General features: G+C 33.2%; 1 protein-coding gene and 1 non-coding gene across 2 annotated transcripts; one reads left to right on the plus strand and one right to left on the minus strand.

Annotated features, from left to right (window-relative positions):
- Positions 1–44431: 44431 nt before the first annotated feature.
- On the plus strand, positions 44432–44538 carry LOC128281943 (small nucleolar RNA R71). The gene has a single exon (XR_008272235.1). It is a non-coding gene; the product is annotated as a small nucleolar RNA R71 (small nucleolar RNA).
- A 10868-nt stretch (positions 44539–55406) lies between these two features.
- On the minus strand, positions 55407–57388 carry LOC108465067 (uncharacterized). The gene has a single exon (XM_017765375.2). The coding sequence runs from the start codon at positions 56777–56779 to the stop codon at positions 55535–55537; it is 1245 nt and encodes a 414-aa protein (XP_017620864.1). The 5' UTR covers positions 56780–57388; the 3' UTR covers positions 55407–55534.
- Positions 57389–72089: the final 14701 nt, after the last annotated feature.

Raw genomic sequence — 72089 nt, forward strand, 5'->3', positions numbered from 1 at the left:
TTTATTTGATATTTACATGAGATAAGGTAAGTAAATATTAAGAATATTTGTTGTAAATATTATGCAGTGCAAATATTGAATATATGAGTAGGTGGTATATGTGGTTGTCTTGTGAATGTATACATCGTGTACTATAGAAATGTTTCTTAGGTATGTGCACTTATGATTTAGTATATTCGGCTTTATATATGATTCTTATATAAGTGATGTTATTCTGTGATTCTTACGTTTAAATATGTGGGTAATTGGATGCATAGTTTATTAAGATTAATTGTTTGGAAGTGGATAAAAAATATGTTAAATAGCCTTGTGAATATTCAGCTTAAATAGGAAATTGTTCATAAAAGTGTTTTAAATATGAAAATGTAATTCAAGTTCAAATGGTAATGATAATGTTAAATGTTAGTTAGAAAAAAAAATGGATAATATTAATGAGTTATTTATTTGCTTATAATTTACTAAGCTTCAATATCTTACTTTAAGTTTTATATGTGTTTCCATTTTATAGATTTTGAATTCAAGCTATGAGCTCGGGGACTGTCAGCCAAGTTCATCACACTATCTACTACTTTGGTACCTAATAAGCTAAACTCAAAGTATGACATGTATAGGCTGGTTTTGTAGTTGGTTATTTTGGAAATATGGTTGTATAAAAGCCATGCGAAAATGGCTTAATTTAATGTTTGCATTTATATATTTTGCTTAAGATTTAAGTATACCTTAGTTATAGTGCTACGTTCTATATTTGCATGGTAGTTGTGGTAAATAACATATATGCTTGAAGTGGATAATGACTACTAAAAATATTTGTGCATAGTTTGACTAAGGTTATATATGAGTATAATGCTTGCGAATAATGTATTTGACTAGTTCCATCATGTGATGTGTGTTTGGGAATATGTTGGTGCTTCATGTAATGCTTATGCATACATCCAGGACATGTTCTTGTTCATTGACATATTAGTTGATTTGGATATAGTATATATATTTTTGTAATTGAATGAACGTTGGTCTACATGTCCTGGTTGTACGGTAGTGGAAATGCATAAATTAATTTCCTTTAGTGATGGAGAAAATAGGCATAATAATTGAGATGGTTTGATATATATTATTTAAATTAAATACTTGCAAGATAAATGATTGAGTTGAGATGAATGGTAAATCGAGTATAATTTATATTGATTGATAGATATTATAAATAGGTACTTTGTTGTAATTATATTCAATCACCATGACGTAACATTCAATAAAGTCATAGAGATTAGTTTTATGAATGAGCCATTATATGATTATAGCATGTATAAATATTGGACTATTAAAAAATTTTTAAAAAAATATGTGCCTCATGTGGTTGTTCTTGAATAGATATTATGTAATAATTTTGTTAGTTACTTGTATATATTTATAAAGATAGTAATTTGTATAATATATTGATATTTGATTTTTTTAAGTATTACTTTAATAGCCAATATATATATACTCATGCATTATATTAATTAGATGTTCATTAGAGTTTATATTTTATCCTTGTTATATCGGCATAAGCTAAATATTTTCGATGATATATTATATTTTATTGCTTATAAGTGATATAACTGCATAAACATGAGATGTGAGGTGTTTTCAAATTTTAAGAGTTGTGTTAGTTTATGAAATAAATTTGACTGATCTTCAGAATTTATTCATGTATATATATAACTGTTCGAAATTGTGTTATCATTCTGTAATGTCTTATCACCCTATTCCGGCAACGGATATGGGTTAGGAGCGTTACATTTTATTGGTATCAGAGTTACAGTTTAGTCGGTTCTAGGATTACGTAGTGTGTGTGAGTTTAGCTATACATGTCATAATTATATAATGTGATAGTGTGATGACTTCTGACATTTGAAATGTGTTTTCATATAGTAAATGGATCCTAACTGAGCTATAGCTGATGATGTCGAGAGTGTAGCGCCTGCACCCGCTCAAGGGACAGCGTAGGCTAATTCTCGACCGACTTTGAGTAATCCAGAAAGTGAGGCTAAACAAGCCTTCTATCAAATGATGAATGACTGGTTCACCCAATATATCCAGACTAACCCGGCTGCATAATAACCTCCACCCCTGATTAATCCATCTTATATGCCTGTTGTACCTCAAGTAAGTAATCCATTGCGATTGAATAGACCACCTGTTGATAAAATCAGAAAACATAGAGCTGAAGAGTTTAAAGCCACTGATGATGATGACGCTGAGTGGGCTGAGTTCTGGCTTGATAATACCATCCGTGTGTTTGATGACCTGTCCTGTACTCCAGATGAATGTTTGAAATGTGCTATATCCTTGCTCGAGACACAACATATCACCGGTGGAATACCACGTATCGATGAGTTCAGAGAGTAGGTGACCTGGGAATTCTTTCAGACTGAGTTCCGTAAGAAATATATCAGTCAGAGATTTATCGATCAAAAGCGTAAAGAATTTTTGGAGCTGAAACAGGGTCGGATGACAGTGATAGAGTATGAGCGGAAATTTGTGAGACTCAGTCGGTATGCCCGAGAGTGTGTTTCCACTAAAGCCATAATGTGTAAAAGATTTGAAGATGGGTTGAATGAAGATATCAAACTGTTAGTTGGCATACTTGAGATTAAAGAATTTGTGGTACTTGTTGAGCGAGTTGGCATACTTGAGAATAAAGAATTTGTGGTACTTGTTGAGCGAGCTTGCAAAGCTGAAGAGCTCGGGAAAGAGAAAAGAAAGGCTGACTTTGAAGCTACAAATGCACGCAAAAGAAATCCGATAAGTCATTTCAGTCAGCATCAAAGAAATTTCGAGATGATTTCTGCCATTCTAAAGCCACTTCAAGTTATTCCAAATGGGACCAGAATAGACCACCAGTGAGCTCGAGAGCTACCTCGGTTGTGAGTGTGGGTAATGTCAGATCAAATCAACCCGAGTGTAAACACTATAATAAACGACATCCCGGTAGCTGTAGATTGCATTATCGAGCCTATTTTAAATGTGGATCGATAGATCATTATATTCAAGATTGCCCAATGATAGCTGAAGAAAATCTAGTGCAAAATACAAGATCGGGTAATACTACAGCTCGAGGTAGACCACTTGGTAATACGAGTGGCAGTCAGAGTGGGTTAAAGATACAGCAGTCATATCTGAGGCTCGTGCACCTGCCAGAGCCTATGCCATTCGCGCTCGAGAGGAGGATTCATCCCTAGATATTATTACTGGTATATTCACTTTTTATAATACTAATGTAATTGCATTGATTGATCCCGGTTCTACCCATTCTTATGTGTGTGAGACATTAGTATTCAGCAAGACTCTACCTGTTGAGTCTACTGAGTTTGTGATTAGAGTGTCAAACCCCTTGGGTATATGTTTTATGGTTGATAAAGTGTGTAAGAATTGTCCCTTGATAGTTCGAGATCTGTGCTTTCTTGCCGATTTGATATTGCTGCCATTTGATGAGTTTGACATGATTATGGGTATGGATTGGCTGACTTTACATGATGTTGTTGTGAACTGAAAAAGAAAGACCATTGATCTACGGAGCTAGAACGATGAAGTTATTCGGATTGAATCTAGTGATTTGTATGGTTTACCAGCAGTGATTTCTTCGATACTAGCTCAGAAGTATGTGAGAAAAGGGTGTGAAGCTTATTTTGCCTACATGCGCGACAGTAAAGTGGCTGAAAGAAATATTGAATCAGTACCTATTGTATGTGAGTATCCGGATGTGTTTCCAGAAGAATTACCGGTTTGCCACCTATTCAGGAAGTAGAGTTTGGTATTGAGTTAATGCTAGGGACAACTCTGATATTCATAGCTCCGTACAGAATGGCACCTACAGAATTAAAAGAATTGAAAGCTCAGTTGCAAGAATTGACAGATAGAGGTTTTGCGCGACCGAGTTTCTCTCCTTGGGGTGCCCCAGTACTGTTTGTGAAAAAGAATGATGAAACTATGAGAATGTGCATTGATTATAGACAGCTCAATAAGGTGACTATAAAGAATAAGTATCCAATTCCATGGATTGATGATCTGTTTGACCAACTGAAAGGGGCTACAGTATTTTCGAAGATAGGTTTGAGATCAGGCTACTATCATTTGCGAGTTAAAGATTCAGATGTGCCAAAGACTGCTTTCAGAACAAGGTACGAGCACTATGAGTTTTTGGTTCTGCCTTTCAGACTCACTAATGCACCTGCTATTTTCATGGATTTGATGAATCAAATTTTCAGACCGTATCTGGACCGGTTTGTGGTTGTGTTTATAAATGACATTTTGATCTACTTACGTGATGAAGCAGAACATGCTGAACATTTTAGACTTGTGTTGCAGACCTTGCGAGATAAGCAGTTGTATTCAAAATTCAGTAAATGTGAATTATGGCTAAGTGAAGTCAGTTTTCTGGGTCATGTGGTATCAACAACAGGTATTCGGCTTGATCCGAGCAAAATTTCAGCTATATTGGATTGGAAACCTCCGAAGAATGTTTCTGAAGTCTGAAGCTTTCTGGGACTTGCTTGTTATTATAGGCAGTTTGTGAAAGGTTTCTCTATGATTGCAGCCCCGATGACTCAGCTATTGCAGAAAGATGTTAAGTTCGAGTGGTCAAAGAAGTGCCAGAAAAGCTTTGATCAGTTGAAAGCCCTTTTGACCGAAGCTCCAGTGCTAGCTCAGCTAGAATCGGGTAAAGAATTTGTTATTTTTAGTGATGCATCTTTAAATGGTTTGGGCTACGTTTTGATGCAGGAAGGCAGAGTGATAGCTTATGCCTCGAGATAGTTAAAGCCACATGAAAGAAACTATCCGACATACGACTTAGAATTGGCAGCTATTGTGTTTGCATTAAAGATATGGCGCCACTATTTGTTCAGCGAGAAATGTCATGTTTATTCTGATAACAAAAGCTTGAAATACTTGATGACTCAGAAAGATCTGAATTTGAGACAATGTCGATGGTTAAAATTGCTAAAAGCCTACGAGCTTGTGATTGACTATCACCCGAGAAAGGCTAACGTTGTTGCTAATGCTTTAACCCAAAAGTCACTGTTTACTTTGCATGCAATGAATACGCATATGGCTATGTCTGATAATGGTTTGATAGTATTTAAATTGAAAGGTAGATCGTATTTGTTCAACAAATATGTGATGCCCAGAAGGTTGATAATGAATTGATTGCAAAACGAGCTCAGTGCGAGACAGATGCTGATTCTGAGTTCAGAGTTGATGCTGATGACTGTTTGAGATTCAGAGACTGGATATGTGTTTCGAGAAATTCAGAGTTGATTTAGAAGATTTTGAATGAAGCACATAGTAGTCGATTATCTGTTCTCCCAGGCAGTACAAATATGTAAATGATCTGAAACAGCTTTACTGGTGGCATGGTATGAAACGAGACATTTCGGACTTTGTTGCAAAATGTTTAGTCTGTCAACAAGTAAAAGCTGAACATCAGGTGCCTTCAGGATTGCTGCAGCCTATCATGATACCTGAGTGGAAGTGAGATAGAGTCACGATGGAATTTGTATCTGGTTTACTGTTGACACCAAGCAAGAAGGATGCAATCTGGGTTGTTGTAGATAGATTGACTAAATTGGCTCATTTTATTCCAATACGTACGGACTACTCGCTACATAAGTTGGCAAAATTGTATGTTTCTCAGATTGTGAGATTACATGGTATGCCTATATCTATTGTTTCGGATAGAGATCTGAGGTTTACATCGCGATTTTAGAAGAAACTGCAAGATGCACTAGGTACAAAATTACATTTCAGTGCTGCTTTCCATCTGCAAACAGATGGCCAGTCTGAACGAATCATTCAAATACTTAAGGATATGTTGAGATGTTGCATTCTCAAGTTTGAAGGTACGTGGGAACGATATCTACCTCTGATTGAAGTTGTGTATAATAACAGCTATCAATCGAGTATCAAAATGGAACCCTATGAGGCTTTGTACGGTCGTAAATGTCATACGTCATTGTACTGAACTGAGCTCAGTGAAAATAAGATACACGTGGTTGACTTGATCAGAGAAACTGAACAGAAAGTGAAAGTGATCCGTGAAAGTCTGAAAGCAGTATTAGATCGTCAGAAATCTTATGCAGACTTGAAACATAAAGATATAGAGTTTCAGATTGGAGATAAAGTTTTCTTGAAAGTCTCACCATGGAAGAAAATACTCAGATTTGGTCGTAAAGGCAAATTGAGTCCGAGATTCATTGGGCTATATGAAACTATAAAGCATATTGGGCCAGTTGCTTACAGATTATTGTTGCCACCTAAGTTTGAAATGATACACAATGTATTCCATGTTTCGATGCTTCGGAGGTATCGATCTGATCTTTCACATGTGATTAGTCCGTCTGAGATTGAAATTCAGCCTGATATGACCTACGAAGAAGAACCGATTCACATTTTGACTCGTGAGGTTAAAGAGTTACGGAATAAGATTCCGTTAGTTAAAGTATTGTGGCATAAGCATGGAGTTGAGGAAGCAACATGGGAGCCAGAGGGTACAATGAGAGAACGTTATCCGAACATATTCACAGGTAAGATTTTCGGGTACGAAAATCCCTAAGGGGGAGAGTTGTAACAGCCCGATTTAGACCCTAATCGAAACATTGGTTTCGGGGCCACGAATCCGAGTCAAAAAATATTTTTAAATTATTTTTCGTGTTTATTTTGTGTGAATTTATATCTGTGAAATTTTCGTGATTTAATTTTGTCGTTTAGGTGTCCGATTAAATAAAAGCACATAATCGCGTAAATTAAAAACTTGATGGTTTAAAGCATGAGGGCCAAATTGTTAGTGGCTTTCTAAGTTGGGACATTTATGTTGTAAATATCCCATTAATAAGTAAGTGGGATGGCATAAGATATATGTTACATGGTTTTTATATTATCTCAGTAAAGGTATATAAGTAAATTAAATATTAAATTATTATATGTTATATTATAATATAAAACATAAAATAAACAAAGTCATTTGAGTGTTCATATTCTTGGTAGCCGAAACTAAACAAAATAAAAAGAAAAGAAAGCAAGATAGGGTTCAGTCAATATTCAAGCTCATTCAAGGTTCGTTTTTGTTCGGTTTTTGATAATTTCTACTTTTTTGAGATCGTTGCTTTGAGTACTACAAAAACCAAGCTTTAATTTTTCATTTTGATGAATATTTTGAGTTGTGTCATTGTTGATAGTTTGTGATTTTTGTTTTTTGATGATGAAAAATGAAAGATATGTTTTAGATTAGCATATTTTGTATTGGAGTTTTTGATGATTTTGAGTAATTAGGACTTAATTACAAAAATAATAATTTGAGGGACTAAAATGTGAAATTGATAAAATATATGGACTCGTATAGGCTTGGGTACCATTCATCCTAACATGAGTATTTGGAAATTTTGTGTATTTTGTGTTTTGTGCGATAGGGACTAAATTGAAAAAAATTGTAAATGTTAGGGGTAAAATGGTAATTTGGACATTTATGTGTTTTTGGACTAAATTGAGTGAAAATATGTTTGAATGAGTTTAATTTGAATATGTTTAGATCAAGAACCAAAGAAATCGGATTTGGATCGGGGAAAAACAAAAGTTGTCGACTAGCTACCCGATTTTCGTTTTGTATCGTCCGAGGTAAGTTTATAAGCAAATAGACTTGTTTATTGGTAATTTAATGTTATACTTATATGCTGTTATGAAATGTTGGAATTTAAATATACTATGGCCGAATATAATTAAATGTGGCTACTACACTTTCGAGTTAGATTTGACCGAGATACGACGTCCGAAAGCCCCGTATGAACCTTAGAAGTAGCTAGGATACATATGTCATGACATAAGATTTCGATATATGTGTGCGAGTAAGTCCATGGCATCGATTTGTAATTCCGATATGTGTTGACGAGTAAGACCCTGTCTGGGACAGTGGCATCGATATGTGGTTACATGTAAGACCACGTCTGGGACGTTTGCATTGTACGATTTATGTGATTATCTGAGTGTCCTATCCAATTCCAAATGGTTCATCGGGCAAAGGTAAATTGTGATCAGATTTGTAAAACGAGTTAAATCTCAGGTAAGAATTTATTTAATATTTACATGAGATAAGGTACGTAAATATTAAGAATATTTATTGTAAATATTGTGCAATGCAAATAAAGAATATATGAGTAGGTGTTATATGTATTTGACTTGTGAATGTATAAATCGTGTACTATAGAAATGTTTCTTAGGTATGTGCACTTATGATTTAGTATATTCGGCTTTATATATGATTCTTATATAAGTGATGTTATTCTGTGATTCTTACGTTTAAATATGTGGGTAATTGGATGCATAGTTTATTAAGATTAATTGTTTGGAAGTGGATGAAAAATATGTTAAATAGCCTTGTGAATATTCAGCTTAAATAGCAAATTGTTCATAAAAGTGTTTTAAATATGAAAATGTAATTCAAGGTCAAGTATGGTAAAGATAATGTTAAATGTTAGAAAAAAAATGGACAGTATTAATGAGTTATTTATTTGCTTATAATTTACTAAGCTTTAATAGCTTACTTTATGTTTTATATGTGTTTCCATTTTATGGATTTTGAATTCAAGCTACGAGCTCGGAGACTGTCAGCCAAGTTCATCTCACTATCTACTACTTTGGTACCTAATATGCTAAACTCGAATTATGGCATGTATAGGCTGGTTTTGTAGTTGGCTGTTTTGGAAATATGGTTGTATAAAAGCCATGCGAAAATGGCTTAATTTAATGTTTGCATTTATATATTTTGCTTAAGATTTAAGTATACCTTAATTATAATGCTACGTTCTATATTTGCATGGTAGTTGTGGTAAATAACATATATGCTTGAAGTGGATAATGACTACTAAAAATATTTGTGCATAGTTTGGCTAAGGTTATATATGAGTATAATGCTTGCGAATAAAGTATTTGACTAGTTCCATCATGCGATGTGTGTTTGGGAATTTGTTGGTGCTTTGTGTATTGCTTATGCATACATCTAGGTTTGTGACATATCAATCAAGGTACAAGAGATGTTCCTATTCATTGACACATTAGTTGATTTGGATATAGTATATATATTTTTGTAATTGAATGAACATTGGTCTACATGTCCTGGTTGTACGGTAGTGGAAATGCTTAAATTAATTTCCTTTAGTGATGGAGAAAATAGGCGTGATAATTGAGATGGTTTGATATATATTATTTAAATTAAATACTTGCAAGATAAATGATTGAGTTGAGATGAATGGTAAATCGAGTATAATTTATATTGATTGATAGATATTATAAATAGGTACTTTGTTGTAATTATATTCGATCACCATGATGTAACATTCAATAAAGTCATAGAGATTAGTTTTATGAATGAGCCATTATATGATTATAGCATGTATAAATATTGGACTATTAAAAAATATAAAAAATATGTGACTCATGTGGTTGTTCTTGAATAGATATTATGCAATAATTTTGTTAGTTACTTGTATATATTTATAAAGATAGTAATTTGTATAATATACCGATATTTGATTTTATTAAGTATTAATTTAATAGCCAATATATATATATACTCATGCATTATATTAATTAGATGTTCATTAGAGTTTATATTTTATCCTTGTTATATCAAAGATAAGGTAAATATTTTCGATGATATATTATATTTTATTGCTTATAAGTGATATAACTGCATAAACATGAGATGTGAAATGTTTTCAAATTTTAAGAGTTGTGTTAGTTTATGAAATAAATTTGACTGATCTTCGTAATTTATTCATGTATATATATATAACTGTTCGGAATTGTGTTATCATTCTATAATGTCTTATGACCCTATTCCGGTGATAGATACGGGTTAGGAGTGTTACAAGACCGATTGTGTTCTGTCCCAGAGTCGGTTTCACAAGTTTTGGTAAGTGTTATTTGTTGGTTCAACTGTTTATACAAACATTCTAATAAAGGATAATAGATTTCGGTTTGAATGCAGATGATCTGTAAGAGCCTATAATCAATTTTCAGCAACGATTGAGGGGTAAGGAGTCTTAATCGATCAAGGCAAGTGTCGAATTATGATTTGATTTAGTATTATTTAAGGGAATATTAAACCCATTAGTTAAAGGACTGACATTGGGGATATGATTGAATCTAGGTTGGTGTTCGTGGAGACTGTGCTCTTCTTGCAAACAGGTGTGTAATCACACTGCAATAACTGCTAATTAGCAAAAGCAGGAAATCATGTCTATAGATGCTACACAAGCGTGCACTCGCTTGTGTGCTGATTTGAACGTGTAAAGCGTGAGCGTTTGATTGCAAAGGCCATCATCAGCGATTTCATGAGCTTAGGCCATTTTGGGCCACGTTGAGCTGAAATGGGTCATGTAGGCCCTACGAACTTGTGGGCCCCACTCGGGTAAACCATACGAACGTGTGAAGATTATTGGGCCAGGCTGCGTAGACCACACGGCCAAGGCCATTTTTGGGCTTTATAGGCCCTACGGGTGTGTGGGCCTACATGGGCCGCATTATGGGTTTTGACCCATTATCATTGTTTGACTGTTAAGGTTGCACGGGTCACCGGAGATGATTGTGGACCTACATTGGGTCGATAAGTACACTTAGAACCCATACTAATGAAATGACTGTTATACCCCTACGAGGTAAAATGACTAATTTACTTCTATGATATGTATGACTGTATTCGAGCATGACATTCTTACATACACGTATGATATTATGACATGACATATTGCATGGGGGTGGATTTGATATATTTTCCGGAAGTGTACTGTATTGGCAGCTCTGCGGAAATCATTGTTTAGTGCCGCGACCGGTGCTATATTTTAGAATGTAGGGATGGGTGGGTTGATTTTATCCCCACATGAAGTGTAGGGCTGGACGGAGTGGAGTGTAAAGGATGGATGGGTAGGATTTCTGATTGCGTTACTGTTACTGTTACTGTATTGGGCTAAGGCCCACATTGATATTATAACTGTAATGGGCTATGGCCCTAACTGATATTGGACTGTCACTGAAACGAGCTTAGGCCCAAACTGTATTGCCTATAGTTTGTCTAACTTTTGTAAAGGGATTACACATTAAGTTTCTCATAAACTCACCCTTCCGCTTTTCCGTGCAGGTAATCCTTAGGAGGGTCAGTGCTGCGAGGGACTCGATGGAGGCCATACAACTGCTTTTGCTAATGTTTTAAACTTTTAATCTTTAAGCTATTTAATTTGGGCAATTGTTATGTAATAAGGCCTCTTTAAATTTTACTTTAATTTGGGGTTTACTTATTTTGATTTATATCTGCTAGTAGTAGGACGCGAATTTTCAAAAAGATAATTTTTTTCAAAACACCACGCTATCACAACATATTTCAAAAGCTTCCGCAACAAACATTGACTTTAAAATATATTAACAACCTAAAATTATTAAACTCTTGCTAACTTGAGTTTTTAAACAAACAAGTTACTAAAAAGTTTTGTAAAAAGTCATTACGAGGGTTTTAATATAGTACAGACTTTTCAAACAGAACAATGTTCTTTAAAACACACTTCAATGTGACATCGCAGATTCGGCCATAACGTCTAGGCTGGGTTTGGGGTGTTACAGTACAATTGTGATATATGTATTTGTTATTAAATAGATATTTATTATAGTTATTATAGTTTTATATTAAATTATTAAAATGAAGATAATTGTATAATGATTAATGGTACATGTGTAAAATATATATATAAATACATTTGTAATAAAATAAAATATTTTCTTATAATTTAAGTAAAACATATTTATGAATTAAATATTATTATATTATATTATTATTATAATGTATTATTATTATTAATATTATTATCTAATATATATATGAAATAAAGTAAAATAACAAAAGAAACAAAAAGAGAAAAGAAACAGAAGCTTTCGAAATAGGGAGAAAGGAACGAAGAAAAGAAAAAGAAAAGGAAAAACTAAGGTTTTAAAGCTTGGAGTTTAATTTGGTAAGTCAATTAAGTCCTTTTCTTTTAATTTTGATGTTCTAGAAGTTTAGAACAAAGTTTTGTAGAAATTAAGTTGAGATTTTGAAAGTTCTTAGGTTTTTAGTATAGTTCATGTTGAACAAATGATTGAATTAGGCATTAAATTGATAGAATTCTTATTTAGAATTGATTAAAAGATAAAATTGTAAAGTAAGTTATAAGTTTTGTGTTTGAAGGACTAAATTGAAAGAAATTTAAAACTAGGGTTTTTATCATGAACATTGGATATTTATGTTGAATATGATAAGAAATTGAGTAGCAATAAAGTATGAATTGAGTTAGAAAAGTAAGTGAACTTAGTTAGGATCAAATTGAAAATAAGGTAGAAATTGAATAGAAATTCAATTATTCAATATAAATTAGTATTGTATTAATGACTATAAAAATTATTTTAATTTTCGTAGCTAATGTTGTTTCGGAAAACCTTGGCTAAGGAAGGAAAAGGCAAAATCAACAAGGGTTAGCTCAGAAATTACGGGTTGTATTACTATAATTTAAATCATTTATTTATTCATTAAATGTTAAATTAATTTATGTATATGGTAAGTAAATTATAAGGTAAGTGTTATTGTTGAATTGAAAGAAAATTGAGTGAGACATATGAATTATGTATCTCTGAACTTACCTATGAATGGAAAACATTATTGTTCAAATGATTTGTGAATTTGTTTTGGAAAGCTAATAAGGTTAGTAGATGAGAAAAATTGAGTGAATTATAAAGGATTTATCTTTGTAGTGAACAAATATATAATTGTGATTGTCATATGATTTTTAAGTGTATGTTATATTATTAAGTGTTCAGATTATAGAAATACCACTAAGTTCATACTCAGCGTACGGTTTGTTTCCGTGCACAGGATAGGTTAAAGTCAGACCGTTGAATCAGCATTCCAGGTCGATCCCAAACTCATCGTGGTGAAGTATATTAATTATTGGTAATGGCATGTACCTAAAATGTCTATGTATGTCATTTTGTATTGTCAAGGTAAGGATGAAATAAGTAAATTTGGATTTGGTAATGGTATATGGTATATGGTAGGAATTGGCTTATTTGGTAAGAAATTTGAACTATTTGATAATGTATGTGAAATACTTAAAAAGATTCATCATATAAGCACGTAAAATGTCTAATTTGACGTGTTTTGAGTAGGTTTGAATGTGATTTAAGCTGATTGAATTGAATTGACTGGTAATGCTCCATAATCCTCTTCCGGCGACAAATAAGGGTTAGGGGGTGTTACAGTTTTGCCAATTGAGTTGTGAACTAGGTTCACTGGTCAAAGATATAGTCAGACTCAAATTAGGAAAAGAGATCTAGTGTATCTAGGAATACTTTTTGTGCAAGTAACGTCTTTCCTAAGTCAGATAGGATTTCCAAAAGTGTCTAAGGCTCTTAAGTCTATCAATAGGACCCTTAGTCCTATGAAATTCTTCACTGAATATACTGCCATCAAAGTCTCTGTTCTAAAATTCTGTTTGTAGCAATCTGGATAAGTCTCTGTTTTGTTAGGGTTGATCATCCTAAAAGCTAGGTTTGCTTTCATGTGTGAAATCCGTATGTTCTGTTTAGTAATTTGTGTGTTTATTGCTAGTCAACTAACCATCTACTAGCAAGGACAAGGGAAAAACTAAACTTGTTTAAGTTTCTCTGCTTTCGGTGAGTGATCGGGGATTCGATGTGAGTATTTAGTGTTTTGTTAGTTTAATTAATTGAGTCATGCTATTTATTTTATTTTACATGATTACCAATCTGTCTCTGAGTTTGTTCCTTATAATACTTCATTATCAAAGTTATTTCATTGTAATTTATTACTTCACAACGATCTCGTATACTTAAGAGTAAAGTTGATGAAAATTATAGCTTTAATTTTTAAAATCTAAGTAATATTTTGTTACCATTTTCATCGTCACTTTTGTAACAATCATTTACCTACCATAGTCATCTCAAATTCAGAACTATGAGGTTGACAAATTCTTCACATGCTATAGTAGAAGTGGAACCAATCATTCTATCATTCACATAGGGTCAAGCCATCGGTTCAACCGATTTAGACAAGTCAATTAAGTAAATCATTAAAAATAAAAAAATAAAAAATTGATTGAACTGATTTCTTAACCTAGTCAAACCAGTCAGTATTGATTTCCAACTCAATTGGTTCAAAGCATTTCTCTGAATCAGTGCCTTAATCTATTCCCGATCCAAATGATCCGATTTGGTTCATGTAACATTGATATGCAAAACAGAAAGAAAATGCATCTAAAATAAGTTAATTTTTAATAAAATAAAATATAATTCACACAAATCTATTAATTTAATTTTAAAATTTTCTAAATCAAACCATATATATTCTATAATAGAGTATTCTTATCAATAATGTTTTTTACTTATTTGGCATATTTCTTATTGTGCCACGAATACATTCTTTAATATACATTCTTTAATATGGAAATATTTTAAGTTTTATTAACTTTAAATAAAACAATCCTATGTTTCTTAATTTACAAAAGTTATAATTAACTGTAATTACATACATTATAAAAGTTATAATTAATTTTATAAACAATCAAGTAATTTCTAAATATTATTTTAAATTTAATATAGTATTATAATTATAATTGTAATTATAATTATAATTATAATTATAATTATAATTACTTAAATATTTTATTATATTGTATACTTTTATACTTATACTACTGTTAAATAAATTTAATTTTAATAATTAAAATATCATTATTGTAAATATAATATAATATCATATATTAATTGTTTTCTCCTAGTGAACTAAATTCATGGAAACATTAAATAATAATACAATTGACTATAATTATAATTATTTAAATGTTACTTACCTGATATTACTTTTAACTTTTAGTGTGAGTAAATCATATTTTGAATTTTGTGTGAGTAAATCATATTTTGAATTTTTCTACAATATTGATATTTGTTTATATAATTCAAATCTATTAAAAACATTGACAAACATTTAATAATTTATAACTTGCGGTAATTATCTATTTGAATTTATTTATTTATAGTATGCTGATTACTAATTAAAAAGTAATTGAATAATACACAAGATGCATGGGGAAGTATAATTAAAAATTTAAAATTATTTCACTATTAACATAATAATAGTTGATAGAGAAACCTACACCTCATTACAGTAGGGTTAGCCGTTTTGGTTTAAGGCCTGCTCGAAAAGTGAGAGAGTTTGGGTAAAAATATAAGCCTAAAAATTAGGCTCGGACAAAAAATAAGTATCGTTTTCTAAATGGGTCGGGTCTCGGATAGAATCTTTTTGCCCAAACCTAGCCCAACCTAACCTGAATAAGCCTAAACTTTTTTTTTCCTGTTGTTTTGTTGTTGTTATGTTACTATTTTACTACTATTATGTTTGATGTTTTGCTACCATTTTACTATTATATTACTATTATTTTGTTGTTATTGTTTAGATATTATATAGCTCTTGTTTTATGTTAATTTTGCTACTATTTTGGAGGCATTTACTTGCTAAGTTGCAACTATTTTAGTATTATTTAAGTATAAAAACGTTTTTTAATGTATCTTTAATTTATTGGAAAATATTTATTTTAATGTTTTTAGTGAATTTGATGTATTATATTTTTTATATTTGTTTTCATATAAAAAATCTAAAAAAATTAATATAGGCGGGCCGGGTCCGGCTCAAGTTTAGCATTTTTAATCTGGGTTGAATTTGGGTAAAATTTAGGCCCATTTTTTGGGCTAGATCAAGCCCAGGCCTAGAAAATGGGCCTAAAATGTTGCTTTGTCCTGACCCAATCCAACCCATGATTAGGTCTAGAGAAACCTAATTAATTTCGATTTTAGTAAATTAATTTGATTTAATCAAAATGCATAATGATAAATTTAGCCCTCAACGCTAATAGTTTTTTGTCAATTTGGCCATTATTCTTTGTTTGAGCTAAATTTGACCCTTAATCTTTCAAAAAAGAGTCAAATCCCATTTTTTTAACGAAAACGCTGATGTTGTTGATGTGGCAACTCGCATGACAGTATATGTGCATATCATGTTAGTATAACACCGTTTGTCTTATAAGTCACATCAATAAATGATTCAAAATTTATAAAAATAAAAAATAAATCAAAATTAAAATTAAAAAAATTCATAATTTTTTTTAAAAAAAGTTTCGAGTAGACATGAATTGTCACGTAGGTCATCGTGTTTAAAAATTTAAAATATTTTAGTTAGTTTTCTCGTTGAAAAAAATTATTTCGACTTTTTTCTAAAAGCTAATGGCCGAATTTGACTCTTTTTAAAAAGTTGATGGTCAAATTTAGTATTAAAAAAAGAATAAAGACTAAATTGACAAAAGATATAAGTATTAAGAGCTAAATTTAATATTATGCCTAATCAAAATATAGCATGCAATTGCGCATAACTATGGATAGTTTAAAATCTTAATAAAATAGGGATAATGCATTACTTGATCTCCGAACTTAGCAACTTTTCTAAGACCTTAAATTTGGATTTTGTTAAGATGAGATGATGCACTATGAAATTATGCTACATCATCACCTAAAATTTTAAAAATAATTTTTAGATTTTTTAATTTTATAACTCTTAAAAAATTTAAATGATGATGTGGTAAAATTTTAAAATGTCACATCATTACATATTAAGAAAATGCAAGTTTAAGGAATAAATTAAAAAAATTATCAAGTTTAAGAGCTATGATGAAAAAAATTTGTCAAATTTAGGGACTAAATAGTGCATTACCAGTAAAGAAAAAAAGAAACTCTGAGTTAGCTTAACAGGTTTAAAACTTGACAACATCATAACTATTGACCACTGACTTGTCCTTAAACTTTGGCATGTATTTGAAGTTTTGAACGATACGAGGCCAAGAATTTGTTTGTCTCAGATGTAAATAAAATACTCTGCACTGCATGGAAGCCTACCAGTACTTTTCTCGAATATGTGCTTTCAGGTTTTTGAATGTATTGAAATCTCAGAGCCGACTAGCATCAGATGATTTCAAAGTTCTTCCAGGTAGCTGGACTATTCCATTCCTGCTAGACCTAAATCCTGGGTGAGTCTAAGATGGACTAGGCGGCTCAACATCATCTGCTTTAATCAAATTTATTTCAAATGTAAATAGGGTTTTCTGAACTTCTGCTCTTGTAAATTTATATTCAAGTATTTAGATAGTTTAACGTAAATTGTAGTACAGTGTTTGCCTAAATAATATTACGTAATTTTTTCCCCAATTTAACCTTAAATTTAAGTAAAAGTAATATGGAGGCCCTATATTAAGAGTTAAATTATATTTTAATTTATCTACTAAAAAAAAGGTAAATTAGTCTCATAGCATTAGATCAAAGAGTTTACTGGTCCTTCTGTTAAAAATTTCATTCATTCTTGATATTAAAAGTTAGTTCATGATGTACACATGACATGTTCCATTTTATTGTCTTGTTATTCTGTCAATCATGTCAGTTTTTAATAGTGCAATTAGATGAAATTTTTAACAAAAAATATATTTGCTTTTTAATATGATATATAGAGACTAATTTACCTATTTTTTTAATACAATAGTTTTTATGATAGGTTCACCTAAAATTTAAGGATTGAATCTCAATTTTTGTAATTATTTCCAAATGTAAACAAGGTTTGCTGGTGTTGGTTACAAGTAAGGACTTTTACTCTATAGTGGGCTACCTAACTGCACTATGATAGCGACCTGAATAATGACTAGGATGCCATTGCCATTGCCAACCTCTTTCCCGTTTTAGCCAACACATTTTCTTCTCCTTGTTGTTCTAGTGTGGTCACTGCTCACACCCTTTGCATTCTTAGATTTATTAATAATATATATGTTAAGGACCAGACTACATGCAATACTCTCAGCCTCCATTTTAGCCCCTTCACTTCAAATTCTTATTACTACTCCCTCCCAACTGTAAACTCACATGCTTTCATCATCTTTTCCAAATTCTTCAGTCAACAAATCCAAATCAAATTTCAAACTAAATGTTATTTCTTCCTTTGTAAACCCCCAATGGTCTCTAATATTGCAGCATTGCCAGACTAGCCCACAAGGGGTTGTTTATTATTATTATTATTATTATTATTATTATTAACTCCCAGCCTTCAAAGATGACCGAATTGCGTCAGTTTGCTAGTTATTTTCATCACTGCTTACGTACTCGTCTAACTTACAAAAGCTCAAACACAATCCATTATGTTTGTTAGAATGGGAAAATATGCCTCAACAGTTGGCATATGTTTTCACAAATCTACTAATCTTGTTTTTTCCCCACAAAATTATAATATTCCTAAACATCCTATATATCCTCAAAGAAAGGACTATGATCCAGTGAAAAGGTTCGTTAATTGATAGTGTAACCTAATGGAGTAAATTACACCATTATTTATTAAATTATAAGTAAGTTTTTATTTTAGTCACTTAATTAAAAAAAGTTATAATTTAGTCACTAAATTATTGAAAGTTTTCATTTAAGCCACTAAGTTTTTAAAACCAATGTTATATGGCTTTCTCTGTTCATACTGCCTGCACCAATCGAAATTTCTCTTTCTGCTTCTCTTCTACAATTTAATCCTTTTTTCATAAAATAACTTTGGACGTCACGAGTCTAATAATCAAAATTGAAACAATTTTTTTTCAACATCTAACGTTGACTGTCAAATTAACTTGGATCTAAGATATGTTCTTCTAGTCGTTGATAGGTACTGACCCATTATATTAATCGTTGAATCGTTGCTTAGAGTTTGCTGGTAGAACCTTATTAAAAAAAATAATAACTCAGTAATTTAAATAAAAACTTTTAAATAATCTAATAATTTAAATAAAATTTTTTAAATAATTCAATAACTGTAATTTCTAATTTAATAATTAAAGATATAATTAGTTAACCTCATATTATGATGGTTATTTTATAAATTTGGGTTTATAAAATAAAATAAAAACAGAGGATTTGAAGCCTCTGTCACATGAGCGAGAGAACAAGTGAGAGAGCGAGTGAAGGGTGGATGGATGGATAGAGATCTGAAAACAATCATGATTGCTAAAAACCAGATTATTCTCTGGCATGGGCCACCACGATTCCAAAAGAGAAAAGATCACATGTCATTACCAACAATTTCCCTCTCAAAAACACATCATCTTCCTCCAACATATTGCTAACAATCATCCCCTTCCCCCTTCTGTCCATTCCTTGTTTAATTTCCAAATATTTCATCATCATTACCATGCTTTTTTTTTTTCTTTTCACCCATCTTCCTAATTCTCATGTTTAATCATTTCCCCAGGCTTCAAAATGATTCACAAAGATTTATCTCTCTCTCATATGGGCTTTAGTATTAAATAAATTGAGATTCTCAATTGGATAAATTAATTTTTATTTAAATATTTTTAGGTTTCTATTAATTTTGAAATTAGGCAAATTAGCCCTTTCCCAATTTTTTATTTTAAATTAATGGCTTAATAATTAAGATTTTAAAACCATATTTCTTCTTTGCCTATCTTCTTCATTTTTACTTTGCACTAATTTTTATTTTTATTTTTTGTATATACTTGATAAGTTGATATAAACTTGTGATTTTGGATGTTTTCTTTTTCTTTTTTTTTTTTTCCTTTGTGACAATTGGTTTTAAAATTATAAAATTATAAAATATTGTCTACTTTTTATCGACATCTTTTTTCATTTATAATTTTGTTAAACTTTTGGCTTTAATCAATTTAGATTTCCTTTTACGGAACTTTAAAAATATAAAAATATTTAAGTTAACTTAAACTATTAAAATTTTATATAATCTGATGCAGGTAAACAGATGTTGGTAATTTAACGTGGAGTTATATCTCGTAATTTTTAGTTTTTCTTTTCCCAGTTAAATTCTATTTTTAGTTTTTCACTTAAATTCTAATTAGTGTAGGTTATTTTAATATTGCTTTTCCTACGAATTTAGTCTATAAATAGGCCCTTTTTCCATCGTAGAAAGATAACCTATTACACATTTAGGTATTAGCTTTTACAAGTTTTCAGAGAATTTTATTTTTACATTTTGAGGGTTATTATTTTAAGTTTCGGGGTTTAGTTTTATCTTCATCTTTATACTTTTTGTTTTATCGTTATAGTGAAATTATATTTACCTATGGTTTTTTGTCCTTTTCGGAGTGTTTTTTCACGTAAAATATTTGTGTTTGATCTTTTCAATTTCTTTGTTATTTTACTTATTTGTTTCTTAATTGGATTTATCCCCTACAATTTAGTATCAGAGCTAGTTCGATTTTCGCAATAAATTCGTTCAGAGATGACAACAATAAGGTTTGATATTAATAAGTTCAATTACATCACAAATTTCAATTTGTGGTAAGTTCGGATGATAACAATTCTGATTAAAAGCGATCTTGAGAAGGTCCTTATAGAGAAGAAGTCTACAGACATGGATAAATCAAAATGAGATAGGTTAGATAAAAAAAATTTATCCATGATTCAATTATGTCTAACAAATAATGTGTTGTAGGATGTTTTGATGGAGAAAACGAGATTCACCTTATGGAAAAAGAAAGCTAAAATGTTGGTGCATGACCTATTAATGAAATATGTATGAATGTTGTATTATAAATATTAGTTTAATTAAATAATAAAATAAAAAAGCTAAAATGGTGGGGGTTGGTAAAAAGAAAACATTTGTTTTCTTTTCATCTCTAGCCATTCGAAACAGGGGAGAAAAGGGAGAAGCGCACGACCTTGAAATTATTTTTTTTTTCAAGCTTAAAATTGCTAATGTCGACTCGGATCCCTCAAAAACCAGGGAAAAGATAAAGTTGTCGATGAATAGCTCAGAGTTCACGATTTGTATTTCTATAATCCAAACTATTTAAATTGTTGCATATAAACATTACATCATATGGTAAGTCGATAAGGTAAGTTAGTTCTTTGGAATTCTATATGAAATGCTAATTGAATTGAATGGATGTGATTGAATGTTTAATTGTGAAATTAGACCTAAATTGATAGCTATGTAAATAATGTACATTGAATTATATATTGAATTGATTTGATTTAAGAAATGAACAATGTTGATAGATGCCTGATAATAGATTGATGGAAACTTTTTTTTGATATTAAAGATTTTGCATATTGAATCAAATTGAGAAACATGGTTATACGACTACGTGTCGGGGAGTGCTGGGTATCCTATTTGTCGGTTATACCAACCAATGCTAGGCACATTTATTGTAGTCTTAACCGGCCAGCGCAAGGTGTAATTTATTATTATGGATTTATCTGTTTGGCACTGGGTGCCAAATTGGTGTGTTAGTTGGATCCGTGTATTTGTCTGAGTCCGAGTAATGTTAATAAGAAATTGAAAATGGAAACCAAAACCTTGATAATGGAAAATTTAAGTTAAGGATGACTATGAACTTTGAATGTATTCAATGGTAAATTTTGAGATAGAATGTGTTAGCAGATGATCTAATTATCAAATGATATATGTCATGTTCTAGTATTAATAATAATGTGATAATTTGAAAAACAAATGAGTGAATTGTTATATGGTAATGGATATATTGCAATTTTTTATGTTAACTTATACATCATTATATTTAAGATTAGTTATTAGTATTCGAATTATAGAAATACTATTAAGTTACTCAGTGTACGATTTTGTTTTACGTGCGCAAGTTCGGTACTTAAATATTTGATCGTTCTCCTAGCATCTAATGACAATCCCGAATTCAAGTGTTGGTGAAGGGTTCTTTTTGGTCCTGGCATGTACCTAGGATGTGTTATATTTATTATGGTCATTTTTAATTTTGTTGGTCCTTAAAGGTTGTGTAAATATGTATAAGTGTGACAGCAACAATCATTTTGTTGATAGCTTAATAGTTGCTTTGGTTATTTGCTTAATGTTTTCATGGATGAGATGGTTTTATGATTGGCATTATGTTTGATTGATGCTTTGTTTTGGTTTGATTCATGATATGCCTAGATTATGTCTTAGCATGAACTTGGAAAAAAAAAGTTATGTTTATACCTATGTTTTACTTAAAAGTTCTGGTAGCTTTTATATCTAGGTTATTAGGCTAAAATAAAAATAAAATATGGAATGGTTACATGATTGCATAAGTTCATAATTGGCTTGATTTATTTGAAGTGCATTGAAGGCATATTGGTATTATTGAGTAGGATCATATAGATATATTTGAATTGTTGGTTAAGGTGCCAAATGTGGCATAATGATTAGGCACTTAGGATGGTCATTGTATATGATGTTTTTGACTTGTTTTGGATGCTTTTGAATAGGTTGAAATGTGGCGTAAATGGTAGCTTGTGGCTTAAGTATTTCATGGTTATATAACTTGCTTAAAAAGGCATTTTCCAAGTACACACGAGTTAGGATTTCGCACACGGCCAGGGGACATGGCTATTTGTCCCCCATTTTTTTTTAGAATTTTCTCATCTTTTTGTTTGTTATTCAAATCGATCCTTGTTCATTTTCAAATTATTTTTAAGCTTTCATATACTCAATATTTACTAGATTGAATAATGCATTTACACTCATATGTGATTATTTAATATTTATTTGAGATTTTCATTAATAAATTGTATGAAATTATTTGGTAATTATTTGTAGCATCTCATTAATTGGGTTTGGCGACCGGACTGGGTAAGGGGTGTTACATTTATTGGTATTAGAGCCATATTTTTAGCCAATTCTCGGTTTAAAAATCGAACTCAGAATTTAGTCAGAGGTACATGCCAATATTGACTCGAGTTTGAGTCGGGTTTTGGATTTGATCATAAAATTTTATGTTTTATAGTTTAAAAAATGTCGGGAGAATTAGATAATAAAGTTGATCAGGAGATTCATATTAGTAGCCATTCCAATGAAAATTTAAATAGGGTCGAATCGATGGCACTGAGTGTTGAGTCAGTTGGTGCTCAACAACCTAAGGTCAATAGAGACAAAAATGAAGGTCAAGGTGATTCGACTGTTCTTCGAGCTTTAGCTGACGCCCTTCAGAAGGTGGCAGGAGCTACTTCTATAGTGGTACCAATGACAGTTGTTTGATGGGCTACGATTAAAGAATTACGGAGGTATGGTGCGACTGAATTCGTTGGAGTTAAAGAAATTGATCCTTCTGCAGTTGAGATGTGGTTAGAATCCACAACTCGAGTATTTCAACAACTAGAGTGTACTTCCTATGAAAGTGTTATTTGTGTTTTTTCGTTGTTACAAGAGAAGCTTATACTTGGTGGCAAACTATTGCGCGTCACATTCTTGCTGAATCCATAGATTGGGAACTCTTTCAGTTAGAGTTCCATAATAAATATCTAAGGGAGCTATACTTGGAGGATTGAAAACAAGAATTCCTTTTGCTAAAATAGGGATATCTATATGTGGTAGATTACGAACGAGAGTATTTGCAACTTAAGAAATATGCTTTAGAGCTTATTTCGACTAAAGAGGCAAGTTGTAAACGTTTTCTACATAGGCTGCGGAACAAACTCAGAACTCAGTTGGCGGCATTGAAAATTAAGGAATTTGTTGATTTATTCAAGCGGGTAAAAATCGTAAAACAGTCTATGAGTTTAAGCAAGAAATCTAAACCTCCTTGTGTTACTAGAAAATGATTCAGAACCTCCAATTCACATTTAGTGTCCAAACGAACTAGAGAATCTCGTGAGTCTTGGAAAGCATCGGCAAAATCGACTACATTGAATAAAGTACGAGATTGATAACCAACAGTATCAGTTGGTAGCGTAAAAGGTCTGACTAGAGCTCCTGAAGTGCCAAGTTGTGAGCATTGTAGAGAGAAACATTGGAGAAAATGCTAGAAATTATCTAATGCCTATTTTCGATGTGGATCACAAGAGCATTTCTCTCGTGAGTGTCCAAGAGGTGATAATGTTCTACTGATGGCTACTCAGAGATCTGCATCTTCAGTTAGAGGTCATTGAACTAGTCGTGGTGGTTCTGTTTCTATAGTAGGGTGCAAGAAAGGGGAGTGAAGTTGTTTCTCATCAATCAGAGGCCAGAGCATCGTCTCGAGCATACGTTGAAGGGACTCGTGAGGAGGGAAACATTACCAATGTTGTAGTAGGTATATTTTTACTATATTTTGTGCTTGTTTATGCTTTAATAGACCCCACATTGTCACACTTCTATATTAATGCTGAACTGGTTAAATAGGGGAGTCTAAAACCTGAGACGTCTAAAGTGGCTATGGTTGTATCGAGTCCGTTGGGGCAATCAGTGTTACTCAATCAAGTGTGCAAGTGGTGCTTGTTAAAAATTCATAAAGTATCTTTTCCTATTGATTTGTTAATTATTTCATTCGGAGATTTCGATTAGATATTGGGTATGGATTGACTCACTGAACACAGAATGATTCTACACTGTCATAAAAAGAAGTTTGTGGTTCACAGTGCTGTCATAAACTCTTCAATCAAGGCTGTGAGGCTTTTCTGGCCTATGTTATCAATTCAAATACTAGTGATAGTCAAATTAATAAGATTCAATTTTTTTGTGAACTTCCTTATGTGTTTTCTGAGGAATTACCAAGACTACCACCAGATCGGAAAGTTGAGTTCACAATTGAAGTATTCCCTAGTACAACTCCAGTGTCGATTTCCCCTTATTGTATGTCACTAATGGAGTTAAAAGAACTACAAGTTTAATTTAAGATTTATTGGGCCGCGATTTTATACGTCATAGTATATCACCTTGAAGAGCTTTAGTATTTTTCATTAAAATGAAGGATAGTTCGATGTGGCTTTGTATAGATTATCGACAACTGAATAAGTTGACGATTAAGAATTGATACCCTACCTTGTATCAATGACTTTTTTGATCAGTTGAAAGAAGCTTCAGTCTTTTCCAAGATTGACTTGAGATCAGGTTATTATTAGTTGAAAGTGAAAGATAGTTATGTTCTGAAAATGATATTCTGTACACGTTATGCCCATTATGAGTTCTTAGTGATGCCTTTCAGATTAACAAACGCTTCGGCAGTATTCATGGATCTTATGAACCATACTTTTCAGCCCTATTTAGATTGATTTGTGGTAGTTTTCATTGATGACATTTTGATATATTTGAAATCTGAATTAGAGTACGAATAATATCTCCAGATCATTTTGCAAATATTACGAGGAAATCAGTTGTATGAAAAGGGTGAATTTTTATTATTAGAAGTCATGTTTTTGAGGCATGTCATTTTAGCTAATAGAATTTGAGTTGATTCAAAAAAGATCGAAGCCACCATTTAGTGGAAAGCATCGAGAAATGTGTCAAAACTTCGTAGTTTCCTTGGTTCAGCAGGTTACTACTGAAGATTTGTAAATCAGTTTTTGAAAATAGCAATGTCGATGACTAAACTATTACAAAAGAATGTCAATTTTTTTGGAGTAATCATTGTTAGAAGAGTTTTAAGAAATTGAAACAGATGTTAATTGAAGCGCTAGCTCTAACCTTACCTGAATTGAGGAAAGACTTCATGGTATATAGTAATTTTTAATAGGGTGGTTTGGGTTGCATCTTGATGCAAGATGGGAAGGTGATTGCGTATGCATCTTGCCAGCTAAAAACTCATGAACGCAACTATCCGACACACAATTTAGAGCTAACCACTATGTTTTTTACTGTAAAGATCTGGAAGCATTACCTGTACGGTGAAAAATGTCATGTTTTTATCAATCAAAAAAGATTTAAATACCTCATAACCAAAAAAGAGTTGAATTTGAGGCAGTATCATTGGATTGAACTTTTGAAAGATTACATCTGTGTTATCGATTACCACCCGAGTAAAGCTAACATCATAGCTGACACGTTGAGTACAAAGGCAATAGTTGAATTGCAGGTAACGCTTAACTTAGGAATAGAAATAATGGTAGTTTATTAACCGAGTTGAACGTCAAACCAGTGTTGTTTGACCAAATCAGAGAAGCACAATTAGTTGATACTAAGTTGTCGAGGAAAAGAGAAATGGTTCAGAATGGCTTGATAGAAAGCTTCAGCATTGATGATTGTGATTGTATGAGGTTTCGTAATTGAATTTGTGTTCTAGATGTTGCTGGTTTGTAAGAACTAATACTTCGCGAAGCCCACGATAGCGTTTTTGCTATGCACCCTAGCGGGATGAAAATGTATCGTGACCTTCGAGAGTTGTACTAGTGGCCATGAATGAAAAGAGTAATAGTTGAGTTCGTGGCTAAATGCCTAACTTGCTAGCGGGTTAAGGCAGAACATCATGTTCTCACCAGACTTCTTCAGTCTATTTCGATTCCTAGATGGAAATAGGAGCGCATAACGATGGATTTCGTAATAGGGCTACTGTTATCTCTAAGAAAGAAGAATGTTGTTTGGGTGATAGTTGATCAACTTATGAAATCGACCCATTTTATTACAATTAGGATAGATTGGTCACTTTCAAAGCTAGCTGAAGTGTACATTTGGGAAATTACCAAATTGTATGGCGTACCTATGTCCACTAGAAATAGTTGCATGTATAACACCCCTAACCAATATTCGTCGCCGAAATAGGGTTACAGAACATTACTATAAAATCGTAACTATAGTAATTCATTTTTAAACATTTCATAAATCAAATCATAGTCCATTCAAACACATGCAAATCATCCCTTATTTGAGCCCTCGAGGCCTTAGAAACACTTTAGAAATAATCCGGGACTAAATCAGAAACATTTCAAAGTTTATGGAAAAAGATAGAAAATTTCACACTGCAGGGGTCACACAGCCATATGGCCAGGCCGTGTGACTCACACGACTGAGGCACACGTTTGTATCTCAGGCAGTGTGGACATTCGAAGTAGGGACACACGGTCGTGTCCCAACCCGTGTCTGTGCCCGTATAACTCACTGACTTGGGTCACACGATCAAGCCACACACTCGTGTGCTAGGCTGTGTAACACTGAAAATGCAACCCGTAAAGCCTATAGTGGACACATGGCTGTGTCACATGGCCGTTTGTCACACATGGCTGAGACACACGCCTGTGTCTTAGGCCGCGTGGACAAGAAAATGGCCAAAAAATCAAGTTATTTCTTTCACCCTTTCATCCTTGAACTTACAAGTTATTTTCACACATGAACAAAACATCATAACCTATCAAAACATGCACAAAGATGTCCAAATCATTATACCATTTAATCATACAACCAATATGCCAATAAGGCACCTTAATCACCGCTATCACGACTATCAAACATACCTAAATTTATGTCCAAATGGTCATAATTCAACCAAACATACTGGACTAAAATCCATATCAAAAGATTCCCTAAATGATTACTTTGCAACCATGCCAACACTTACCACTTTGACCATAAAACCATGCATCAATTTGATTAGATAAACACCAACTATTTAGCATCAAAGTTCCAAAAGCACACCAACCATCAAGGCATCAGAATAACATAAGTTTCACAATTTCAAAGCAACATTACATTCCACTATCATTAACTAAACATTAGACATAAGTCCACCTAAACATGCCATTATAACCGTGACAAAAGCATCAAAATCGACCGATAAAATTGATGGATGGTGTGATGGATCTCCGACTAGCTCCAAACTCGATCGAGCTTTCGATAATCTATAAAGTAAGAGATAAATACTACATAAGCAATGAATACTTAGTAAGCTCGTAGAACACGAAACATAACTTATCACTTCAATACTACAATATATAAATTAATGCCAATACTTTTAAACTTGCTATAAACCTATTGGACACCATTCAACTCACCTTTGAGCATATTTATAAACATCACATACACCTTTTATTCATAACATAATAAAGTCTCATAGGTTTACTTACATAATTATAAACCTTTCTTTAAAACGGTAAACCATTTCATTTAACATTCTTACCATTTAATTTTGATAACACATAAGACATAACATAACATTAACCATAGCCACAAACTAGTGCATTTAAGTATAACTCTTTTAGAATTAGCTACACATTAAACCATTTCATGAGAAATTATATATATTGATTTTTACCACTCTTTCATGCACATAAGCATCTTTCCATTTAGTCATTTACAATTTCAATGCATATCCTTAAAGCTAACATAATACAATCCAACCAATAGCTTGGCACAAGCCTAAGCATCATCAACAACACATGTTAATGCATGAATTCATAATTCATTTGAATTACATAAGATAAGTCATTAAACATGAAATACCTCACTTGAAATTATCAATTTCATGAACATAGACATGCCTTCAATTAACATTTTCTTTTCGTTCCTCTTTCATATTTTTCATGATATAAGTCATTTAAGTACTTACCGTTCCCTTCCTTTTTTTTTGGCTCATCTCATTTACATAGTACATAATATAAACATAAAATTTACCTTATGTATTCTTGTCATCCATAATATGATCAGGTGAATTAAAATATTCAATTCAAACACAAATATAAGACATTCTATCAAAATCACTATACAAGTTACCTTACTGAGATTTACAATCAGATGAACGACTTACGGGTAAGAGTACATTGTCAAATCAACCAAACACTCCAGACAGAAGCTCATAAGAGCTAATCCAATTGAAATACGCCAGACAGAAGCTCATAAGAGCTAATCCAACCGAACACGCCAGACAGAAGCTAATAAAGGCTAATCCAACCGAAACATGCAGAATCTCAATTTACTCGAGTAATATACAGATACCTCCCTCCAATACCATCTTCTCTCCAAACCCCTAAAACACACCAAATCACGATTGTACTTATCCCACGTTCAATCCAAACCGAGCATTAAATTCAACATTATATTTCAAATTACCATTCATTATCAACAATTAAAAATAAATATATAAGTTTTACCATGTTAATCTATTCAATAATTCATATTGATGTTAAATTCTAAACCATACGAACTTACCTGGCTAAATTGCAGAAATGTCAAAGTACAATGGCTATTTGGTAATTTTCCATTCTCCTCCATTTTCCACTTGATCTTGATCTAAATTAATAATTCCATTCAATTAATTAATTTAGACAGCAAAATCACTTCATTTTATGCAATTTAGTCATTTTTGACATATTTACAAAATTGCTCCCAACATTTTACTTTTATTTAGTTTAGTCCCTAAATCTAAAACATGCAAATTAACCATTTTTACCCAAATTTGAGCTTAGTTGAATGTTCATAGCTCCAAATAAAACCATATTTATAAAAATTTGACATCGAATCCTTGTACTTTTATTAGTTTAACAATTTAATCCCTAATCGATAAATTCATCAAAAATCACTTAATAAAATACCTTTAAATAACAACTAATATCTCTAATTCACCATTTAACATCTAAAATCACAAGATTCATCAATAGAAACATTCAAAATCTTTAACATTTTCAAAATCGAAGGTACGGGTTAGTTGGACCTAGTTGCAACGATCTCAAAAATATAAAAATTATTAGAAACAGATGAAAATTGGCTTACCATGCATCATCCAAAGAAGAACTGAAGCTTGAAGCTTGCCAATGGTGAATAAGGTGGTGAACAAACCAAAATGAAGAACAAAACCTTATGTTTCTTATTTTAACATTATTATAACCTTTATTCATTATTTTAATAATAAAATAACTTATAAAACTTAAAAAACTTATAAAATTAAAAGGAATTAAAGCATCGATTGTCCCACTATTTTAAGGATTGTTTATTTATCCATTAAGGCCATCCAATTACAATTATTTAATCAATTAACACCTTTAAATTAATAGCGATTGACTTTTTCAACTTTTACGATTTAGTCCTTTGTACTTAGTTAACTATCGAAACATTAAAATTTCTTATGAAACTTTAATACAATCTTAATGAAATTCGTAAATAATTATAAAAATATTTATGACTTGATTTATAAAACTAGGTCTCGGTACCTTATTTTCTAAAACACTTGACTTTAGGGTCATAGCACTTTAACTTAATAAATCGTTTATATAACATAAATTATCAAATCAAAAACTTTTTAAAATTATATTTGACTCATAAATATTAAATAATAATATTTACGAACTTACTAATCAGATTTGGTGGCCCTGAAACCAATGTTTTTGATACCACTAAAAAATGGGCTGTTACAACATGAATATCTAGGTATGAGACTTAACTTCAAAACAACTTTTCACCCGCAAACGGATGGGCAATTTGAGCGTGTTATTTAGATTTTGGAAGATAGGCTTCGAGCCTGCGTTATAGATTTTGAATCAGGTTGGAAATGTTATTTATCTTTAGCCGAATTCATGTACAATAATAGTTTCCAATCAAGTATTCAAATGGCTTCGTACGAAGCTTTATATGGTCGTAGGTGTCTAACACCTATTTGCTAGTCAGATTTGTGTGAAAGAAAAGTTGTTGGTCTAGAATTGATTCAAGAAACAGAAGATATAGTTAAGTTAATCCGAGATAGCTTCAAAACAACTTTTGATAGACAAAAATCATGCGCGGATTTGAAACGTCGAGACATCAAGTTTGTTGTGGGTGAAAGAGTAATTTTAAAGGTTTCGTCGTGGAAGAAAGTTCTTTGATTTGGTTGAAAAGGAAAATTGGGCCCTCAATTTATCAGACCATATGAAATCACTAAAAGAATTGGACTAGTTGCTTATCGTTTGGCACTGCCTATGAAACTTCAAAAAATGCATGATGTTTTTCACTTGTCGATCCTTAAGAAATATTGATATGACCGTCTCATGTTATTTCGACAGAAGAAATTGAGATTCAACTTGACTTGTCGTATGAGGAAGAAACAGTCACAATTTTAGCTCGCAAGGTGAATGAATTGCGAAATAAACGCGTTCCACTTGTGAAAGTGTTGCGGTGTAACCACAATTTCGAGGAAGCGACTTGGGAGTTAGAAGAGATGATAAGATCTCAGTATCCTCACCTCTTTTCAAGTAAATTTTGAGGACGAAATTTCTTTAGGGAAGAATTATAACGACCCGAAGGTCAATGGTACTGGAAATTGTGGTTGTGGGACCCCATTTTTGAAAATAGAAATCTTAAATATTTTTATTAAATATTAAAGGAGATATATTATAATTGAATTGAATTTTAGTTAGGTAATTTTGTTGAATTAGCACTTTATTTAAGCACAGTACTAAATCTTATATGTGGTAAAAGTGCAACTTACTAAAGGATCATAATTAGAATTTAAATAAAAAGGTTAAAATAGTAAATATTCATTAAAATGTTGGTGCATGGCTGGTTAATTAAATATGTACAAATGTTGTATTATAAATATTATTTTAATTAAATAATAAAAGAAAAGAAAGCTAAAATGGTGGTGGTTGGTGAAAAGAAAGCATTTATTTTCTTTTCATCTCCAACCATTCGACATAGGGAGAAAAGGGAGAAGCTGTAACGCCCCAAATTTTATAAATTTGTTTCTGCAAGTTTTTAAGAATTGTGTATCTGTTTCAGTGGTTAAGTGTTTTGGGTGTGTGTGAGAGGTCCCAAGTTCAAGCCTTAGCTTTGGCAAATTTTGGCTTTTCCCTAAGTTAAGCCTTAACTTCTAGTCAGTAGGCTTATATTAAATTATATGTAATTTCATATCAGAATGGGCTTGTTGGTCTGGTGGTTAAGTGGAGTGTTAATATGTTGGAGGTCTTGAGTTCGAATCCCTGCGCGAGCAAGGGAGTTTATGTTTTTGCTCGATTGTCAGAAAGAATTTTGGCTGAACTAAAACTTTGAAAGGTGGGAAAGTGGAGAGATTTGAGGATGTGGGAGTTGTTGGAATGATTTTTTTGAATTTTATTCTCTTATCTTTTTCTGAAACTCTCTCTCCTGCCATTTCTGCTACTCATTTTTGGACGTGAGTTTTTCCACTCCTTGATTGCTGCCGAAGTTCTGTCCTTTTCCTTCCTTTCTGTGGATTTTTTTTCAATTCGCTTGCATTGTGCGTACCTTTTGTTTTTGTTGTTCACGGTAAATTGTGGAGTTCGGGGCTCTTCCTTTGTAGATTTGTAAGAAAAATCGTCAGAGTGGTTGGGGTAAGTGTTAAACACTCTTTTTTAAACTATTGACGAATTTGGGATTTCGATTTAGTCGAGAGTTGTGATTGATTTGGAAGGTTTGTAATATCGATTGTAGGTGCTGATCTTTACGGGCGTGTACCCAAAAACGCAGAAAATGGGATTCAGCAAAAAGCCAAAAAGTAATTTGTCGATGCCACACAGGTGTGTGGTCTCCCCTATAGTAGGCCGTGTGATGGTACACAGGCATGTAATTGACGAGCCAGGTCGTTCGTGCATGACACGACCGTGTGATGGCTAGGTAGGCCATGTGCAACACAAGGGCCAGACCGAGTTGGGCCGTGTGGGCCCACACGGGTAGGCCACATCGCCGTGTAGGCCCATTTTACTGATATAACTGTTCGAGTTGCACGGGTTGCGCAAGTCGACTGTGAACCTTCTGTTGGGTTGGTAAGCACTACTTAGACCGTTAAATGTGTGAACTAATTGTACGATTTTCGTTCTGAACATATTAATATTATGCATGTATACTGATCTAAATATATCTACTGAAAGCCATGTAAATAGCATTCCATTTATTGTATGTTTGCATTGCATCGGGGGTGGGTTGATGATATTGGAAGAAGTATCTGAAAGGCTCTTAAGCCTGATATCTGGTAGCTCAACTGCATATTTTTGAATTATGTGCCTCATTTCGGTGTAGCATGGTGTGTTGGGATGGGTGGGTTGATTTAATCCCCACATAGTGTGTAGGGCTAGACGAGGATGGTGTGTAGAGGCTGGTGGGTAGGATTCTGATTGACTGTATCTGCATACTGTATCTGATATTGGCCAAGGCCCTAATATAATTCTAAGACTATATCTGAATGGGCTAAGGCCTAAATTGATTCTGTAATGGGCTCTGGCCCGCACTGTATATGATTGTATTTGTTATATGCCTGTATGTATGCTTTCTGTGGGGATTATACTCTGAGTTTGCGAAAACTAACCATTTTTTGTTTAATCTGCAGGTAATCCCTAGTCTTGAGGGACCGGTGCAGCGGAGGACTCAACGGTGATCACCATGGTTTTTGAACTGCTTTAATTTAGTTTTGAACTTATTACCTCGCTCTTATTTATGGGTATTCGTTATGGAATTTTTGGGACTTTGGATTGTTTGGTTTTCAAATTTTGGATTTTTATTTGCTTTATGATTTTATTACTACTATATACAATGAATTTTAGTTTTTGCTAAAGACAAGGTTTTCATAAACGAACGGCTTTCCTAAAAACAAACATTTTAAAAGCTTCCGCTAAAAAGGTATGATTTTAGACATAAAATAGAACGAACGTTTTACTTTGAATTAAAATAAAAACTAATTAACTGGAACTATATTAACTCGACAAACTCGTTTTCAACTCCTATTCCATGCGACATCGCCAGATTCGGCCATAACATTTAGGCCGGGTTTAGGGTGTTACAGAAGCACACAACCTTGAAATTATTTTTTTTCAAGCTTAAAATTGATAATGTCGACTCGGATCCCTCGAAAAACAAAGGAAAAGATAAAGTTGTCGATGAATAGCTTAAAGTTCACTTTTGTATTTCTATAATCCAAACTATTTAAATGGTTGCATATAAACATTACATCATATGGTAAGTTGGAACGACGGAAATGTGCAAGTGTACATAATCGCAACAAGTAATAAAGTGACAAGTAAATGTCGAGTTATCGTACCCATAGGGACTGAGAAAAGAACTATTTATGAATGTTATTTAAAACACTTTGGTGAAGAAAAATATTTTGTTTGAAGAGGGTGATTAAAAACTAAGATTTTAAACTAAGTAAACTAAATAAATAAATCTCAAATGCACGATTTCAAAATACGATTTTAATCAAGATGACATAATTGTGTTAGATTAATTACATTTTTTTAACTTACAATTATTAAACTCATGTTTATGTTGTTACGAATAAATTCACAGCAACTCGGTAATTTGCTAACTTATGAACATACTCACCTAAAAAAATCCATTCATCTCTTGGACATATCTCTATGTCAATTCAATCGATTTAACAAATCTTAATAGGCAAATATGTTATAGCACATACATACTTAATAAATAGAGATAATCTCTTAAACATATCCCTATGTCAATTCAAACAATTAACTCGATTTAATAAGCACATAAAATACAATGTGAGGTAACAAAGTATCCTTACCTTGAAACAGTTTAATCACAATAATCTTGCAAGTTATGCAACGCAATTGTATCGTCAAATACCGTTGCTCATTTAACCCTCAGCTACCTTAGATGATTAAACATGCACTGATTAAGTACTGTGTCCATTAATTGAAATTTCAATCCATTTAAATAATTAATTCATTAGTTCCCTCACAATTATAATGTAAGAATAACTTAGGCATGATTTTACTTCATCAAACATCTTTACCGATGCCTATAACAGCATAAACACAATTTTAATAATTTAAGAGGACAAAATGCAATCAACCCAACACGAATTAAATTCAATTGAAGATGATTAAATTAATCATTCCAACAACATAAATATTCATAGATATGTTAATCACAAAAACAATAAAAATTAAAGAGATAGGGAACAAGAATCAAATCTGGTGTTTTTCTGTGGCTTGACTAGTTTGCTCCATTCTTCCTTCTTTGTTGTCCTTGCTAATCAAGGCTGCTATGAACACTTAATTTTTGCTCCAAAATGGCTAAAGAAGATCCCTTTCTCAAGAGGGGAATCGGTAAAAGAGAAAAGAACTTTAAATGGGAAAATGAGAGAAAAAGTGAAAGAGGATAAAAGAATTATGAGAGAAGAGATGTGAATGAGGGATGTCTTGAATGATCAGCCAAGGGAGGTTTTTATAGCTGAATGTGGCAGCTTAAATTTGCTAAAAATAATAGCCAAAAAGCCACCCCTTGGCCAACCTCCCATGTGGCAAAGTTGATGGCTTCAACTTTGCTAAATATGGCTTGGGGTGAATCTACAAAGCCACCAATTGTGGAAGGGTTTAATTGAAATTTGAACAAGTCTTCAAGGGCCTCTTTGCAATCTTAATTAAACAGATAATGAACTGACTTGGGTAAGCACTTAGACGGTTTTCGGCTGTCCTTTCCTTAGCCGGTTCGGTTCACTCGGTTCAATTCAATCGGACCATTTTTTCATAATTAATTAATAATAATTTATTAACCCAAGTTAGCTTGGATATAAATTAAAATTAATTATATTATGAATTGATACACATAATTTTCAACCGTCTTAGGCTGGAAAGTAATTTGCCTTGGTACTTCAAATTGCTTCCGATTTTGTGCTACTAGCACTGTCTGCTGAGCCATTTTTTGTCTTTTGTGCAATTTTGTCAACAATAACCAAAATTAATTAAAATTCAACATGTTTATAATTTAAGTACAATTTAATTATTTTATAATGATTAATTATTTTTCGACAAGAATTTATTCGAATTCGCATGAATTTAAGTTAAAAAGGGTATGAAAAAATGTGTAAATTTTTGTGTTTCCACACTCCCAAACTCAATTCATTGCTCATCCCAAGTAATGCACGAGTTTTGAAAAGAATTTCTCAAAAACACCTTTGAAAAACTCATTCAGAACAACATTTTTCTCAAAATTATGTTTTTAATATACTTATGCTCAAAAATAAGAAGTTTGATAGTTACACTACTTAAGTATACCTATCATTCAAATTAATCTCAACAGCTATTACAATAGCAAAATTAGACGAAATGCTTCCTTAACAATGACATTTTAACCCTTACCAGTTTGATTTTTATTCCCTTATTCAAGACTAAGCTGCAATCATTAAGTTTAACTTATGTCTTCATCTGTTGATCATAGCAATTTCTCTCCACTAATGTAGGTAGCATAGAAACTTGAATCAATAGGTATTTAGCAAGATTGTAACGTGGCTAGGCTAGGGGTAGGTGAAAGATAGATAATTTTAGGCTTAAAACTCTAGACTCAGCGTTAATTGAACCTTCGGAATTTCTAGCTTCGATGCACCAACTTACTTAATTTTCACATGCTCTTTTATACATCTATTTTCTTTCAAGTACATGTGTTTTTTTTTTTCCAATCAATATGAGAACTTGCTTCATCTACTACACTTTTTTGAGCATTTGATATTTCTTTCAACTCCCCCAAACTTATTTTCAAAGAATAGTACTGAGTCTAGTGTTTGGGACAATTTAAAGATAATTAAGAGAAAAAGTAATGGCTAAATGCTGCAAGGGTCCAAATAAAATTAGGCCATATAGTCTTAAAGTTGGGTTTCAAGGGATAAAATTTCATCATGGTTGGCTTGAAAGGCTCAAACGGTCCAAACAATAGTTGCCTAAATCATTTTCAACATTCCATGCTTCCTAAGATTTCGCCTCAAGAAACTACTAAATCAATTATAAAGACTTAAACTTTCATACATGCCTAACTTTCGTAAGGAACTAAAAATTTATGGTACGATTTGCATGCTTTATTAAAATACATTCATATCATTATTAAGCTAACATAATAATTTATTGAAATAACAAAACTTTATTTATCTTGAAGTTTAGCATACTTAACAAAATTTCAAATTATTGAAAAAATATATGCTAATCATAATTAAAAGAAAAATTTATTCTAAGTGGAAATAATTCAATTTTTCGATCCCCCTACTTAAAATGAACAATGTCCGCATTGTTTAAAGTGAATAGATACTATACACCAGGTAGGATTCTAGCAAAGAGGAGGTGAGTCAATTTGATTGCTTAAGTACCAAGCTCTCTCTAAATTCAATCCCAGACATGTATATATCTATTGTCACACTTTATACTTTGCGACTTGCTCAAATTTTATTAATGATTTTCCTCTCTTATTTTATTAGGCAAGAATAAAAATTACTAATTAACTTAATCCTAAAATAACCTAAAAAAATAAAATAAAGTCGAGATCCTCCATTTTTATTTATTTGCAACTCCTCCCGAATTTGACTCATCTTTTGCTCCATCATTATTGCCTTTGCATGAATCGCTTCGCTCTTTCTTCGATAATGGACTCCATGGTTCAAATATAAAATTTGGAAACTCAGGTACAAAAATAAATTGGTCATTGTAAATTTTCTTAAGAGCACTTCTCATCGAGTCATCCCTTATTTTTTAGTATCTCTAGTAAGCTTGTTGCTGCCATTGCATATGCTGCATTATGTCCATAAACTTTGACAGCTCATCTCGAAGATCTGGGCTAGGCGGTTGAGCTCTGAACATTGATGTTTCGACATCAGGTTTAGCTTCTGGTTTCATTGGTTCCGTCTTATCTGGGACTTCAGCTGACTACATTGTGGGATCTTCTTCTTTTTCTTCGGGGTCCTTACTTTCTTGAACTCGTTGCTGTAGAACAGATTCTCCAGCTATTCGGTAGAGGTCCCAATCTGTCATTGTGCCCTAGCTATAGCCTGTCCCCTTTACGTTTGCAAGAATTTTAGCTTTCAAGCACAAAATTGTTATTGTAAAGAGAAAGTAAGCTGGGCCAGAACGTCTAACGGCACAATTCCGTATTTCTCTCAGGATGATTTTTCCCACATCAATGGTCTTTCCAGTTAAAATTGAGTATAATAAGACCATTCGCTCTAATGAAATCGTAGTTCTATGTGAACTAGGCATAAGGTTGAATCGGATGAAATAGAACCATACCTTTGCGAGTGGTGTCAAATATTCTCTTTGACAAGTGTGGATTCCTTGCTTTGACACAGTCCACCTAGAACTTGGAACTGTAAGTTCCTCAAGAATTTCTTGCAAATTTGCATGCTCTATATTACTCATCAAGGAAGAATAATCGTCGTTTTCAAAATCATGAAATTCAAAGAACTCATTAAAAGAGTTTGAAGTTATTGGTACCTTGATTCCGCGAACTAGAACTTTCGTCAACTCTCTTGAGGTTAAATTCGCATAGAATTCATGCACTAACTCCTCATCCACACTAGGTCTCTTCTCACAAAACAATTCCCAATTGAGGGCTTCAGTAACTTGACGAATACGTGCCATAAAGTCTTTGTAGTTGCTCTCTTTCAATGTAAAGACTTTCTCTAAATGCATCTATTGATTTTTGAAGATACTCTCGTATCTTGCTTTGGCTTCTTCACAATGGAACTTGTTTTATGTTTTATCAATTTGGGTACAGGCACAAGTTCTCTTGCGAGGCATGATTAACCTAAACAAAAGATGGGAAAATTTATTTTCTCAAAAATTTAATTAATAAAAATTATTAATGATTCAATAAATTGAAAAATTAAATATTAGAATAAAATTAAAATTTAAGAGAAAATTCGATCTTCCCGCCTTTTTTTAAGAACTCCTAAAAAAATAGTTAGAAAGCAAAAGAGGTTAATTTAAGGTAGGTTGGAGGATTTAGCTAAGGATGGGTGAAGGTGTGTACCGCTCGGGTGTTGGAACGCTGCTAGGTGCACGAGTGGAAGGGCGCGGTAGCAGGCAATAGTGTGTGGAGCCTCGTCGAGTAGGCCTGGTGTGAGCGTGTAGGCACTAGGCGCAGGTGCAGGACACAGCCTGGGCAGCTAGGGCTGGAGCAGCTGGCGCTGAGCAAGGCCAGGCGCGCAATGGACGGGCGTGCGTGAGGTCTGCTGGGCGTGTCCTGGCCGACTGCTGGGTGATGTTATGGCTAGGGGCTTGCGGCACTTAAGGGATTTGGTGCTTTGGGGTTTTGAGTGATGAATGAATGGAGGGAAGTAAGTGTGGAATTTATAGTGAGAGTAGTAGGAATTAGAGTAGAATTCTTACTATAATTTAACAATTAAAAAAAAATCTAATTCTAATTCTACTCAAAGTTAACAAAATTAATAATCAAATATATGCATATTAAATTATTAATGTTATTAATTTATTAAAAATATTAAAATTAAACTAATCCTAATTCAATGCTAAGTTGATAAAAATTAATATATCAATTATAATATATATAATTATATATTAAAGATTATCATCTTATTGTTATTATTTGTAAATTTTTTAATTAAAAACATTTATTCTAGATACCTTCTAAAAATATTTACAAAAAGAGACACCTAATTTTTATTATTTATGAAAAGAGAAACCAAATTTTAAAATAATTCAATTAAGTCCCTAGACTTAATGAAAATTTGAAATTGAGTTGCAATTTAAAACTTGGGTCAAAATTGACCTTTTTATTTGAAAAACCAAAAATTTAATTTTCTATTTAGGGAATAATTTCTAGAAAAATTATGTTAAAATCAATTCTCAAGAAAGATTGGAGGGGTCACAAGTGGTCCCGTTTAAGTTTCAATCTCCTAGATAAAATTTATTTAAACATACTAATCCCGAAAATATACTCTAAATCATTTATTAAAAAGGAAAATAAGAAAATCTAAACATCTGATAAAATGAATAAAATTTGATTCCGTTCAATCTTATCTCCCTAGTAATGTTTCAGACGCTGAGCATTAACTTGAAAATTACCTCCTATACCTTAGAGTTCAACAACTCTGTATGGATAGACGTGATGAATCGTAAATGGATCGGACCAACATGATTTTAGTTTACCTGGAAAGAACCTTAATCTGGAATTAAATAACAAGACTTGCTGACCTACTTCAAATTCTTGAACTCGAATGTGCTTGTCATGCCATTTCTTAAGTCTCTCCTTGAGTAATTTGGCATTTTCGTATAAGAACATTCGAAATTCCTCTAGCTTATTAAGTTGGAGCATCCGTTTCTCTTTAGCAAGCTTCAGATCCAAGTTGAGTAGTCGAAAGGCCCAGTAAGCTTTGTGCTCTAACTCTAAGGGCAGATTACAGGTTTTCCCAAAGACCAACCTGTAGGGTGACATCCCTAAAGGTGTCTTGTATTCTGTCTTGTAAGCCCATAAAACATCATCCAGTCTTTTGGACCAATCTCGTTGGTTCAGGCAAACTACATTCTCAAGTATGCCTTTGATCTCCTTGTTTGCCAGTTCAACTTGCCCATTCGTCTGCGGATGGTAAGCTATAGCAACCTTGTGTTTCACTCTATATTTATCTAATAACCATTTCAACCACTTGTTCACAAAATGGGACCCTTCATCACTAATGATGCCTCTTGGGGTTCCAAACCTTGTGAACACATGTTTCAGCAAAAACTTCATCACAATCGTAGCATCATTTGTCGGATAGGCTTCAGCCTCAAGGTGAGTTTGGATGGGCTGTGCGTTTAGCTGCGGGTAGTGTAAAAACAGCAGTGGCGGTGAGATTAGCTACTGTAGCGATACTGTAGCGTGAGACAAAAAGTAAGCTAAACGCACCTCACTGCAGTCAATCGCCCATCCAAACAAAGCCTCAATCTACTTAGACACATTTTCTACAGCTACCAAGATGTACTTGTGACCAAAAGATGGAGGGAAAGGATCGAGAAAGTCAATACCCCAAACATCGAACAATTCTATTTCAATGATATTTGTTCGAGGCATCTCATTTCTATTGGTGTAATTTCCAACCCTTTGACATCGATCACAACTCTTTACGTAAGCATATGCGTCTTTGAATAATGTTGGCCAAAAGAATCCGACTTACAATACCTTGGTTGCAGTATGTGTACCTCCGAAGTGTCCCCTACTCAGAGCTTAGTGACAATGGTATAAAATCTTATGTACTTCATCTTCTGCCACACATCTGTTGATCATTTGATCTGCACATTTTTTAAACAAATACGACTCTTCCCAGAAATAGTACTTCACATTGTGAAGGAACTTTTTCTTTTAATGATACGTCTTATCAATCGGCATCAACCCACAAGCTAAAAAGTTAGCAATATCAGCAAACCAAGGGGTATTATGGACATGATTTACCTTCAGTATGTGTTCATCTAGAAACATCTCTCGAATTGGTATAAGAGGAGAGTTCCCTTCTTGCGGCTCCAGTCTGGACAAGTGGTTTGCTACCTGGTTTTCCAATCCCTTTCGACTTTGAATTTCTAGATCGAACTCTTGAAGTAGTAGCACTCATCAGATCAGTCTCGGATTAGCGTCTTTCTTGGCAAGTAAATACTTGATTGCCGAGTGGTCCGTATAAACAGTCACTTTGGTATGTACAAGATAAATCGAAACTTGTCAAAAGCAAACATAACAGCAAGTAACTCTTTCTCTGTTATCGTATAATTCAGTTTAGCTCCTGTCAGAGTCTGACTCGCATTGTAGATGGGATGAAAAATTTTGTTCCTTCGTTGACCCATGGCAGCTCCTATCGCGAAGTCACTTCCGCCACACATCAATTCAAATGGTAAATTCCAGTCTGATGTGACGATTATGGGTGCCGAGACTAGTCAACTCTTCAAATCTTAAAAAGCTCTTAAGCATTCTTCATCAAATTTGAATTTCGCGTCCTTTTCCAATAATTTGAATAAGGGCTTAGCAATTTTGGAGAAGTCCTTGATGAATCTTCGATAGAAAACGGCGTGACCCAAAAAGCTCCTAACGCCCTTTACAGATGTTGGAGGTGGGAGTTTCTTAATAACATCTACCTTTGCTTTATCAACCTCTATTCCATGTCTTGTTATCCGATGCCCTAGAACAATCTCTTTTCATACCATGAAATGAAACTTTTCCTAGTTGAGTACTAGGTTTGTTTCTTCGCATCGCTTTAGTACCTTGGCTAGATTAGCTAGGCAATCATCATATGTATCTTCGAATACTGAAAAATAATCCATAAAAACTTCCAAATACTTCTCAACCATGTTAGTAAAAATAGACATCATACATCTTTGAAATGTAGCAGGTGCATTATATAAACCAAATGGCATGCGTCTAAATGCAAATGTACTATACGGGCAGGTGAATGTTGTCTTGTGTTGATCTTTCAGTGATACTGTAATCTGATTATACCCCGAGTATCCATCAAGAAAATAGTAATAGTCTCGCCCTGTGAGTCTATCCAATATCTGGTCCAAAAACGACAAAGGAAAGTGATATTTCCTAGTCGCCTTGTTCAGCTTCCGATAATCGATGCAAATTCTCCATCCCGTAACTGTTCTAGTCAGTATCAACTTGTTATTCTCGTTTTCAATGACTATGATACCTCCTTTCTTTGGCACGTACTGGACCGAACTTACCCATGAACTGTCCGAGATGGGGTAGATTATACCTGCATCTAACCACTTGATGATTTCTTTCTTGACTACATCCTTCATGATGGGGTTCAGTCTTCATTGTCCATCAATCATCCCTTTTTTGCCATCTTCCAAGATAAACTTGTGCATGCATACAGATGGACTAATTCCATGAACATCGGCTATGGTCCATCTGATAGCCTTCTTGAATTATTTCAACACCAGGATGAGTTTTTCTTCTTGCTCACTAGTTAATTTGCTGAAACAATCATAGGCAAAGTAGAAGCATTACCTAAATAAACATATTTTAAATGTGAAGGTAGTACTTTAAGTTCTAATTTCGATGACTCTTCGATTGACGCTTTTGGTTGGGCATAACCCATTTTCTCTAATTCTAAAGATTCAAAATGGGATTGCAGATTAAATCTCATTTGATTAGCTTCTAACAACGCTAAGTATTCATCCTCTTCTTCATCATTTGGAGGATCTGATGTCAAAATTTGTTCCAACAGATGCTCAACATAGTTGAGCTCCTTCTCCACTATTAAATCCTCTAAATCGGATAATGCAGAACAATCATCAATTGTGTTAGGAAATTACATAGACTTAAAAATGTTAAATGTTACCTGATCATCCTGAACATGTAAAGTAAGCTCGTCCTTCCGCACATCAATAAGTGTCCTTCCGGTTGCTAAGAACGGTCTTCCTAAGATAATTGGCACTTCTTTGTCTATTTCAAAGTCTAGAATAAGAAAATTAGTAAGGAAGATAAATTTATCTATACGTACCAATACATCCTTGATTTTTCCTTTTGGATGTGCTAAGGATTGATCTGCTAATTGAAGTGTAACCGTAGTTGGTCTAACTTCACCTATCCCCAAATTCCTAAATATTGACATAGGCATCAAGTTAATACTCGCACCTAAGTCACATAATGCCTTACCACAATATGTTGCTCCAATGTTGCAAGGGATGGTAAAACATCCAGGATCCTTCAACTTTGGGGGTAGTTTGTCTTAAAGATATGCACTGCATTCCTTCGTCAGAGCTACCGTCTCAAATTCTCCAAGTTTTCATTTTTTTGGACAGGATATCCTTCATGAATTTGACATAGTTTGGCATTTGCTCAACTGCTTCAACCAACAGGATGATGATATGAAGTTGTTTGAGTACGTCTATGAACTTCTTGAATTGAATCTCCTGCTTCTACTTTTGAAGTCTTTGAGGGTAGGGTGGTGGTGGTTTCTTTACTGGAACTGGTTGATTCATCTTCTATGGCAATTTTGCATCTAACGGAGTTGTTAGTTGATCAAAATTAGCTGGTTCAGAAGTTACCTTGTCTAATTTTGCAAATTTAGGTTCCAGTGAAACTAGAATTTCAACACTTGGTTGAACTTCCTTTGATTCTTGAGCATCTGTTGGCTCCTTTTCAACTTCGACAGTGTTGGACTCTAATGTCTTTTCACTCCTTAATGTCAATGCTTTACAATGCTCCTTCCTTGGATTCCTCGAATTCTCTGTATCACTAGGTAAAACACCTTGTGATCGGTTTCTGAGTTCAGTAGCAAGCTGGCCCACTTAATTCACAAATTTTTTAGAGTGGCGTTATTTTTCGCCATGTATCAATAAATTCTCTAAGCTGTTGGATGATTCAGCTTGAGCTGGTTTCTGAACTTGTTGGGGGAAACTAGGCGGCTGGGTTGGTCTAGGTTAGGGTTAAGTGTTACTGGTTCCAGCCCCTTGGTCACTCCAAGAAAAATTGGGGTGATTTTGCCACGATGTGTTATAGAAATTGGATTGCAGTCTTTGCTTTCCTCAATTTTGGTTCTAGTTCCCCATGTAATAAATGGATTCTGGGTTTGATGGACATTCTTCGAATAAATGTCCTTCCCCATAATAAACACAGGCTATACTTTCAAATTGATTTGGTGGTTGTGCTGCAAAACTATTAGACCCATTAGTAGTAAGATTTTTTAACATTGAGGGTATTGATGATACCTGAGATGCGAGTGAAGTAAGAGCGTCTACTTCATGTATTCTAGCAACTCATCTTCTTGACACTACTCGATTGGTTGGTCATTGGTAATTGTTGCGGACAATCCTCTCAATGATTTCATAAGCCTAATTATAAGACTTAGAAAGGAGAGCACCGTTAGCAGAAGCGTCCACTACCATCCTCATGTGAGCATTGAGACCATTATAAAATGTCTCAAGTTGGATGCAATGTGTGATTCCATGATGAAGGCACTTCCGTAATAATTCTTTGTACCTTTCCCATGCCTCATACAAGGACTTATCATCTATTTGTTGGAAAGTAGTGATCTCGTTCCTCAACTTAGCATTCTTGCTAGGCGGGAAATACTTCATGATGAATATTTCTGCTAACTCTTGCCATGTGGAAATTGAATTTGGTGGCAATGAGTTCAACCAGGCTCGAGCTCTTTTCCTTAGTGAATATGGGAACATCTTTAATCGTAATGCATCTTCGGGTACTCCGACTAATTTGAAAGAATCACTCACCTCCATAAATAGTCTTAAGTGTAATTGAGGATCTTCGGTAGGCATTCCACTGAATTGGCCCACTGTCTGAAGCATCTGGAACATTACTGGCTTCAGCTCGAACTGTTATGCCTCAATTTCAGGTCTTCTAATACCTTGATTAAGATCATTAAACACTAGCACGACATATTGTCTTAAAGCTCTATCCCTATCATCAGCAATAAGGATAGGATTTTGAGCAGGGTTTGCTCTGTTTCCTTGATTCAAATTTTTGAAATTCATCTCTTCGGTCCTTCTCTGACTTGCTTGTCTTCTTCGCTGTCAGAAAGTTCGTTCAATCTCAGGGTCTACAGAGAGTAAATCGATTATTCGGTCAATACCCATAAACACCTGAAATAATCACAGAAAGATTAATTAAGTTAGAATTTAAACATAAAATTAAACCAAAATGAAATACTAACAAATTCACAAATAATGACTTTTTAAAACAGTCCCCGACAACGGTGCCAAAAACTTGGAACGATGGAAATCTACAAGAGTACACAATTGCAACTAGTAATAAAGTGATAAGTAAATGTCGAGTTATTGTACCCACAGGGACTGTGAAAAGAACTATTTATGAATGTTATTTAGAACACTTTGGTGAAGAAAAATATTTTGTTTGAAGAGGGTGATTAAAAACTAAGATTTTAAACTAAGTAAACTAAATAAATAAATCTCAAATGCATGATTTCAAAATACGAGTTTAATCAAGATGACATAATTGTGTTAGATGAATTACATTTCTTTAACTTACAATTATTAAACTCATGTTTATGTTGTTATGAATAAATTCACGGCAACTCGGTAATTTGCTAACTTATGAACATACTCACCTACAAAACTCCATTCATCTATTGGACATATCTCTATGTCAATTCAATCGATTAAACAAATATTAATAGGAAAATATGTTATAGCACATACATACTTAATAAATCGAGATAATCTTTTAAACATATCCCTATGTCAATTCAAACAATTAACTCAATTTAATAAGCACATAATGTAATAGCCCAAAATTGGGTCTAGTTGGAACAGAGGTTTTGGGACCACAAAATCCAAGATAGAAATAATTATTTTATGATTATTTTGAGGTCTATGATATGATTTCATGATTGTGTGAAAATTTCGTGAAGAAATTCTATGCATAAAGTGCTCAATTTGAAGTTAGGGACTAAATTGAATAAGTTGCAAAACTTGCATTCTAGAAGTTTCTAGTATGAAGTTGCTTTGAAGTATTAATTAGGAGGTCTTAAATAGAAATTTTACCAATTTCTAAGTGATGGACACAAATTGGACATGGATGAAATTTTTGAAAGTTTAGTAAGAAAGGGCATTTTGGTCATTTGGTAATTAAAAGAAATAAAAAAGGAAAATAAAGCCAAAATTGACTCATCTTTTTCATGGAGGCTGAAATTAGCACAAAAGAAGCCATGGCTAGGGTTTTCAAGCTTTCCAAGCTCAATAGTAAGTCCGTCCTAACCTCGTTTTTCAAGTTCTTTACGTTTTTAGAATCCCGGTAATTTGATTAAGCTTATTCTAGCAATAATTTAAGCTAAGGTTCATATTTGGAAAAATAACCATAGGTGAAATGTGTTTACTTTGCTGTTTTATGATAGAATATGAGGTTTTAAATTATGTTAGACAACTTGTGCTACTCGGTTTTGAGTAAAAATGAGTAAAAGGGCTTAATGGGTAAAAATACCTAATAGTCATAAGTATATGTTAGAGTGAGAATTTGATGTTGTCGTAGAAGGGAAAAGTGATCATCATGTCATAAAACATAAGAATAAGGGATGAATTTTAATTCCCGAGCCTAGGGGAAAAAGTGTAAATATGCAAAAGTTTAGGGGCAAAATTGTAATTTTTCCAAAGTTTGAGTTAAGGACTGTTTTGAATAGTAAATTAATTAAATAAGTAAAATATGATGTTTTAGATCCCAGAAAATGAGATTTGAACCTAGAATGAGAGAAAAATCGAAAGTTGGGAAAGTTGGTAAAATGACCGTTTTAGTATCGAGGTAAGTTCATATGTATAATAAGCATTAATTTATGCATGTTTCAATGTAAAATTGATATATTTATTATAATTTCTGAGGTGTTGAAAGTATGTAAGTTGGTATGATAATAATACAGCAATAATCTTTGTAATTTATATTTGAAAGTTAAATTTAGTGAATTAATTGAATTATGTTAAATTAAATAATTATGGTGCCAAGTTTATGAATTGATTTAAAAATATGTCTATGGTACATGAAGTGCATTGAATTATCATACATAAATGTGATTTCTATGATTATGGATATTATGGGAAATTGTAAGTTCATATGATTTCTAATAAGGCATTGTGTAATTTAATGTTATTGCCTTGATATTAAATGAGATGTAAGTTTATATGTAAGTAATACATCAATATTACTTGTATTATGATATTTTATAATAATATTGGAAATATGTTTGTGGATAATTACTTGATTGGTGAAATTGTTAGAAAAGAGAGAGAAATCTTGGTTGAACCTTTGGAAAGATTGGATGATACAGATAGTATGTAGCTAGGTCACATGTATGGTGCTGAGTGCACATCATGTGTACAAGAGAGCTATAAGACATTATGATGTAGCTAGGTTGCATGGGTGATACTATGTCTACACCATGTAGACAAGAGAGCTACGGGATATATGTAGCTAGGTCGCATGCATGGTTCCAGGTGAAGGACACCATGTAGACAAGAGAGCTACGAGATAAATTGGCTAGGTCACATGGGTGGTACTGAGTGTTCACCATGGGTACAAGAGAGCCGAACTATATGATGGGTGGAACTATGTACTGAAACCACCAAGTATCGAGGATTGATCTGAAGTGTTCAATGGGAGACTCTCTATGTATTGCTTTGTGAGTTTTGTGATGAATAAGTGTAGGAACTTGGTTATGTGAATGATGTGTTCATTAAGTGACCAGGATATGGTAAGGTTATAAACAAGTAAGTTATACATGAGGATGATTTTATGGTGACTTGTGATCATGGGCCTATACTTGTGATGTATGAAACGTGGTGAAAATGATTTGTGATATGTATGTTAAAATGAGGTTAATACAAAGAAAGTGTGAAAAAGTGAATTAGCAATAAAACTATTTTGGACAGTAGCAGTAATGTGATTTTAAAAAATCACCAAAAATAGTAGAAATTGAATCAGAAACTGAATGAGATATCAAATTAAATCTTAATGAGTTTATTTTTATATAAAATAAACAGAGAAAGAAAAGGAGTTCTATATTTTGAGATATTTATGTTTTTGTGAGACTGTTCAGAATGATTATGTGATCCCCTATTCTGACTTAGGAAAATCACAAAAATTTGGATAAAAATAATTAGATTCTTAAAATTATATTTTTAAAATCCATAATGAGTCTATTTTCAAGATAAATCAACAAGAACATTATCCGAGTTCTGTACTGTGATATAATTAATTTTTAGTGAAGAGAGGTCAGAACTATCAGGATGTAAAACGGGGGAAATTTTAATGAATAAACAGTACTAATTGGCTAAACCAAAAATTATGAAAATTTTATGGTGGAAAGATATATGAGTATTGTTTCAATGGAAATTTATGGATCTTAATTTGGAGCTCTGTAGCTCGAATTATAAATAAGTAAGTGACTATAACTCGTGTGGACAATTTGATGTGAGCATTTATTAGTAAATTGTGAAATCGTACTTACAAGAATGCTATATACATTAAGGATGTGGAATGGAGAGGAGGAGGAGAAAAATAAATATATGTGGAATACATGGAAACTATGGTATATGAAATATTGATATAATGAAATAAATGATATATGTTTCTAAGAAAACAGAAAGAGAATGATATGTATCATGACATGTATATATATATATATATATATATGACTAGTCTAAACGTAATGCTTGTTGGGTATGGAGTTGAATTGAAATGTTTCAGGCAAACATGTTATTTTGCGCATCTGAATTGTGGTATTTTATAAAGATATGATCTAGTTTTAAATATGAATGCTTGATGATTAAGTTGAAGATATTTGGTAAGATGATAATCTTGGTATAAATGTATAAGTGGTACTATAATAAGCAAGGTAAAATGAGTATGAGATACACATGTATGATGACATAAAAATGCTATGTTTGTGGTTTAATTGAGAATATTTAATCATTAAATGAATACCATGTTATATGCTTTTGATTTTGTATAAGTGTGTAAGAGATTAAGGTTGTCCAAAGCTTGGAAAATAGCCTAGGTATATTCCACACAGGCAGAGACACGACCATGTGTCTCAGCCGTGTATGGAACATGACTTCGGGACACGGCCATGTGGAGCCTTAAAGCATGAAATTTCCAAGATTTTTGTAAGTTCTCGGTTTAGTCCTGAACCCTTTCTAAAGTATGTTTTGGGCTTCGTAGACTCAAATAAGGGACTATGTGTAAGCGAATGAACGTTTTGAAATATGAATGAAATTTTATGGCCCGTATTTTAGTTTAATGTTTGTATGTTTGTCCGGTAACGCCTCGTACCTTATCCCGGCCTCGGGTATGGGTAAGGGGTGTTACACATAAAATACTATGTGAGGTAACAAAGTATCCTTACCTTGAAATAGTTTAATCACAATAATCTTGCAAGTTATGCAACGCAATTATATCGTCAGATACCGTTGCTAATTTAACCCTCAGCTACCTTAGATGATTAAACATGCACTGATTAAGTACTATGCCTATTAATTGCAATTTCAATCTGTTTAAATAATTAATTCATCAGTTCCATCACAATTATAATGCAAGAATAACTTAGGCATGATTTTACTTAATCAAGCATCTTTACCGAGGCCTATAACAACAGAAACACAATTTTAATAATTTAAGAGGATAAATTGCAATCAACCCAACACGAATTAAATTCAAGCTAAGCTAATTAAATTAATCATTCCAACAACATAAATATTCATAGATATGTTCATCACAAAAACAACAAAAATTAAAGAGATAGGGAACAAGAATCAAATCTGGTGTTTTTCCGTGGCTTGACTAGGTTGCTCCATTCTTCGTTCTTTGTTGTCCTCGTTGATCAAGGCTGCTATGAACACTTACTTGCCACTCCAAAATTTCCGAAGAAGATCCCTTTCTCAAGAGGAGAAATTGGCAAAAGAGCAAGGAACTTTGAATGGGAAAATGAGAGAAAAAGTAAAAAAGGGGAGAAGAATTGTGAGAGAAGAGATGTGAATGAGGGATGTCTTGAATGATCAGCCAAGGGGGGTTTTTATAGCTAAATGTAGCAGCTGAAATTTCCTAAAAATAGCAACCAAATAGCCACCCATTGGCCGGCCTCCCATGTGGAAAAGTTGATGGCTTCAACTTTGCTAAATATGGCTTGGGGCAAATCTACAAAGCCACAAATTGTGGAGGGGTTTAATTGCAATTTGAACAAGTATTCAAGGGCCTCTTTGCAAGCTTAATTAATCAACTAATGAGCTGAATTGGGTCAGCACTTGGACGGTTTTGGGTTGTCCTTTTCTTAGCCGGTTTGTTTCAATTGGACCACTTTTTCATAATTAATTAATAATAATTTATTAACTCAAATTAACTTGGATATAAATTAAAATCAATTATATTATGAATTGATATACATGATTTTGGATCGTCTTAGGTTGGAAAGTAATTTTCCTTGGTACTTCAAATTGCTTCTCGGTTTTGTGCTTCTAGCAGTGTCTACCGAGCTATTTTTTTCCATTTGTGCAATTCTGTTGAAAATAACCAAAATTAATCAAAATTAATTATAAAATTAATTAAAATTCAGCATGTTCATAATTTAAGTACAATTTAATTATTTTATAATAATTAATTTTTTGACAAGAATTTAACCAAATTCGCATGAATTTAAGTTAAAAAGGGTATGAAAAAGTGTGTAAATTTTTGTGTTTCCATAAGTCGATAAGGTGAGTTAGTTCTTTTGAATTCTGTATGAAATGCTAATTGAATTGAATGTATGTGATTAAATGTTTAATTGTGAGATTAGACTTAAACTGATAGTTATGTAAATAATGTACATTGAATTATATATTGAATTGATTTGATTTAAGAAATGAATAATGTTGACAGATGCATGATAATGGATTGATGGAAATTTAGTTTTAGTATTGAAGATTTGGTATATTGAATCAAATTGAGAAATAGGGTTGTGCGACTACCTGTCGGAGAGTGCTAGGTATCCCATTTGTCGGTTATATAACCAATGTTGGGCACATTTATTGTCGGTCTTAACCAGCCAGCGCAAGGTGTAATTTATTATTACGAATTTATCCATCAAGCACTTGGTGCCAAATTAGTGTGTTGGTTGGATCTGTGTATCTGTGTATCTGTCTGAGTCCGAGTAATGTTAATAGGGAATTGAAAATGGAAACCAAAACCTCGATAATGGAACATTTAAGTTAAGGATGACTATGAACTTTGAATGTATTAAATGGTAAATTTTGAAATGGAATATGTTAGCATACGATCTAATTATCAGATGATATATGTCATGTTCTAGTATTAATAATAATGTGATAGTTTGAAAAAATGAACGAGTGAATTGTCATATGGTAATGACTGTATTGCATTTTTTATGTGTGTTAACTTATACATCATTATATCTAAGATTAGTTATTAATATTTGAATTATAGAAATACCATTAAGTTACTTAGCGTATGGTTTTGTTTTACGTGTATAGGTTAGGTACTTAAAGATTTGATTGTTGTTCTAGCATCCAACGACAATCCCGAACTCAAATATTGGTGAAGGGTTCTTTTTGGTTCTAGCATGTACCTAGGATGTGTTGTACTTATAAAGGTTATTTTGAATTTTGTTGGTCCTGAAAGCTTGTGTAAATATGTATAAGTGTGATGGCAATGGTCATTTTGTTGATAGCTTGATAGCTGCTTTGGTTATTTGCTTAATGTTTTCATGAATGAGATGGTTATATGTTTGGCATTATGTTTGATTAATGCTTGGTTTCGGTTTGTTTCATGATATGCCTAGATTGTGTGTTAGCATGAAATTGGAAAAAAAGTTATGTTTATACCTATGGTTTACTTAAAAGTTTTGGTAGCTTTTATATCTGGGTTATTATGCTAAAATGAAAATCATAGGTGGAATTATTATATGGTTGAATGAGTTCATGATTAGCTTGAATTATTTGAGGTGCCATTGAAGGCATATTGGTATGATTGAGTAGGATCATTTAGTTAGATTTGAATTGTTGGTTAAGGTGCCAAATGTGGCATAATGGTTAGGCATTTAGGATGGTCATTGTATATGATGTTTTTGACTTATTTTGGATGCTTTTGAATAGGTTTTTAAGCTTTCCTATACTCAATATTTACCCGAAGTAGATTGAATAATACATTTACACATGCTCGTATGTGATCATTTAGTATTTATTTGAGATTTTCATCAATAAATTGTATGAAATTGTTTGGTAATTGTTTGTAACATCTCATTACTTGGGTTTGGTGACCAAACTAGTAAGGGTGTTACAACATGGATGATTTAGCTAGTGCTAATTTGGCTAATGAAAAGGGTGATGATTTCTTATTGGTGTCAACAAGCAAAAGCTCCAAGCTTATGTACGAGTAGATCCTGGATTCGGGGTGTTCTTTCCATATGTATCCCAATAGGGATTGGTTCTTCACATATTGTTTAGTTGAAGCTGGAATTATGCATATAGGGAATGATTTACCCAGTAAAGTAATCGATATCGTTACTTTTCATATCAGGATGCACGACGGGACAATTTGAACACTGTCAGATGTTAGGCATGTGCCTAACTTAAAGAAAAATATCATCTCCTTTGGAATTTTAGACTCGAAGGGTTATAGAATTAACATCGAGTCAAACAACAGTAAGGTATCCCATGGGGCTTTCGTTTTGATAAAAGGTAAAAAGATTGACAGCTTTTATGTTCTATAAAGATCAATGATGACTGGTGAAACAAGACGTCCCTCATCTATTAAGGAGTTGATGTCAACTCATTTGAAGCAGAGACAACTTAGTCATAGGAGGGAAAATGTATAATAGTTTCGTATAAGAGAGGTTCCATTTTGGATGCAGGTTTTGAAAAGATATGGCATTGCATTTGTGAAAATTAAAACTGAGTCAGTTTTGATTTGGCAGTGCACAAGTCGAAGACTAGAAGTCTTCCAGCTTCTAAGCACAACTTCGGCTCAGTTAATATCTTGCATAGTTCGGGATAAGCTCGTGGCAGGATTTGACAAAAAAAGCGTTGTGAAAACACGATTCAAGGTGGAGATTTGTAGAGTTATGCCTCTCATTTTTCAGCTTTTCTTCTCTCAATTAAACCCTTTTTATAGTTTCTCACTTAAGCTTTGATTAGTGTAGGTTATTTTAATATTATTTGACTTATGAATTTAGCCTATAAATAGACCATTTTTCCACTGTAGAAAGATAACTCATTACACATTTAGGTATTAGCATTTACAAGCTTTTAGAGAATTTTGTGCTTATGTTTTGAGGGTTCTTATTTTGAGTTTCGGGGTTTAGCTTTATGTCAATCTTTGTACTCTCTGTTTTTGCTGTTATAGAGAAAATATCTTTACTCGTGATTTTCTATCATTTTCGAAAGGATTTTTTTACGTAAACTATTTATGCTCGACCTTTTCAATTTCGTTGTTATTTACTTATTCATTATTTATTTAGATTTGTGTTTAATTTTTTTTATTTTTTATTATTTTATTTATTTGTTGTTTAATCGAATTTGTCCATCTTATATTTGGAAAATACGGACAACCATACTTAGACGCTCTTGATCCCGTCTCTGCGTATATTCCAATAAATAACCTAAAAGATCTAGCATGTGAGGCAAAATCTGGGGCAACCAATCAAGTTGGGAAAAAAGGATTAATGATAATTGACTTTTTGGCAGAATAGCATCTCACCTTGCTTTAATTATTTCATCAATTTGCGACTAATGTAATTCAACTCTAATCATTCCCTAAAACATAACCTATTTGCAATTGTTACTTTTTAAAATTCGAAAATTATACATAAACTATCACAAGGATTTGGTGATAACTATTTTATACCGCGCTAGCACTATTTAAAAATTGTCCTTAAATTATTTGTCAATTTCTAAACTCTTATATGAAATTAAGAAAAAGAATAGAATTCTAAAGCCGTCTCGGCTATCTCCTAAAATTGCCCTCGATAATACTTCATTAAGTATATCTTAAGGTGAAGGGCACCTGTTTTTAATAAAACTACTAATCATTTAATAAAATGATTCAGGTTATTTAATCAAATTTAAAATCGAAATGAAGGACAAGAAAGGAGAATAAAAACAATTATAATTGAAATAATAGGAAGCCTTATTTTAACTTGTAGTTTATGATTGCGGCAGGTAAGCTATGGGTTCCTTCAATCTTGCCACCAATTGCTCCGCACCATCATTTTACTTAATTGAAAAGCAGAATTTTCTTTTTTTTCGATATAAAAGTAATTTCCTTTCATAACCTAAAAAACGTTTCGGAAATCAGTTATAATCTTGAAAGTTAAATATGATTTGTTGGGGTTCACGTATGAATCAATTAAATTAAATATTAAGTTTAATTAAAACTACAATCATATTAATTGAAAAATTAGAATTAAAGCTATTTAATATAAGATTGTATTTGAACAAATATTATATTGTTACCATTATTTGGACAATGAAAAGAAGTGTTCGTATATACCGTACCCTAAATTGAAAAATAAAAACATAATTATAAATTTAGTTCTTAATATTTACTCATTTTATTATTATTATTATTTTCAGTTATTTTAATCACATACTTTTAAAATTTAGCTAAATTATTTTGTTTGAACCAAAAATTAATTGAACTGTTAAAATTTTAACAATATTGATATGACCACTAATGTAGTAATTCACGTATAATTCATAAAAATTAAAAAATTAAAATTAAAAAATTAAAAGTGTTCATAAAAATTTTTATAAAATTTATCGATGTTAATTATGAAATATATATGAATGCTACGTGAGTTACCATGTCAATATTATTAAAATTTTAATAGTTTAATAATTTTTCAACAAAATGCAAATAATTTATGGATTAATATATAAAAATAATAATAACAAAAATAATAAAAATTAAAGATTAAATTTATCTATATATTAAAATAAAATACCCAAAGGGAAAAACTGAGTTACTGGGATTGTACATAAAATCAATTAAGCAAAAGAAAATTTGTTGTCTTTATTTATTTTCATTGTAATAATTAGAAGTTGAATGGGTTGAAATTAAAGCCTGTGGAAAGCGCCAGGGAAGGTCCTTTGGTCCTCTCTCTGTATGCAGTTCCCAAGAGATTTTGGAGCACTTGGGGAATGGGGTAGACAGGACCACTAGGCATTGGGGTTAGGGTTAGGGTTAGGGTTAGGAGGATTTAATATTTAAGGAACGGAAAAAGGCCTTTTATTTATTAACAACACCGACCTAATTAGTTTCTCCCACTAGATGTTGCAGTTGAATTCCCCAACCCGATATTAAAAACATATAATTTTTCTAAACTACTTGATTAAATTGTACTGCTGTACATTTTTTAAGTGTGTTAATCCCGACATAGGAGGATAATATAAGTATACTGACGGAATTAAGCATAAATATAATGTGAATTAATTATTTCTGAAATGAACAAAAGAGAAAAAGAAGAGGAAAATAACCCTTCTAGTGCTGACAATATTCTGTACATTAATTAAGTTTAGTAGTGATTAATGATTTCTATTCTGCAGGACAAATCCATGAATCAAGGGTACCTTCAGTTCTTGAAGAAACGGTGTCCAATCCCTTGTCATGGTGGAATGCTGATGAGGACGCTGAGTAGTTCATTTTGCAGCTGTTAACTCTTTGTGAATTATGACCAGTATTACCATAACTCCCATCTAAAGGCCTCAAATGCTCTTGGTTCCCATCGTTCAAGCCAACCCCATGACTTTGTAAGCCACCGACGCCTGCACTACCATGACCATGGCTCAACCCCAGTTCATCAATGGAAGGCATGGCTGAGCTTCCCTGGGACTTCAGACCGAAACCAGGCAAATTAAGAGATGGGTGTAACGGAGGAGGGTCTAGAAAGGACTGGAACGATAGTATGGGGGTCTGGTTCTGCAAGTTTGATATATTATGAGGCTCCTTTAGTAAGCCTATATCACCAGGGAGTTGATAGTTACTAGAACTAGGATTGAAAGCAGTAGGATTAACGGAGGAATCGCTTGTAGTACTGGTAATATTAGCAGCATCAAGTAAAGAAGAAGATGAGGATACAAATGGAGTCGTCTGAACCCTTTTAGCCGAGGGACGTAAAGGGTAGAGAGAAGCTAAAGGTTCCAAATGACTGGACCGTGAGCCAGATCCAAAAAGGTCCAGCCTTCGAGAATATGATGAACCTGAAAATGGTGGTGCAGGTATTCCAGTGAATTCTTGCACCATTGCTCTAAAGTTGGTTGTGTCGGTGGTGAGAACTGTAGTTGGTGCTCTCCTTGACGCTCTTGTTCGTTTCTTGGGGTTCTTTACAACACTTGTTTTCTGATCCGACTGTGTTGAAGATCTAACACCATTCTCATGAACTGCTGTTGATTGCATCGATGTTGTGCTTGGAAATGAACCTTGATTAAATCCTTGTGAACCTATGATAGACTGGCTTGATAACGATGAGCCTGGTAGGTTATTAAATTCAATACGGTTGGGTTCGGATCTCATACTCATTCGAGGCCTAACACCATCAAAATTTAGCAGTGAATTTCTTGGTTGAGATTGAGAGAATTGGTTGAAATAATTTAGCGAAGGAATAGGATCAAAGAAAGTGAGTGGCTGGTTTAAGTGGTGGACAAGTGACGGTTGTTGATTTGACAAGGGATTAAAATGGCTTGAAGCGTTCAAAAAAGCTGCGACTGACTCAGGCCTTGAGTCATACTCTTCATCACCACCACTTGAAGATTGCATACTACTACTGTTACCAGAATCCATAGCGAGAACTTTGATTATAATATCTTTGAAAGGAAATAAAAAAAATATAGTTAAAGCGATTATGAAGACACTAGAAAAGTAGGCAAGAAATGAATGAAAAGAAAATACATCTTTCTAAAACAGCATTGAGAAAGTTGCCATGTTCTTAGAGGCTAAAGCTTCCCAATTCCTCTGATATCGACCCTGATCTTTCCTTTTGATTTTCACCCAAATAAGATAACTTTCTATGATAGTTTCTAAACATAAGCAACAACGTTTCTTTTTTTTCCCTCTTCTTCTTATTGCTTCCTTACCCAATACGATGGATGATCTGAATTAGGTTTTTTGGAGTAGGAAAAAAGAGAAAAGAAAGGAGATGAAAGGCTATTTAAACTTTGTATTTTGATTGAAAAATAGATGGGAGACAAGGGTCTCTCATCAAACAAATGTTTTCAGCTAAGAAATCTTAACAAGATAGTGCGGGGTGGGGTAGCCATCGGAGAAGAGAAAAGAGGTGGCGGTGGCTGGCAACGGGTCAAACTCAAATGAATGAGATGTTGGAGAAAGAGGGGTTGGCTTAATAATATATGCTCATTGCTATATTAATGTGAATGTAAGAAAAGTATAAGTTACATTAATTTTAAAGATAGTATGAAATAGAGTTATTATATTTTTTAATAGTTTTTATGATACATTAATATTTTTATATTAAATTTTAAGATTTTAATTTAAATTAATTTTTATCAAGATGAGAATGTTAAAATTTAAAATAAAAATATTGATATAGCATAAAATTAATAAAAAATATATAAATAACATAACGTTATTGTTTGATATAATCATTTTCATAATAATAATATGGCTTTACTAAAAAACCGAATTTAAGAAAAATCCTTTTCTTATCCAGCTTTAGCTTAATAAACACTATTGGTATTATAACAATGAAGACATATTTAAGCACATTTAAAAACAGTTTTTTCTCTTATATAAGAATTGATAAGAATTATAGATCAAAGTGAATATTGTATACAAAATTTAATTAAAAACTAAAGATGGCATATTTATTTTTTTAAGAAAACGTTTTTTCTTTATGTAAGAATTGATAAAAATTTAATTAAAAACTAATTTTGTTGACAAAAGAATTTTAAACCGTAATACTAAACTAGAATTATGAGCATCTTAAAATATTTTAGATAAACTACAAAAATGGTTATTAAACTATTATCTTCCTTTTATTTTAGTTACTAAATTATTATTTTTAATTTAGTTATTAAACTTTTGAAATCAATATTTTGGTCACTCAAAGATTTGCATATTTTTGGTCTACTAACAAATTTAGCTTTCCAATGTTTACACATTATATTAATTTGATCCTAGATATAAAATATTCAACAAAATTAGCCCTCAATGTTTACAAAATTTTTCATTTTAGTCTGAATTCTAAAAAAAACTCTATAAAATTAACCCTCAAAATTTACAAAATTTGTTAATTTAGTTCTAATTCTAAAAAGTCAATAAATTAATTTTGGGTCTTTTACAAAAATTAATAATTTAAGCTTCTTAACCCAAAAATCTTAGCTTTAGGTTTATAATTTATTTTAATTTTATCCTACTCCAATATAAAATTTCTAACATCATCTTTCGCACAGATTATTTTTATACACCTTGTTTACTAACCTAACACATAGATAAGGGAAAAAAGAATGGAAAAAATACCATATAGTAATGATATTTAAAACATTATAATTGATGAATCAAAGTTGATTACAAATCTCCTGCAGAGGCTGTAACAACCAACCAGTTAGCTTATATTAAAAATAAACCACAAACAACAAAATTTAATATTTGAAATAGAAAAAAAAAAGTGAGCTCAAGGTGCCATCTCTAACTTCAAAGTAGAAGATAAAAATATGGGAAATGGATTGTTTAGTTATAGATAAAGTTATGTGCATTTTTTAGAATTCGATCTAAAATGAAAAATTTGTAAACATTGAGGGCTAAATTTGTTGAATATTGATACAATGTGTAAACATTAGAGGGCTAAATTTGTTATTAGACCATTAGACCAATAAAAAAAACTCAAATTAGTTTTGAGTGACCAAAATATTTGATTTTGAAAACTATAGTGACTAATCGAAAAAACCTAATAGTTGAGATCAAAATAGAATCAAGGCAATAGTTAGTGACAATCACTACAGCAAAACATATTTTTAGCGGGATTTTTTTTTTTGCCTTATAGAGGTGCTCATAAGCACTGCCAAAACAATTTGCGGCGTTTTGATAAGCGCCGCAAAAATTATCGCTATAGATAACGCCGCTAAATTTGAGGCGTTTATGTGGAAAAATGCCGCTATAGAATATTACCTTAAGTGACGCTTCTCACAAAAATGTCACTATAGAACATGACCTTTAGCAGCGCTTTTTCCACAAATGCCGCTAAACAACATGACATTTAGTGGCGCTTTTCCCAAAAATGTCACTAAAAAAATATGACTTTTAGCGGCGTTTTCCCTACAAACACCGCTGAAAGTCATGTTCTTTAGCGGCGTTTGTAAAAAACGCCACTAACTTTAGCAGATTTTTACCAACCCATTTTCATTCATATAGAACCCAAATTGTAAACATAATTTCCTGTAATATCAAATCCAACCAAAAACTGCAAATCAAAATGATACTTCAAATCCAATGAAAGAAATATCTATATGATCTAAATTAATAAATGAAATAACAAAATATATTGTATTCAAAAGTTATATTGTTAAAATATTCTCACAATAAGAAAACAAACGTCCAAGATGGCAGATTTTGTGACTGCTGAAACATCTTCATCATATTCTGAAGCTGAAGCTAGGGTTCGTCATATTTTCTACTTGCCTCTGATTTAAGTTGTAGCTGGAGTTCATCATATTTTCTTTGAGCCTCTGCTTCTCTCTGTAACAGCCCGATTTTAGTTAAATCGGAACAGTAGTTTCAGAATCACAAGTTCGAGGTTGTAAAATTATTTTAATATTATTTTTGGTGTTTATAGCATGAGAATATATATGTGTGAAAATTGTGTGAGTAATTTATATCTGTGAAAATTGTGTGAGCTAATTTTATTGTTTAATAGCTCAATTTGAGAAAAAAGACTTAATCGCGTAAAATGAAAAAGTAGCAGGCTATAAGTTAAAAGTGCTTATTTGATATGGTTTATTACATGTGATGTCCTTATGATGTAATTAGACCATGACTAGTGGAATTTGACATAAATGACCTACCATTAAATGTTTTGTTAATGTTTTAATTAAGGTTAAAATGGTAATTATATAATTAAATTAATTATAATAAAACATAACAAAATGGTTCATCATTTCTCATCTTTTTGAACCTAAAATAAAAGAAAAGAATAGGGTTTGAATGCTTAAACCATTCAAAACTTGTGTGGCTTAATTAAGGTATGTATTTTGCTCGGTTTTTTATGATTTCTATGTTTTTGTAATCGTTACTTTGAGTACTAGCTAGCCCATGCCCTAATTTTTGAAAGTGTTGATTTTTAAAGATTCCATTGATGAATTCATGTGTTTTTGGATGTTTGATAATGAATTATTAAAGCTTAGTGATAGATATCTAAGTTTTGTAAAGTGATTTTTGATGAAAATGTCAATCAGGGGATTAAATTGAGAAAATGTGAAATGTTGTGGTTAAAAGTGTGAAATAAATAAAAATATGGGCTGCTATGAAGCTATACAAAATTCGTATACCATGGGTTGTCTTTAAATTTCATGAATTTGAAATTTTATGAAATAAGGACTAAACTGTAAGAAATGTGAAAGTTTAGGGCCAAAGTGAAATTTGGCTTAAATATGTGTTTTTGGATGGAATCGATTGAGATGGTGATTAAATGGATTAATTTTGAATATATATAGATCAAGAATGAAAGAAATCAAACTTAGAACGAGGCAAGAACAAAGTACACAATTAATTAGCTAGTTTCGTTGTTTCTACGACCGAGTAAGTTCATATGAAAATAAATGTATTTAAATTGAATTATACATGTTTAGTTGTCATTGAATTGTTATGAATGTTGAACGACCAATACGAGCAAGAATCGACAGAGTTACGACATCAGAAAGTCCCGTACAAACCTTAGGAATAGTATAGGATACAAATGTCATGACATTAGGTTGCCGAGATGTGATTACATGTAAGACCATGTCTGGGACATTGGCATTGTATTTTGATTATGTGTAAGACCATGTCTGGGACATTGGCATGGTTATTCAATTACGTGTAAGACCATGTCTAGGACATTGGCAGCGTTATTCGATTTCGTGTAAGACCTTGTCTGGGACAGTGGCATCGATATGTGACGACATGTAAGACCATATTTGGGATATGGCTTTATACGAGCTATTGTGATTTTTGAGTATCCTTAATAATTCCGAATGGTTTAACGGGCAAAGTCAAGTCGAGAAAGAATGTGTGAATGAGTTAAGTGACTCAGGTACGTACGAGATTTATACAAGTATTGAAAAGGGAAGTATTTGATGAATTCAATTATGATATTGAATATGTGTACAATGAGAAAGGTGTGTTCTTTCCCTATTTTATAGATTATCAAAGCTAACTCGAACTCGGGAATTATCGGGAAGCATCATTACACTATCGATCATCTCGTTGGTACTTTTGAAGCTTTGTATATATGATATATGGCATGTATAGGCCAATGAGTTGATGATATGTTTTGAACTATGATATTAGCCATGAGATTTGGCTTGCTAATGATGTAAATGTTGGTGTGAATTTGGCCATTTAAGTTGACTTGAATTATGTGTTTGATAAGTAGTATATGTGATTTATAAGTTATCTAGTGTTTTGGCATGTTTGCCATGGTTGGTAATATGGCCAAATGGTTGCTCATTTGGTTAGTTATTAATTGATGTATTGATACTTAAGGAATGGTATGATTTATAGATGATGAATTGATATGTTTGAGAAGCATGATTTAGTTGATGGAATAGTGAGGAAATGCATTTAGAAATCACGTGAGTTGAAGATTGTGGCACATTGATTTGGTATGTTTTGGCAATGTATTTATTTATTTAAAAGGATAGCTTCTAAATGACATAATATGTGTATGAATTGGCATGTTTTAGCTGCCTATAAATGTATTAAAATGGTAGCATATTGGTTGCTAGGTGTGCTCGAGAAAAGATTGACAAATTGGCTTTGCAAATAGACTTTTTTTTCCACACGGCCAGAGACACGCACGGTCATGCTACACGGCTGTGTGTCCCCTGGGTTACCCTTTCGAATTAACTCAGTATATCCTATGGATTTGGCACGGCCTAGACACACGGGCGTGTCTACTAGCCATGTGTGGTACACGGGTTGGCAAATGGGCGTGTGGCCAGCCGTGTGGCCCAAGTCAGAAACCCTTTCAGTTTTCCTACGACCATTTCCCACGACCATGACACACGGGTGTGTCTTCGATCGTGTGGTGCAAGTCAGTATGTATGCCCTGTTTTCACACGGCCTGTGACATGGGCGTGTTTGGTGGCCGTGTGAGGCACACGGCCTGTTCACATGGGTGTGTGACCCTGTAATGTTTGAAAATTTTATGTGTTCCCTAAATTTTACAAATGTTATCGGTTTAGCCCTGAACCACTTCTAAGCATGTTTTAAGGTCTCGTAGAGCCTTATAAGGGACAATGTGAATGATTTGAATGGATTTTGATTACGAATGCATAAATGTATGTGAATAAGACGTATTATCTGGTAATGCCTTATAACCCTATTCTGTTGATGAATACGGGTTAAAGGTGTTACATTTAATTGGTATCAGAGCTACAGTTTAGTCTATTCTAGGACTAACGTAGCGAGTGAGAGTCTAGCTATATATGCCATATATATAAACTACGATAGTGTGATGACTCTTGACAGCTTAAATTATGTTTTCGTATAGTAAATGAATCCCAAACGAGTAATAGCCGATGATGTGGAAAGTAATGTGCCTACTCCCGCTTAAGGGACAGCGCCGGCTAATTCTAGGCCGATTTCTAGTAGTAAAAGGGGAGAGGCTAAACAAGCCTTCTTCCAAATGATGAGTGAGCGGTTCATGGAGTTCGTTTGAACGAATCTAGCTGCTCAACAATCTCTACCCCCGCCTATTCCTCAATAAATCCCAACTGTGCCACAAGTGATAGATCTAATTCAATTGAGTAAGCCACCAGTAGAGAAGATTCAGAAATACGGGGCCGAGGAGTTCCAGGCTACTGTTGATGATGATGCTGAAAAAGCTAAATTTTGGCTTGAGAACACGATCTGAGTATTCGATGAATTATCTTACACTCCTGATGAATGTATCAAATGTGTTATATCTTTACTGAGAGATAATGCATACCATTGGTGGAAAACATTGATATCTATAGTTCTAAGGAACGGGTCACCTAGGAGTTCTTTCAATCTGAATTCCAAAAAAGTACATAAGTCAAAGATTTCTCGATCAGAAACATAAAGAGTTTCTAGAATTGAAACAAGGTCGAATGACAATTACTGAGTACGAAAGAGAATTCGTACGGTTAAGCAAGTATGCTCAGGAATATGTGTCCACTGAAGAGATCATGTGCAAATGGTTCGCTGACGGATTGAACAAGGATATAAAACTGTTAGTCGGGATTCTTGAATTGAAAGAATTTGTTGTTCTTATTGAAAGGGATTGTAAAGCTGAGGTTTTCAGTAAAGAAAAGAGAAAAGCAGACTCGAAAGCTAGAGACTCGAGAAAAAGATCAATGAGTAAACAGTATCAATCTTTATCAAAGAAATTCTGAGACTCATTTAATCATTCTAATGCATTTATGAGACATTCAATCAGGGATTGTGAAAAGTAACCTGTGAGTTCTAAAGCTTAAGCTTCATCTATTGCTAATGTTGGCAGTGTAAGACAAAACTGACCTGAATGTAGACAATGTGGAAAACGACATTTCGGTGATTGTAGATTGAATGATCGGGCTTGTTTTAAATTTGGATCATGAGATCATTTCATTCGTAACTGTCCTGAGTTGGCTGAGCAAGATATAGTACCAGGCATGAGACTAAGTAACACTGCAGCTAGAGGTAGACCACCCAGAAATGCTGTTAATGTGAGTGGTAGTTAGAGAACAACCAAAGATTCTACTGTGAGGTTAGAGGCTGGAGCACCTGCACGAGCCTACGCTATTCGCACTCGCGAAGAAGCGTCATCTCTAGATGTGATACCGGCACTTTTACTCTCTATGATACTAAAGTTATTGCATTGATAGATCCAGGATCAACTCATTCGTATATATGTGTGAATTTAGTATCCAGTAAGACTTTGCCTGTAGAATCTACTAAATTTGTGATTAGAGTATCAAACCCCTTAGGTAAGTGTGTTTTGGTTGATAAAGTGTGTAAGAACTGTCCATTGATGATTCGAATATTTGTTTTTCAGCTGATCTAATGTTATTACCATTTGATGAATTTGATATAATTCTAGGTATGGATCGGCTAATGCTACATGATGCTATAGTGAAATGTAAACGAAAGATGATTGATTTGAGATGTCAGAATAATGATATAATTTGGATTGAGTCAGATGATTTGAATGGTTTACTAGTAGTGATTTCATCGATGTTAGCTCAGAAATACGTGAGAAAGGGTTGTGAAGCTTATTTTGCTTATGTGCTAGATACAAAAGTGACTGAAAAGAAGATTAAATTAGTGCCAGTTGTGTGTGAGTACTCAGACATGTTTCCTAAAGAGTTACCAAGTTTACCACCGATCTGAGAGGTTGAGTTTGGCATTGAGTTAATGCTGGGTACAACGCCGATATCAATAGCTCCGTATCGAATGACCCTAACAGGGTTAAAAGAATTAAAAGCTCAGTTGCAAGAATTAACTGATAGAGGGTTTACAAGACCGGGATTTTCGCCTTAGGGTGCTCTTGTGTTGTTTGTGAAAAAGAAAGATGGCACAATGAAAATGTGTATAGACTAGCGATAGCTCAACAAAGTGACGATTAAGATTAAATACCCTCTACCCAGAATAGATGATTCGTTTGATTAGTTAAAATGGGGTACAATGTTTTCAAAGATAGATTTGAGATCAGGTTATTACAAATTGCGAGTTAAAGATTCTGATGTGTCGAAATCCGCATTTAGAACGAGTGTAACAGCCCGATTTTGGGCTTAGCTGGAATAGTAGTTTTGAGACCACAAATTTAAAGTTAGAAAAGTTATTTTATTATTATTTTAGTGTTATAGCATGATTATATTAGTGCATGAAAAATTTGGTGAGGTAATTTTAGTGTTTGTGAGCTTAATTTCGAAAAAGGACTAAATCGCATAAGGGGTAAAAGTTCTATTTTACTTGATAGATGTACCACATAGCTAGAAAAAAAATTTGAGGTCTTTAAAGTGCAATTAGACCCTTTAAAAGCTGATGGCCTGTAACACCCCGTACCCGAGACCGTTGTCGGAAGCGACCACGAGGTGCTAACAGACATAATTCATGTATGTTCACATCCATTTTAAAATTTCCAGACAAATGGCTAATCTGCGTCACTGTCACCTTAAAAATCATATATTGAGTTCCAAAACTTGAACATCAGTTTCGTACTTTTTCCCTGAAACTAGACTCATATATCCATCCACAAATTTTTTTCTAGAATTTTTGGTCGAGCCAATTAGTACAGTTTATTAGTTAAAGTCTCCCCTGTTACAGGGTTCGACTACACTGACCTTCCTGCATTGCGACTTAGATAACTCCTTATACAGGGCTTCAATACTTATATCGTTTGTTTCTAATGAAACTAGACTCAAAAAGGAATCTATACATATATGGAATGACTTCTAATTATCTCTGGTTAATTTATAATGAATTTCCAAAGTCAGATCAGGGGATCCAGAAATCGCTCTAGCCCTGTCCCACGAAAACTTAAATATCTCTTAAAATACGACTCATATGACCGTTTCGTTTCTTCCATATGGAAGTAGATTCATCAAGGTTAGATTAAATAATTTATTCACTATTTAATTTTATTCCTACTATTTTTAGTGATTTTTCAAATTCACACCACTGCTGCTGTCAGCATCTGCCTTTAAGGTAGACTTTACCTATTACATAGTTTCCATGATTCAACTAACCCTTTAGCATATATAGCACAGAGTATGATCGTGATTAACCATTACAATGGCCAATCATTGCGAAGCATATCCACACCTCTCAATAACCATATACATACAAAATGATTATAACATTATGCTCAAAAATATATATAAGCCATTTTCGCATGGCTATCCAAATTTGTACAATACCGAAAGGTACATGACCAACATCAAAAAGGGTAGTCCTATACATGCCATTTCAAAGTTCAACCAAAAGTGTACCAAAAGGGGCTTTGATAGTGTGGACGACTTCGACTTCAACAATCCCGAGTCCGATAGCTGACGAACCAAAATCTATAAAACAGAAAATCAAAGAAACGGAGTAAGCATTTAATGCTTAGTAAGTTTTGAGCCATGAAATTAGACACAACTAAAGTATAACATTCGTATGGCTAAACGGATAATTTCATATGCACAAATTCTCAATATCATACTTACTTCACATTACCGACCCTTATATTCATACACAAAAGATCAATTTAGCAAAAGGCCGGTAGCTCATTTATCGACTGAGCGAATACTATTTGTAAGGAATCAACCAATTCAATGCATATACGAAACATACCTCACCGCTGGGATTTCACGAGCGTATCAATTGAAATTATTACAGCAAGATCACTCATTCAAAAATCAAGTACCTTCGGAATTCAACCGGATATAGCTACTCGCTTGAATGCCTTCGGGACATAGCCTGGTTATAGGAACTCGCACAAATGCCTTCGGGACTTAGCCCGGATATAGTAACTCGCACGAATGCCTTCCGGACTTAGCCCGGATATAATAACTCGCACAATTGCCTTCGGGCTTAGCCCGGAATTAGTCACTAGCACAAATGCCTTTGGGACTTAGCCCGGTTATCATCCGAATATTTATGCATATATCAAAAAATCATGACACATCTCTATTTCAATTTCATAACTAGAATTCAAACACAAGTCACTTATCAAGCATTATCATTTCGGCTCAATAGCTACATACAAGAGTATGATTTTGATTTACTTAAAACATGATCTAATCAAATCATAATCTAAGCTCCATTACTCAAAGACTTACCTCGGATGTTGTCGAACGATTTCGACGGCTATTCGATCACTTTTTCCTTCCCTTTATCGGATTTAGTTCCCCTTTGCTCTTGAGCTTAATATTAACAAATAAATTGATTTAATCATTTGAACATCAAAAAGAGAAACTCAAGGTTCTTAACCCATATATACATTAGACATTAGAGTCACATATATATGAAATCATGAATCAAACTCAACATATTAGCCCACACTCTCTTTAGCCGATTATCTAAGCCAAGATAAAAGCATCAATATGCTTGCCTCTAACCGAATACATGCAACACCAATCCATCTCATGTGGCCGAATATGCATGTCTACGTTGAGGCTAATTATATACTTAATACCACATATAAATGGCATACATTTTACTAACTAATGCATTACATATTATAACTCAATACGCACTCAAAGATTTACTCCATAATGAAACACCATCATATATAAATATATACCTTGAGATAATATATATGTCATACCAATACATCATGTGCAAATATATATACATATATATGTGCAAGAGCCGAATCATAAAGTTGATTATAACCACCTCATATATTTTCATCATATACCCGAATGCACAAGTACATTATAGTAGCTTCCAACTCAATTCATGTTACAAATTTATACTTCACAAGAATAAATCATTAACCAAATATAAGCATACCAAAATAAACTCTTTCTATGTTCGAAGATAACCTAATATCATTTAATACCAATTCATGTATAACACCTCAACCAAATATAATAACCAAATTCACATGTATATTTTATTTTTAGATGAACCATAGCCGAATCATTTTAACCATGAGTAACATAACAAGCATAAATCATACTTATGGATCTAAGGTGGAACCAAGAAAGGAACTCATAGATATCAAGATGTAAGCAAACTACCATTGTTCATCTAGATTTAGCATGAAACACAACCATCACCCTTATTAATCTCCATAGCCGAAAACCTTACTTATTCCAAAATCACAATTTCAACATGGGTTACCAGCAATAACTTGATATCTCACTCAATATCAACTAGGATTTCAACTAGTATCAACTTCCTTACCTTAATATTGACCTAAGGTGACCGATTGCTTCACTCCTTTCTTCCTCCTTTCAATTCGGCCAAGAAGAACCAAAGAACACAACTTGTTTCCATCATCGAATGCTCTCTCTTTTTTTTTTGTTTTCTTTCTTCAATTCACGGCAAAGGGGGAGGGGGGAAACATGGATGAGACAATTTTTTTTTCATCACTCCTCCCTTTGCATTACTTTAATACTAACCCCCTTTTTTATTCTTTCTAACATAACACACTAACACAACATGTTTACAACATGTAACACCCCTAACTCGTGACCGACGCGATTATGGGACACGAGGGTTAACGCCAAATCCTCTCAAGATACCAACCAATTTGACATTACTAGTCGCTGGAAAACTGCATCACCGTCACCTTAAAAATCATATCTCGAGTTTCAAAACTCGAAACCGGTTTTGTAAATTTTCCACAATTTAGACTCACATACCCATCCATGGATTTATTTTAGAATTTTTGGTTGGGCCAATTGGTACAGTTTATTAGTTAAAGTCACCCATGTTACAGGGATCGATGCTTCTCGACCTTCGCGTTGCAACTTGAATATCTCTCTGTCGCCCTAATTATTTCGGATGATTTATGGTAAATTTTCAAAGTCGAGACAGGGGACCCGAAACCGCTCTGCCCTGTCTCACGAGAACTTTAATATTTCTCGATATCTGCTCATATGGTCGTTTCGTTTCATCCATATAAAAATAGATTCCTCAAGGTTCAATTCCATATTTTACTCACTATTTAATTCTACTTCTACTATTTTTAGTGATTTTTCAATCTCATCTCACCTTCTGTCCGCAATAGTTTCTGCGATGAGACTATGCCAATTTCATGAATCTTTCCTTGGCCTTAATCATCCATCATACATGACACAAATTATGGCCACCTTATCAAAATTAGAGTTTCTAAGACTCGTGGCTATAGGTTCTAGCATCCCACTCGACGACCACATAGGCCATTTTCACATGGCTTAAAGTTTACAACTCACAATTCGACAAAATATAATAGCCTATACATGCCAAATGTTCTTCAACAACGAAAACAATACCACAAGATTTCAGCCGGTGTGATGACTTCAACGACGGTCCCGATCACGCAAACAATAAGAGTCCGAGAGACCTAAAATGGGTGACAAGAAAACACCGAGTGAGTTTACAACTCAAGAAGTCATAAGCATTCATCAATCCAATCGATAAAGTTACTACTACATGTACAACAAACGAGGCTAGGTACTCATCCATATCGAATCTATACCATAATACCTCGGACCTTTCGGTCCAATCTCGTACCAAATCATACATCCAAATTTCATATTCTACACAACAAGATAATCGAAGCATTTTTACACATTAACTCATTTTCCAACACAACCATACAATTTCAATCATCACATAGATTTAAGGCTTACCAAATTCAACCCCCAAGCATGAACATATTTTCTATTCGTCATGGGCTCGAGGTACTTACCCGATCCGCTGTCCATACTCAACTCGATGGAGACACCCTCCATATATATAGAGTACGCACACACGATGCTTAATACTCGATTTCGCACACTTAGTGCCACGCGATTTAAGCCCGCACACATAGTGCCATACCCTTGAGCTCGCACACCCAAAGGTCAGTATTTTTCCAAGATGCACACTTAGTGCCATATATTTCTAGCATGCACACTTAGTGCCATATATTTCCAACACGCACACTTAGTGCCAATCTCAATCACCGCACACGTATTGCGCACACTTAGTGCCGAAAGCAAACTTTCTACACATTTCACTATTTCTTTTATATTCAACAATTGTCATCACTCCATACACATACAATTTCATTTATATACATATAGCATCCCATTAAACACAATTGCATGAATTTTACAATCATTTAAGCAATATCAAACATATGTGCTTGATGACTTACCTTGTATTGGGTAAAATGGTTCCAACTCGGCTACTCGATGTTCTTTCCTTTGCCTTTGCTTGATTCTCCACCTTTAGCTTCTTGAGCTTAATCAATAAATTAACTAGTTTAACCGTCTTGCTAAATATTTATAATTCAACTACACATGCATATGTATGCTTGTATATTCGCAACCATCCTCACTAATTACCCATTTAGTCGATTATACACATAATTAAAGGTAACATCACGAACGGCATACTTATGTATATTTATATATATATATATATATATATATATACACTTCAAACAGGCATCACAATTAGATTAAACACCACCTTCATACTCAATTAGATGGCCGAATGTATGTATATATATACAATGTCAAATATAACATCTTTTAAACACCTAATTTCATCTCATGAACATTTAATCAAATTTTCCTAATCTAGCATATATTTTCACATCTATTCGTAACATCAATCTATCATTTCCATTTCATTTAACACTTAACATTTACCACATATCAATTAACCAAACTCTTCATCTAATCATGCTCTCATATTCGGTCATCCATACCTATACTAACCCTAACAAAATAATTTCTAAGTTTAACACAAGCACCACATTTTAGCATCATGGCCGAACACTTCCTGCCTCATCACCACGACATCAAAACACCAACCGAATCATTCCTATCACCGAGACTAAGGTTCGCACCTTAGCTTCCCACATTCTTCTAATAACATTTCATAGTTCATTCGGCCACTCATCATTCAACCAACAAAATTTCCTAGCAAACCCCTATGGCCAAGCACACCCACACACTTACATCTCAACTCACAATACCCAAAAATCACATACTAACTAAACTATCTTAAGCAATCAAAGAGTTCCCCCCCCTTTTTCCATAGCCGAATGTTCCATTCCCCCATCATTATTCAACATTTTAGCATGGCTAAGCAAGAACCATGATCATTCAGTTAAAACAAGTAAGCATCTCACAAGTTAACACAATGTACTAACCTCCTTAAGGCTTCAAGTGACCGAAATTCTCCCCTCCTTCCTTCCTTCTAACCGCCAAGTTCAACAAAGAGAGAACTCTCTTTTCCTCCCTTTCTCTCCTCACTCACGGCAATGGCAAGGTAAAGGATGAACACTCCCCTTTTTTTTTTCTTATTTTATTCCCTTTCTTTTTAATTCCTTTCTTTATTTTAGTTTGTCTCCCATAATCCAATTTCTTATTATAATATCTAAGGCAAACAAATAAATTGCCCATCATCAATCTAACTTGGCCGGCCACCATAAGGAAAATTTGGCAATTTGACATGCAAGTCCAAGCATTTTCTAATATGTATCAATAGGCCACTTTAACATTAGCCTGGCACATTTCTCAATTTTCCTCACATAAGTCCTTTCTAATAAATTTCACCTACAAATGACGAAATTAAGGCACGAAATTTTCACATATGTACGTTCATGCACAATAAACATAGAAAATAATAATTAATTATTCTTGTGTCTCGGTTTAGCGGTCCCGAAACCACTTCCCGACTATGGTCAATTTTGGGATGTCACACAACATGTTTCCACCCATAGCATGGCCGGTCACTAGCTCAATTTTTTGGGTAATTTGACATGCAAACCCATCATTTTTATAATATGCATTATTAGGCCACTTTACATTTGCCTAGCACATTTCTAAATTTTCTCACATAAGTCCTATTTACTAAAATTAACCTAGAATTAACAAAATTCAAATATGAAATTTTCACACACGCATATATACATAAAATAAGCATCAAACATGACAGCTAATTATTTTTATGACTCGGTTTTGTGGTCCCGAAACCACTTCCCGATAGGGTCACATTAAGGCTGTCACATGGCCGCCCATAGGGGAGAAGAAAATCAAATGGTCAAAGGAGTTGTAACTTAATGTATGATAAAATAATGCCCTAGAGTCTAGCCTTCATCTTTTTCATTCTTCCTTTCTCCCCCACCAAAATTTTCAGCCATTCTAAGGGTTTTGGAAGCTTGAAATTTCAGCCACTTATATCTCTCTCAAGTAAGTGATTTAGATGCTTATTTTTGATAATTTTGGTACTTTTGGAACCCTCA

Source organism: Gossypium arboreum, chromosome 1, assembly GCF_025698485.1.
Source record: "Gossypium arboreum isolate Shixiya-1 chromosome 1, ASM2569848v2, whole genome shotgun sequence".
NCBI classification, from domain to species: Eukaryota; Viridiplantae; Streptophyta; class Magnoliopsida; order Malvales; family Malvaceae; genus Gossypium; species Gossypium arboreum.

What these genes read in the sequence shown, in the direction of transcription:
- LOC108465067 (XM_017765375.2), bottom strand. Translation starts at nt 56,779, where the DNA reads ATGGATTCTGGTAACAGTAGTAGTATGCAATCTTCAAGTGGTGGTGAT.